We start from the raw sequence: 71,546 nt of genomic DNA on the forward strand, positions 1-71,546 counted from the left end.
ACGATCTTGCTCAGGCGACCTATGTTGCTTGTTATTGACAACATCTTCTCCATCTGCCCAGCGATTCGCTATTTCCATGAATGCTGCTATTGTTTTTGGGTTAGTCCTTCCCAAATCTTCTATCAGATCTTTCCTTCGGATCCCAGCGATAAAAGCATCTATCGCTCTCTCGTCAGATATGTTTTCTGCCGAGTTTTTGATAATGTTCCACCTCTGGATGTACGTCCTCATCGACTCACATACTTCTGTCGACGGGCTCTCAACTGTTTTATTGACCCAGGTTTCTTGCATGTGGATAAGAAGTTCTTCCCGAACATGTCCTCAAAGGTCTCCCAGCTGTCGATAGATCCAAGTGGTAGTTTCTTGATCCATGATCGCGCCGCCCCACTCAAGTGCACCTGGATGCTCTGCATAGCCGTTGCTTTGGTTCCACCCGTCAGTTTTATTGTCTCCAGGTAGTCTACTAGCCAGTCCTCAGGATCTTGCAACCCGTCGAACTTTTTATAGTTGTCAGGAAACTTGAATCCGGACGGGACCCGTGTTTTACGAACTCGTCGAGTAAAACAAGGGAGACCGCACATATCCTCCACATCTACCTCAGGTGACTGCCGACGTTCTCTCCTTTCTTGTCGCGCCCTGTCGACCCGTGCCTGTGTCGCTGTATCTCTTGCCGACGTTCTTGGAGGATCTTGTACTGCCACTGTAGGTCGTGGACTATTTTGTCTTGCGGTTCCTTCGGGAGGTGTGCTTGTACTAGCAAACGCCGTTCCCATGACTCCAACTCCTGCCATGGCCTTGTTATATAGTGCCTGTTTGCCAGTATGTATGTCTGTGTCGCCATATATCCTGCCTCTGGTGTTTTGGGAATAATGTTTCCTCTTGTGTCGATCGACATAAAAGACATGTCGAGGTTCTGGATCAGATGCTCCCTTTCGCCTTCTGGTATATTCTGTAGCCGAGATCTTCCCCTGTTACGGGCGTCTCTGTGATTATCTCCCGAGGTTCCTGACTGCCGACTCAACTCAGCTCTTCGCCTGCTTGACGCGGAAGCAGCGGCTCTCCTCTTTTCGAGTTCAATTCTATCTTTTTCGAGTTATCTTCCTGCCCGGGCGAGTTTATATTGATACGCCTGCAACTCTTCGGCTGTTGCAGTTGTATTTATCGGCTCTGTGCCATCCATGGCTCTTGCCGCTCTGTCCCAGGCTGCTTGCGGGAGTTGCACCCTTTGCCGCGTTCTGGGCCCGACGTATTTGGTGCCCAAACCTCGCATGAGATCAGCGGGATCGACGTATGGGTTTCCCGAATCATCGAAAGCCTCTGATGTCTCCGGCTCTGGTCGACTTGCCTCTCCAATCGCGTAAACTTGATGATATTTTGTAGTGTGATCTTCATCGGGGTCGGTGACACCATCGTATGGATCGGCGAAGACCTCCCGAATAGAAGTTGATTGGTCGATGAAGTCGAAAGTATCGACACTGTCTGAGTCACTGCTTATATTTGAGTCCGCAGACGACCCGAAGGACATGTTGCTGAAGATCTTGACAAGTTTTCCGCTTGAAGCGGGCTTGGTGAAGATTGTCATCGAGATCTCTTCATCGCCAGACTCGAACGACGACACCGATCCCGAGGAATCGGAATCGACTGCGGTCGATCTCGACGAGTCCGGTATCGCGAGACGGTAAGACCCTTCCTTCCCGATGCGAAAGTGAAACTTTCCGAACTTCATCTCCATGGGCTCCTCCAGATTTGCATATGCATCCACACGGGAGGGCGGGTGAGGAACAAAATCGACTAGAACAGTTTCGATCTGTTTACCTCGATCCATCGCGTTGCTTGCTACCGAGGACGCTGTCGATGTTGCCGAAGATGTTGGTGATGCCATCGAGATCGTCTCCTTGTCGCCTCTAATTCCCACAAACGGCGCCAATTAACAAGGTACTAACTTGTCAATGCCTATAAGTTGTAGACTAGGGTTTTGTTCGAAGTAGAGGGCAAGTAGATCTCGAAGGTTTCAGCCGGAAAAGTACCCGACTGCTATGAAAACTAGGGTTGTGTTGACAATGATTCGATCCTCTCTTTGTCCCTCGACTCCCCCTTATATAGGAGGCGGAGCCGAGGGTTTCGTGATGTACAAGTTACAAAGTCCGGGACACTCTTTGAGTTCGTCCCGTAATACTTACAAGTCATTAATCCCAATACAACTCTATGTTTCCAAACTATTTCATATCTGGGTTTCCGGGCTTCATAAACTTCGGGTCGTGGGCCCTCAGTAAACTCTGGGTACCTTCTTCGGCAGACCCATTGGGATGCCTATGTCAGGCAGGCAGCACCACCCGCCGGCTCTTCACGCACTCCTCCCGCTCCTGATGAGCAGCTCCTCATCCGACGACGAGTACGACGAGCACTCCTCGCGGAACCTCTTCTCCTCGTAGAGCTTCTCCTCTGACTTCTACAACCACCCGCGCAAGAACACCGGCGCCACCACCAGGTCGCGCGCCTCCGTCTCCGGACCATTCCGCGCGCCTCCCGCGGGCGGCCCGCCCCGTGGCGCGTCCTAGAGCTGCCGCGCGGGTCCGCGGCCACGGACGGCGGGTTCGCGGTCGTCAAGCGCTCCGCCGACCCGTACGAGGACTTCCGCACGTCCATGGAGGAGATGATCGTCGGGTGGCCCGAGGGCGGCCACGGGCTCGAAGGCGAGGATCATGACGCGGAGTGGAGCCGTACCTCGTGCTCAACTCGCCGCGGCACTACCCGGCGATCCTCGCCGCAATCGCCGACGTGCGGGAGACGCTCTGTCCCTGAACTGTATTCAATCGGCTGTGATGTTGATAGGATTAACACTTTCGTCGAGCGAGACTGATGGCGCTGTTGAAATATTGGGCCTACACTTAGTGGCCCATAATAGATTTCAGATTTTCCCTATAAATCTCAAAGCCCACTTAGTGGCAGCCTTGTGAGTTTGAGCCCAAGTTGGTGGCAGCTCACTAGGGAGTGGCAAGAGGTGGGAAGTTTAGTCCCACATGGAAAGTTGGGAGGAAGTTAGACCACCTTATAAGGTGGGTTGTTCCACCACTAGTAAGTGAGTGAGAATAGGAGTGCTACACGCGCGCTCCTCCTCCTCCTCGCTCGCTCGTCTCGACTCGACTCGACTCGACTCGACTCGACACGACACGACACGACACGTCACGACGCGCGCGCCGCGCTCGTGTTGAGTGGATTGAGCCTCGAGCCGAGACTTTCCTTACTTTTTGCACCTCAGGAAAACGAACAGAGTCCTAGACGGACGCGTCACGGTTAGTCGGTTCGGGTAGCTCCCGGATCGTGGGCTATCTGTAACCGACTCGAAACGTTCGTGCGACGTGGGCGTGGCCCACGTTGCCTAGGGTTTCCCGAGCCTATATAATCTCTTGCCCGGCTACCGCAGAAATACATCTAATACACGAGTTAGGGTTTCCACCTCTCTCTGCTTGCACCGCCACCGTAGCCTACTCCATCCCGCGCGCCGACGTGCATCGGCGAACGGGAGAGCAGGTCTCCGGAACCGCTCGTCCTTGTGATCTTGTACGGGAGAGGGTGAATTAGGTTTTTGGGAAGCGCTCTGCGCGACTGCTCAAGCTCTTCATCACGGGTCGCCTTCCGTCCAAGTCGGGCGGTGCTGCCTACCGTCGTCTTCAACGCCGTCTACTTCGACCCATCGTCCCCGTCGTAAACAACGTTGTCATCAACAACGTTACTGCTGCGCCATCGTCTGCTACACCTCCACCGCCACCTCCACCAGATCGGTACGTACGACATATCTCGATCTGTTTAGCGATGGATGTTGTACCGTTTGCTCTGCTACTGTTCATGTTGATCACTACATCTAGTATGTTCGAGTTTCACATGTTAGTAGTTACTTTCGTCATGCTTTATATTCTAGAATTAATCATGGAAATTGTGCCTAATTATCCAACAATCCAAAACCTAATTGTAGGCAATTTCCTGAGTTAACAATGGCTGGTTTTGCTGATGCACTGAGGCCGGATAAGTTCACCGGTGTGCACTTTAAGAGGTGGCAAGTTAAGGCCATGCTCTGGCTTACTCATATGAAAATATTCGACGTTACCGATGGTTTACCTAAAGGAACTATATCTGACCAAGATCGGAACAAGTTCAAGGAAAACAATACTCTCTTCGTCGGATGCGTTACGAGTATTCTTGTCGATCGTCTCGTGTGATGTGTTCATGCACATAACAGATGGTAAAGAGCTCCGGGATGCACCGAATGCTAAATTCGGTGCAACCGATGCAGCGATGAACCGTACATCATGGAGAGCTTCCATGACATCGGGATGGTAAACAACCGTTCCGTAGTCGAACAAGCTCATGAGATACGGTGCATTGCGAAAGAGCTTGAACTCCTTAAGTGTGCCTTACCCGACAAGTTTGTGGCTGGATGCATCATCGCTAAGTTGCCCCCTTCATGGAGGAACTTTGCCACAACTCTCAAACACAAGAGACAGGAGATATCCGCTGCAAATCTGATAGCGTCTCTTGATGTTGAGGAGAAAGCTCGGGCTAAGGATAATACTGAGAAAGGAGAGGGTCGGTCTAGCGCCAACATGGTGCGAAGAAACCCTACAAGCAAGAACAAAGGGAATAACAAGCCCTCCTTCAATAAGCCTATAAAGACTACAACCTTCAAGAAGAAGAAGATGATAAACAAATAAGATCCGAGCTGCTTTACCCGTGGAGAGGCTGGCCACTTTTCTAAGGACCGTCCGGAGAGGGCGGACCGCAAGAAAAAGGCGAGGCAAGTCAACACGGTGACCGCTAGCAATGCCTGATGGGTACGGTAATCTCTTTATTGTTCTTTCGGTATTTCAATCTCCATGTTGGTGGATTGATACAGGTGCTAATGTTCATGAGTGTGCTGACATATCCATGTTCACTTCTTACCAGGTCGCCCGGGATTCTTCCGTCTTGATGGGGAATGGGTCACATGCTTCGTTCGTGGTGTTGGCACGGTAGATCCGAAGTTCACTTCGGGAAGATCGTGCAGTCGAGGAACGTGCAGCATGTCCCTACTATGAACAAGAATCTCGTTAGCGGCTCCCTTCTATGCAGAGATGGGTTTAAGGTTGTTTTAGAGTCGAATAAAGTAGTTGTTTCCAAGTATGGACAATTTATTGGTAAAGGCTATGAGTGCGGAGGCTTGTTCCGCTTTTCGCTTTCTGATTTCAGCAATAAGTCTGTGAACCATATTTGTGGCAATGTTAGTGATGATACCAGTGTTTGGCATTCTCGTTTATGTCACATTAATTTTGGTTTAATGTCTCGGCTATCCAGCTTTAAGTTTAATTCCGAATTTCACCATTGCCAAAGGTTCTAAGTGCCATAGTTGTGTGCAATCAAAGCAACCTCGGAAGCCTCACAAGGCGGCCGAGGAGAGAAACTTGGCACCTCTAGAACTCATACATTCTGATCTATGCGAGATGAATGGTGTGTTGACAAAAGGTGGAAAGAGATATTTCATGACATTGATTGATGATGCGACTAGATTTTGCTATGTTTATTTGTTGCGAACTAAAGATGAAGCTTTAGACTACTTTAAAATTTATAAGGCCGAAGTTGAAAATCAACTAGAGAGAAAGATCAAGCGTCTTAGGTCGGACCGTGGTGGCGAGTATTTTCCTAAAATCTTTGATGAATTCTGTGAGGAACATGGTATTATTCATGAGAGGATGCCTCCCTATTCGCCCCAATCAAACGGGGTTGCCGAGAGGAAAAACCGCACGCTGACTGACTTGGTGAATTCCATGTTAGCCACTGCTGGTTTATCAAAGGCATGGTGGGGGGAGGCTTTGTTGACTTCATGTCATGTCCCGAATAGAGTTCCTAACAAGAATAAAGATAAAACCCCTTACGAGGAGTGGTCTCGGGAGAAAACCATCACTTTCGTATTTGCGCACATGGGGATGTTTGGCGAAAGTCAATATTCCAATTACTAAGAAGCGCAAACTCGGACCAAAGACAAGTGGATTGTATCTTTCTAGGTTATGCTCCGCGGAGTGTAGGCTATAGATTTTTAGTAGTTCAATCTGAAGTACACGATATGCATGTTGATACTATTATGGAATCTCGTGATGCAACATTCTTTGAGAATATGTTTCCTATGAAAGATATGCATAGCATTGCTAGAATTTCTACCGAGATAGTTCCCGAATCTAGTACATCTAATGAGTATTTTGAACAATCACATGAGATTGTTATTGAGAAGGATGACAATGAAGCTCCTAAACGGAGCAAGAGACGGAGGATTGATAAATCCTTTGGTGATGATTTCATTGTGTACCTTGTGGATGATACTCCCACGTCCATCGCAGAGGCATATGCATCTCCAGATGCAGATGACTGGAAAGAAGCTGTCCATAATGAGATGGACTCGATTCTTTCTAATGGAACTTGGGAGTTGTCAGAACGACCCCACGGATGCAAGCCTCGTAGGCCGCAAATGGGTGTTCAAGAAGAAGCTAAGACCGGATGGTACTATTGAAAAGTACAAGGCGCGGCTTGTAGCGAAAGGCTACACACAGAGAGAAGGCGAAGATTACTTCGACACCTATTCACCTGTCGCTAGACTTACCACCATTCGAGTACTACTATCCATGGCTGCCTCCTATGGTCTTATCGTTCATCAAATGGACGTAAAGACAGCTTTCCTTAATGGAGAGTTGGAAGAGGAAATCTATATGGATCAGCCTCGATGGGTTTGTAGTAAAAGGTGCAGAGAGAAAGGTGTGCAAGTTGCTGAAATATTTATATGGCCTGAAACAAGCACCTAAGCAATGGCATGAGAAGTTTGACGGAACTTTGACTTCGTAGGCTTTGTTGTCAATGAGGCCGACAAGTGCGTTTACTATCGCCATGGTGGGGGCGAAGGTGTTATACTATGTTTGTATGTGGATGATATTCTGATCTTTGGTACAAACATGAAAGTAATACACGAGGTCAAGTCTTTCTTGTCAAAGAGCTTTGATATGAAAGATCCGGGAGAAGCCGATGTGATTCCGAACATCAAGCTGATTAAGAACGAGAGTGGGATTACTCTAACGCAATCCCATTATGTTGAGAAGATCTTGAGCCGGTTCGGCTATATTGATAGCAAGCCTTCTTCAACACCTTATGATCCCAGTGTGACACTACGCAAGAACCGGAGGATTGCCATAGATCAATTGAGATATTCTCAGATCGTTGGCTCACTCATGTACTTAGCGAGCGCGACTAGACCCGACATCTCTTTTGTTGTTAGCAAGTTGAGTAGGTTCATGTCAAACCCGGTACCGATCATTGGCATGCACTTGATAGGGTCATGCGCTACCTATGTGGTACAATGAGTTATGGGATTCACTATTCGGGGCACCCAGCTCGTGCTTGAAGGATATAGTGATTCGAATTGGATCTCGGATGTAGCTGATCCGTACGCCACAAGTGGGTATGTATTTACCTTTGGAGGTGGCGCAGTGTCATGGAGATCTTGCAAGCAAACCATATTGACGAGGTCAACTATGGAAGCAGTAACTTATCGCTTTAGACACAACCACCGTTGAATCGGAATGGTTGCGTGAGCTCTTGATGGACTTGCTCGTGGTTGAAAAACCTGTTCCGGCAATCCTTTTGAATTGTGACAATCAAACTGTAATTATCAAAGTGAACAATTCTAAGGATAACGCGAAGTCATCAAGACACGTCAAGAGACGTTTGAAGTCCGTCGAGAAATTGCGAAACTCCGGAATAATAACTGTTACATATATTCAAACGGACAAAAACTCGGCAGATCCCTTTACAAAGGGACTATCACGTAATGTGATAGAAAGTGCATCGAGGGAGATGGGTTTGAGACCCGTTGATGTTACACCATAGTGGTAACCCAACCTTTGTGATCGGAGATCCCGTGAATTAGGACCTGGGAAGAACAAACTAGTGGTTTAATTGAGGAGAGTATCATGTAACCCTCTCTATGTGAAGATGCACAACTCTCAATTGTTGTAAGGCAGGTTGGCAACAAGCCTTAATGTGTTTATGTTGGCTATTTTAGCAAAGATGCCTGTCCTACTGAGCATTCTTGAAATAACACACCTATATGAGTCCGATTGTTAAACGTCGCAATCTATGAGATTTGGGTGATCTCTAGTAAACTCATGAAGAGACCACGAAGTATGACGCATATGCTTCACCCGCGGGGTAGGCTACTGGCAGCCATGTACTGGTCATGACTTTGAGTGAAACCCCGTTCACGCAAAACTTGCAATTCAAGGCTTAGTCCATTGTTCAAGTGTGAATGGATGTAGCTTAAGGTTCTAGGCGGAAGTTCAACTTAACAGTCTCCGCTGAAACACTGGTATATAAACAAGCAGTGAGTATTGGTAAATCTCTAAATGGGGATTTGAGATCTGGTGGGGGATTGTTGAAATATTGGGCCTACACTTAGTGGCCCATAATAGATTTCATATTTTCCCTATAAATCTCAAAGCCCACTTAGTGGCAGCCTTGTGAGTTTGAGCCCAAGTTGGTGGCAGCTCACTAGGGAGTGGCAAGAGGTGGGAAGTTTAGTCCCACATGGAAAGTTGGGAGGAAGTTAGACCACCTTATAAGGTGGGTTGTTCCACCACTAGTAAGTGAGTGAGAATAGGAGTGCTACACGCGCGCTCCTCCTCCTCCTCGCTCGCTCGTCTCGACTCGACTCGACACGACACGACGCGACGCGACGCGCGCGCCGCGCTCGTGTTGAGTGGATTGAGCCTCGAGCCGAGACTTTCCTTACTTTTTGCACCTCAGGAAAACGAACAGAGTCCTAGACGGACGCGTCACAGTTAGTCGGTTCGGGTCGCTCCCGGATCGTGGGCTATCTGTAACCGACTCGAAACGTTCGTGCGACGTGGGCGTGGCCCACGTTGCCTAGGGTTTCCCGAGCCTATATAATCTCACATCTAATACACGAGTTAGGGTTTCCACCTCTCTCTGCTTGCGCCGCCACCGTAGCCTACTCCATCCCGCGCGCCGACGTGCATCGGCGAACGGGAGAGCAGGTCTCCGGAACCGCTCGTCCTTGCGATCCTGTACGGGAGAGGGCGAATTAGGGTTTTGGGAAGCGCTCGCGCGACCGCTCAAGCTCTTCATCACGGGTCGCCTTCCGTCCAAGTCGGGCGGTGCTGCCTACCGTCGTCTTCAACGCCGTCTACTTCGACCCATCGTCCCCGTCGTAAACAACGTTGTCATCAACAACGTTATCGCTGCGCCATCGTCCGCTACACCTCCACCGCCACCTCCACCAGTATCGGTACGTACGACATATCTCGATCCGTTTAGCGATGGATGTTGTACCGTTTGCTCGTCTATCTGTTCATGTTGATCACTACATCTAGTATGTTCGAGTTTCACATGTTAGTAGTTACTTTCGTCATGCTTTATATTCTGGAATTAATCATGGAAATTGTGCCTAATTATCCAACAGGCGCAACATCGAGTTGGACTTTGTCGTCCGACTTACGTGTATTGTCTCTGTCGTCGCTGAATCTCGGCCAAGTTCGCTAACTTGTGCTTAATTGGGAGTTCCGTGCTCCATAGTAGTTTCTGTCACTGGTATTGGTATTGTACTGTACTACCTTAGTTTCTGGTTGTTAACTTCTCGGATTTCTACGAATTTACTTGTGTTTCGTGTAAATATGTGATTGTAAATTTATGAATTAGTAATGCCTAACACTTATCTCGTGTTAATAAGAAAAAAGTAATACTCGTCGCTGGCGAGGGACGTTCCGAAAGTTTGGTAGGGCAGAATCATACGGTATTATTTAACTTGAACCATGGGTAGTTTAGGGGAGGGTGGGCACATGCCCCTCCCCTATATTTGTATTGTGTAAGTCAGTTTTTCCAATTTTTAAAGGATTCCTATCAAAATTTGATCGCATCCAGGGCCGGCCCGGGCCCAGACAAATGGGGGCCCATATTTTCTGTATAGGCTTACTATACATTGCAGAAAAAGAGAGCAGTTTTACAATTTTAGATGGCTTGGTCTAAAGTTGGACCTTTTCTTTTCCTATTGGTTTCCAATCCGGCTGGTGTTATCACCGTATTTTGGCCAAATCGGGAGATGGGCCGTAATTGAGATGGGCTTGGAGGATATACACGTGGAGTGTCTCCGAAGCGGCCTTGCACGAGAGTTTGGGCTAGATTGCCCGTGTATCTCGTATATTATAGTAGATTAGAATCAAGAGATAGAGTTTAACCTGTACACGGTTAGGTTTATTCCCGAATTAGAAAGTCCACGGACTATAAATATGTATCTAGGGTTATTGAGAAAGGAGGACAATCACGTTCACAACAAACACAATCTAGGCGCATCGCCACCCCTTGTTTCGAGGGTTTCTCCCGGGTAAGCATCATGCTGCCTAGATCGCATCTTGCGATCTAGGCAGTATAGGTTTATTCGTTATCTGGTGTTACTCGTACTGAAGCCTTGTTGATGGCGAGTAACACTACTTATCGTAGATGTCTTGGGGCTTGCATCGTTGTTCTTCTGATATGCTTGCTTAGCGGTGTAAGGGTGGCATCTTGCTTCATCTTTATTTAGTAGATTTGATCTGTTATAGTTGCTCCTTGTTCTTCAAGGATTAGTTTAATATCCGTATGGTTAGGCCTTGCAAACGGGTTGAACGATCCGGTAGTGCGTTAGGTATGGCTTGCCGATCCTAGAAGGGATGTTCCGGGAATCGACTCCGTGTTGGTTTTTAGGCCTCTTTTAGGGTTAGTTTTCCATCATCTTTCGTATCTGCTAGGCTCAACTACGTGTAGGATGTTCCGGTTATACGGTGAAAACCCTAAACTGTCGTAGATCGATTTAGCTTAATATTAATGAAGCAGGACGCCCATGTTATTGCAAGATCTAACATGAACCATGGGTCAATCGGCTCTTTGAGCCGATGAGCAGGATAACCTGAGAGCCGATCGAGGCTCATTTAATGTTTACGTGTCTACCATGCAGGAAACTAATCGAAGCGATCCAACACCTCCCTGACCAGGTATAGGTCAGGTGGCACGCCCTTGCGACCGTCAGGACGTGTGCCAGAGCATTGCGGGCCGTCGACCGAGGGACCAGGGCCCACCAGCCGTCTTGGAAGCCTCCCGGCTCTTCGTGTTGCTCATCGCTGCTCGCCGGTGGGTTTTGGCAGGCAACACATTCTGGCACGCCCGGTGGGACAATCTGCAACAACCACGTCAACATCTGCAGCTGAGATGTCAAGCGAACCAGTCAAGTACGAAGAGCTGCCTGAAGAGCACAAGAAGAAGTATGATGAGCTTAAGGCTCTCTTCGAAGCCGATCTCATCGGCTCTTTCGAAAAACCCGTTCACACGGCATTAGGTTCAAAGGATTCACACCCGAAGGCATGCTCGATGGAGTAGATCTCGTCTCTTCCTTCGGAGGAGCGCACCGGAGCCCTCGCGCCAGAAACCAATTATATGGTGGCTCATTCTCTACATCGTCATTCTGAGAGCCTGGTGAACGCTTTTGAGCGTGTTGCGCTTCGTGTGGTTCAGGAAATCATGAAGCATCAGTATTCTCCGTCAGGACCTGCCCTAGGGGCTCACCAGGGAGAGATACTGCACCAAGCCGCAACTACCATTCACGCTTGCAGCTCCACAGCAACAAGGTTCACCGGCATACGTCGTCTACAAGGTTCGAGGTGATCCTGGCGATTACCAATTCTTGTATGAGCCGCCCAAAGAGTTCCCACATGGATACGTGTGCACATACGTGCCGGACTGCAACAACTGGGCGCACACGAACCAGATTGCAGCAGGAGGGATTGCTGGAGCAGGAGGGAGTTCTGGAGCAGACGCTGAGAAACAGGTGTGGCTAGCTAAATATGCCACCGGAATGAGTCATGAAAGCTCAACCCCTGCAGCTCATACCGTGGATCAAATCAGTGCAATCCTGAGAGATCAGTTCGGTATCCTGCCAAAGAGGAGAACAATCGGCTATTCCAAGCCGTATCCCAATGAATATGACCTGATCCCGCCGCCGCCCAAGTATCGGCTCCCGACTTCACAAAGTTTAGTGGATCGAAGGGTCTAGCTCAATTGAGCATGTGAGCCGATATTTGGCACAGCTTGGGCATGGTTTCAGCGAATGCACTGCTACGTGTAAGGTTCTTTGCGCAATCGCTCACGGGTCCAGCTTTTGGGTGGTACACCCGTTGCCACCGGATTCGGCTCGGACATGGAAGCAACCGGAAGAGCAGTTTCATGTACAATATCACTCGAAGCTACCGAAGCCGGCATTGCCGATCCGACGCAGGTGCGGCAAAGGCGGGGAGAGACGGTGTCCGAGTACATTCAACGTTTCGAACCGTCAAGAACCGATGTTATTCGGTTCGTTTAATCGAGAAAGAAGCGATCGAGCTGGCAGTGGCAGGCCTCGCAGCGCCGCTCAAGGATCTAACTTTCCAAGTGGACTACAATTCACTGGCGCATATGGTCCAGAAACTGACATTGTATGAGCAGCGCCACCCGGAATTGTACCAAGACAAGTTCAAGCGCCCGATAGGCCTGGTCGAGGCACAAGAAGTTGAAGACTCTGCAGAAGATCAGGAAGTCGCCGTGGCTGAATGGGCTCGGGGGGGCAGTACCCGTGTCCTGCAAATGGGTGAAACAACCAGGGCCTGCAAAAGGGTTTGACTTTGATATAAGCAAAACTGAGCAGATTTTCGATTTGCCGTCGAAGGAAAAACACTGAAGTTACCCGAAGGCCATAAAATCCCTACGGTACAAGAGTTGAACGGGAGACCATACTGCAAATGGCATCACACGTTCACCCACGCCACCAACGACTGCAAAGTGTTGCGCGGACAGATTCAAATGGCGATAGAACAAGGCCGATTAATCTTCGGTCGGTTTGCCATGAAAGTGGACATGCAACCGTTTCCGGGCGTCAACATGGTGGAGCTCAACCATGCCACGAAGCGTCAGCCGGTTTTCTCTTTCGATATCAACATGGCAGGGCCTGTAGACCGCCATGGTAAAGATAAAGAGGAGAGCAGTCACTCCCGTGGCAAGGATAAGAAGGAGGCCGATCCACGCGACCGGCCCCAATATGATAACAGACGGTACCTCACCGAGGAAGAAGTGAGAAGCGTGCGGTACCAGCGACCACTCTCCGCACATCTCCTTAACAAATATGAATATCAGTATGACCGACGTCGGCGGTATGACGTGGATGACGACAGATATCGTCGGGTCTGATGCGATACACGTAAAACATCGTCGATATGACAGAGACGATGAAGGATATGAACGCCGCGCTAAAGGGAGATCAAGAGAGCAGGAAGACATGGACAGGCACTGGGATTGTCCTTTCTTTAAGCACTGCTGGGACTCAGGAATGAGCCGATTGCCTACAATCGACAACTGCCAAGAATGTAGACAGTAGAGGAAGGACACAAGTGAGGTTTCAGTGTTCAAGCGTCTAGGGCCTCTCCCACCTCGGAATAAACGAGCTGAGTCCTCTCAAGATGAAGACTTCGAGGAGTCAGAAGAAGAAGAAGAAGAAGATAGGTACCACCGACCAAGGTGGTGCCCTGATGGACTCAGTCATTCCCAGAAGCGCAGGGTTCAGCGGCTATGCAACTTGGAAGAAGCCGAAGCGCAGTACCTGTACACATTGAGGAAAGCACGACCCGATCTGGCCGTGAAAATTCAGCAAACATTGGAGACGGAGGCGCGCCCGCCAAGGAAATAATGGCGCCCCAAGTAGACAAAAGCCGATGCAAAGGCATCGGCTGACACAAATATGGTGTTTATACTGCCGTCGGAGTTTCATGCTCCAAGAACTGAAGAAGTGCCGCAGCACGCTTTGACCTGCGGTCCACGGCCGCTATCTTTGAGAAGCCACGAGAAAGGAGCTACGTGCACTTGAAGGCCCCGTACCTAAGAGGTTATATCAATGGGCAGCCTGTCAACAAGATGTTGGTCGACACAGGAGCGGCAGTCAATATAATGCCATACTCCATGCTACGGCGTTTGGGACGCTCTAACGAAGATCTGATCAAGACCAACGTCACACTAAGCGATTTCAACGGCCAAGCATCAGAAGCACAAGGCGTTCTGAACGTGGATCTAACCATAGGCCGGAAAACCATCCCTACGTCATTCTTCATCGTCGACAGCAAAAGCACATACGCTGTCCTGCTAGGGAGGGATTGGATTCACGCTAACTGCTGCATTCCATCCACGATGCACCAATGCCTGATACAGTGGGATGGAGATGAATTGGAGGTCGTTCATGCAGATGACTCGATCGAGATCTCACTAGCTGGCATGAATATCTGGGATGCAGACGACCAAGAGCAGATCTCTGGAAATCAGTTTGGACGGTTGTGAGCGCATCGAAGCTTCAAAAAACGGGGTGAGGCTGGTCTTATCCACCGACCTGACAGAGTAGCAAGACCAAAGTCAGTAGACGTACGTGGCAAGGCCGATCCTTGCGATCGGCCCCAAAAAATAAAAAGCAATGATCTCACCACGAGCATGTCACTTAGTCATAGTAAGATGACTGGAGAGCCGATATCTTCAATTACTTGAAAGATTCGGCTCGGGGGGCACCTAAATGGATAAAATACAAGGCCATGAAGTATGTTCCCAGGGGTTGTCAATGACCAGCATCGCAAGAAAGATTCGCAAGAAATATTTCCCAAGTATATGGGATGATGGACAGTGAGGCATGGGGGCCGATACATGAAATCGGCCAAATAAAAAAAACAAAGTACAGCCGATGCACAAACATCGACTTTAGAATAAAAAAGCCGATGTACAGCCATCGACTCGAGGAGTACAAACCGGTACAAGCTTAATTGAGCGGTTATCAGATTACATAGAGAAGTTCTACTGAAGGAATGCCTCACGGGCATGGAGGGCGTTAGCTCGAACACGGTCCACCTCGGCGATCTCGGCCTCATCATCTTCATCCTGGCCTGTCACCAGCTGCTTGTTCAGGGCACGTATTTCGGCCAGATCAGTCTTCAGTTAAGCTTTGAGGCCTTCTGCTTCATCGTGGGAGTGGGCAATAAGAGCTTCCTTATCTTGGATGATCTTTTTGGTGGCCCGGACTCTCTCTTCAAGGTCCTCCAACTCCTTGCGCAAAGTCTCAAGTTCAGCAGTACTGACAGAGGTGTCAGTTTTGGCGTCCAAAACTGGCCTTTTTCTCATTAAGCCGCCGACATTTGTCCGCAATATCGGCTTTCAACGGGAGTTGGGCGTGGCGTAGGCCGGCTTCTCGACGAGCCAATTTCACCCTTGACCTATAAGCAGTGCGAGTCACAACCGGCCAGAGTTTCACCTGCAACGTCACCGGGAGATGAGGTTGGATGTCTTCAAGGATGCTCTTCACTTCTCCGGGGTCTTCAACCAATGTCTCAATTGAGGAGGAGAGCAGACCTTGAGATGCTGGAGTTGATCACGCGTAGCGCTGGGCCCGAACTCTGCACTTGTTTTAGACGTAGCTGGCTCGATGGATTCGGGGTCGAATGTTAGCAGGCTTGAGAGGTCATAACCCTGACAAACAACGAGAACAACGTCAGTATACAGCAAAAGAGAAAGGCAGAGCTAAGGAAAGGGAGTGTACCTCTCCTAAGACCAGGGGAAGAGCCGATGAAGAGGTGATCGGCTCTTGTGTTTCTGCTGTGGGCTTGGCCAAGGTGGCAACCTTGTCAGCTACACTGTCAGAAGTTGTTAGGTCCAGGGTGGCGGATGGCATCAATACTTCCTCAACTTCCCCACTGGAGGTGTCATCGGTCTGCAGAGGAAGTGGTTAGCCGTTAAGAACAGCAACAGGTTAGCACGAAACATGAGCCAAAGAGAATATGTAAAGTAATTACATCCAAAACCTCCTGGTTTGATGAAGAGGTTTGCGGTTCCTTGCGAGCTCTCTTGATACATCGGCTCTTTGTGCGTAATCCGCCCTGCCCTGCTTCGATTGGAGCTTGGGAAGCAGCGGGTTCAGGAGCTGACCTTTTCTTGGAAGCCGACGGTGGCAAGTCTGGCTGGCTCTGCGTGGTGGTTTTCCCAGAGTGGCCCGAGCTCGAGTCCCCTCGACTGGACTGTGTCCCCTCGCTGGAGTTTTCTTCGAGAGAAGTCCGTAAAAGAAATACAAGCATGATTGCGAAGCCTAGAAAGATGGATGAAATCAGCCAGGCAGGGGTTAGCTTACGTGCAAACTTTCTTGGGCTGGAGTAGGGTTTTGGCGCTTCAAGGTCTTCCTGGCAGCTACTTTCCTCACTGCTGTTCTCGCCTTAGCTGAGGCTCGGGGGGTAGCTGGCCTAGAAGATGCTCTACTCTTGGAAGCCGATTTTTGTGGAATCGGCCGGCTCGCATCACGACCTTTTTCAAGGGTGGTGAGTTTTTGCAGAAGAGGACCACCGGAGCTGGTGGGAGGAAGTTGAAAGGGGAGCCGTCATCATGTACAGGTTCTGGACCGTCTTGTTGCTGCAAGAAGATAGAGCAGGATTATAAAAGGAAAGAAATCATTGTGAGCCACTTCAAGAAAATTTGTGAGTAATGGTACCTGTTCTGCAGGGACGTCATATTCAGCATCAAGTTGTTTCAGCAACGGTCCTAGAGCTCTCCTGAAGGCATGAGTCTTCCACATTGGCCACTAAGTCTCAAAACCATCGGTTGATGAGGTGAAAGAGAGGTTGTGAGGAATTGGGATGGTTAGAGCGTCAAAAAAAAGAGTAACACCTCTGACCCGTGAGGACATCTGGCAGATCAGCTCTGCTCTCTATTAAGTGGTGGAGGAAGAAATGAGGAGACACCTGCCCAAGACCAAATTGTCGGGCTGCTACGACCGGCTGATAAGACTCATAACCAGGTTTGATGATCCTGTTTGAGGTGCTCATGCCAACTGGAAGGAAGCAGGGACGGATCATGATGGAATACAATTTCCGAGTGTTGGCGTCATCGGCAAAGCTGTCTAGCCTGAAGGAGACTGGATTTTCGAAATTTTCAGACTCCGTATAAGGAAAGAAGAGAGGAAAGTTCCGATGAGGTAGAGGAGGAGGAGGAATCCATGGTGCGAAGGAGGGTTTTCCGATGGCTACTGGGGATGAAGAAGCGAACTGCTCGATGCGGTTAAATAAAGGGGATATAGTGGAGATTTAATGCTACGGCGGTTCCCGAGGACATGGTGTCAAAACTGTCAAATAATGCAGAGAAGTTGAGAAGGCAAGGCATCATGATGAAGGGTACTGTGACGGTTCTCGTCTCGCCACGACATGACCATACGAAGAAAACAGAGTGGTTTTGAAATTATCATTACCAAAACCAGGGGGCATGTGTTATCACCGGATTTTGGCCAAATCAGGAGATGGGCCGTAATTGAGATGGGCTTGGAGGATATACACGTGGAGTGTCTCTGAAGCGGCCTTGCACGAGAGTTTGGGCTAGATTGCCCGTGTATCTGTATATTATGGTAGATTAGAATCAAGAGATAGAGTTTAACCCGTACACGGTTAGGTTTATTCCCGAATTAGAAAGTCCACGGACTATAAATATGTATCTAGGGTTATTGAGAAAGGAGGACAATCACGTTCACAACAAACACAATCTAGGCGCATCGCCACCCCTTGTTTCGAGGGTTTCTCCCGGTAAGCATCATGTCGCCTAGATCGCATCTTGCGATCTAGGCAATATAGGTTTATTCGTTATCTGGTGTTACTCGTACTGAAGCCTTGTTGATGGCGAGTAACACTACTTATCGTAGATGTCTTGGGGCTTGCATCGTTGTTCTTCTGATATGCTTTCTTAGCTATGCCGCCCCTCGATATCTAGCCGCCCTTACACCTATCTTAGGTGTAAGGGTGGCATCTTGCTTCATCTTTATTTAGTAGATTTGATCTGTTATAGTTGCTCCTTTTTCTTCAAGGATTAGTTTAATATCCGTATGGTTAGGCCTTGCAAACGGGTTGAACGATCCGGTAGTGCGTTAGGTATGACTTGCCGATCCTAGAAGGGATGTTCCGGGAATCGACTCCGTGTTGGTTTTTAGGCCTCTTTTAGAGTTAGTTTTCCATCATCTTTCGTATCTCGCTAGGCTCAACTACGTGTAGGATGTTCCGGTTATACGGTGAAAACCCTAAACCGTCGTAGATCGATTTAGCTTAATATTAATGAAGCAGGACGCCCATGTTATTGCAAGATCTAACATGAACCATGGGTCAATCGGCTCTTTGAGCCGATGAGCAGGATAACCTGAGAGCCGATCGAGGCTCATTTAATGTTTACGTGTCTACCATGCAGTAAACTAATCGAAGCGATCCAACACCTCCCCGACCGGGTATAGGTCAGTGGCACGCCCTGCGACCGTCAGGACGTGTGCCAGAGCATTGCGGGCCGTCGACCGAGGGACCAGGGCCCACCAGCCGTCTTGGAAGCCTCCCGTCTCTTCGTGTTGCTCGTCGCTGCTCGCCGGTGGGTTTTGGCAGGCAACAGCTGGCCAGCCACGACTTGAGTGAGCGCCTGAAATCCGTTACATCTATCAATATGTGAAACATCGCCAATTTTTCCAAGCCCGACGCCTCGATTCCATGCTTGCTCTCTCGCGGTTCGTGGCTATCGCCTAGGCCGCCTGGTTCCTACCCTCACACTCCCCGATCGCGACCTACCGACCACGAGACGATATGCTGAGTGCTGCCCTCCTGCGGACTACGGTGTTGCCTGCTAGTCCGCTGGCCAGTGGTCATCGCAGTTGGAAGTCCCAGTCCGGCCATCGTCAATCAGGCAATCATCCGATCTGCGTATTAGATTAAGATAGAAGGTAAGAACGCCCGTTGCAGTTCTCTTGGAATTCTACTATATGCTCACCTATAATTCGGGTTCTGAATTTTGATTAGCAGTTGTTGTTCTTATTTGTGGGAGCGGGGTTAACTGGTTTGACAACTCTATACATCGACAAGAAATTAATGGACGAGTTTTATATTGATTTCATCGTCACGAACTTTGCTTCTAGAAATTGGCGGAAAAAAAATAAGGTATCATGTAAACATTGTTTTATATGAATATTTATTTTTCATCATCTCATACATGTGAAAAAAAAAATAAGAGGGGTCCAAAATTTTAGTTTCGCCCGGGCCTCCGAAATCTTAGGACCGGCCCTGATCGCATCACCTCAACGTAAAACTTGTTTATTTGAATTGGTATACTATTTATAAACGCAAGGTAATAGCAACATCTTTAAATAGAAGTAGAACCTATAAACATAACAAAAGTGATGTTTTATTTCCATCCAAAAGTCGTAGATAGTAGAAAAGCTATAGCTTCTTTTTGAAAATCTTTCTCAGTTTCAGCACGATAAGAATGCTACACTTACCGGAGATTCGTACAGGATTCTTTTACGGGATGAGTTGGCAACCACTGAGCGACCGCATGAGATCTTGCAAGAACTGGTGAAGGACTCTCTTCCTATCACTCAAGTCCACGTCGTGCCCGTAAACAAATCTCGTACAGATCTTCTCGTGAGTATATCATTTTTGCTTTTAAATATATCCCGCTATGTGGATCTATGTAGCACGCTCATACGAAACATGTCTACTATTTTGATGATTCTAATATTATTATTCATGATACTTGATAAGTTTTATTATATTTATTGTGACTAACATATTAATAGTTGTAAAAGTGCACATGTTTTTTAACTACACTTTGATATGTAAGGATTGCATGTATATTTGACTAATCACGAAGTAGCCTCTCATTGTGTTGAAATTTGGAATTTCTCAAAATTTATCTCTCATAGACTTGTTCTTCTAGATCGCCAAAAGGTTTTGGAAAGATGATATCAAATAAAGTAAATCAAGACATGGGAGTTGTGTGCCTCTTCTAAAACTTTAATTTGCCTATTTAAACATCTAAATCTGAGTTCTTATGGGATCAAAAAGTCTGATTTACTTAACAGAAAATAATGAACATTGTATACACATAACAACATACGTGAATATATGTTGTTTTTATCCAAACATAAAGGTAGGGCAGCTGCCCCATCTTGCCCTAAGGGAGCTCCGCCCCTGGTCTCCGCAGATGAATTTGCATGAATATAAACATCCCTAATTATAGTACAAAAAATGCAATGTAATCGTTAATCTACTCAAGCATATATACTTTGTCTTTTTCTCCAAGCTGCCCATGTGGTGTCTACAGTAATTGAGAAGGCTGTACATTTTGGGAACCACTGGGACTCGCGGCAATAGGTAATCAAATCGGTGGTGGCTGAGTTGGTTGGTGAACGGTGATGCAGTAATGAAGTTTCAGTAGCTGCACTTGCATACCATACGTCACACTCGTCCATGCTAGTGTTTCATTCGGCAAATAAATAGTTCTTATATTTGCAGAGGTTGGGTGTAATTGGTATCTTTTAATATTAATATATTCATTTTATCGAAAAAATATAATGGAAAATTGGAGAGAACAACCAGCACAAACGGTAAGAAGAGTATGTGCGAGAAGGAGGAGAGCATGGTCATTGCGTTCAACTGATAGTGGAATCTCTGTAGAAATGAGATGCATGGGAAATTTGAGCGGCCCCGATTCGCTGCGAGCTTGCTTGTCGAATCGCTCTTCAACGTCAAGGTTGCTCATCGATTCAATCTTTACTTCTTTAGCAGCTAAAGCAGTAGGCCATTCCTAATAAACTGTCTCTTAATGCCATCTTTTAGTGCCAGCTGTCTAGAAATGTCTAGTTTCAGCCTTGCATGCTCAGGAACATCAACAACATGAGCAGGTCTCACTTTTCCTTTCTGCGGGGAAGTATGGAAAGGTCAAGTAAAAAGTCTTACAGATAGCAAATTCATATACTCCCTCCGATCCATATTAATTGACTTCAATATGGATGTATCTAGAACTAAAATGTGTCTAGATACATCTATATTAGAGTTAATTAATATGAACCGAAGGGAGTATCTAATATCTATGTAAAGAATGATGGCATTTGATTTATGGTATATCAAGATGCAGCAAAGATCCCCAACCACTAAAATTTCCTAACACTTTCAAGTTCTGAATATATGTTCCATTATCCATCCATCACCTAGCTAGCAGGAAGAGAAAATCCAAATTAGCATAATGTCATCATCAAAGCCGTCTCTACCGTCAGCACTTGACCGGCTAATAACAGCTTGCTGACCGGATACCGCTGTCCCATACTGGCCGCTTCCGGTCACTGTCGCACCACCTTCGGTCCGGCAGCAACAGCATGACTTGATGCCTCTATAAGACATGACCTATGTGTAGCACCTGTCGGATACATGCATGACTTGACGACTCCGCGTGGTGACGTAGAATCTTACCAAGCGTGAAGTTTCATTTTCCAAATTCTAGACATGTAAATTTCATATGAATATTACACAATAAAATCATTGTGCATTTTTATTTTGTGGGATAGCTAGGTGGGCAGTTGGATAAAATCCGGTTGCATGCCACCGTAGGAATTTTTGTATGAATGTGACCATCTAGTGCCTCAATCGTGCAAAGTGAAAGCTCATAATTGCAAAGTTTGTGAATGCTCATAATCGCAAATTTTGCAGGTCGTCGTGGTCGCGATAGAGGCGTGCCTAATTATTGTCATAATAAATTTATCTACTGTAGAAGTCTATAAGGTTGTTAAGAAATATTTAACTTTTTCTTCAGAACGTCACATGAGTAACCATACATGTGTACATGTTGGCAACCTATTATTTTTGTGACAAAGGAGAATAATTAAATTAAATTAAAGGTAGTTGGGCTTGTTGGTGAACAGTGATGCGGCGGTGAAGTTTCAGGTACTCCACTTATTTTTGTACACTACCATAGTCCATACTCTATGTGAAGTTGGTGTTATATTCCCATGAATAAATAGCTACTTTCTCTACGCAACGTAACGAGAAATTGGGAAAGCAAATTGTACGAACAGAAGTAGAAGCGTATAGGGTGACAACCTGACAGGAAAAGAGAAGGCTTCTGAGTATTGGAGTGTTTGACACTAGTGGGATCTAGTAGGATTGAGATGCATCAGAAATTTGAGTCCCTAGTCGTCTTGTCCCCTTCGTGAAGAGGTGGCAAGGCTCAATCTGTTATTGGCATCCGTTGGTGTTTTTTTGGAGCGGATGGAGGCTTGTTTTTCTAGTGGACATGACCTCGCCACCATGCATGCTTCGCTCACTTGGCTTTGCTGAGCAGATGTCATTTGTGGTTGAGGAACAACATCTCTACAATTGTTTCTCACCTCGTGGCAGTCTCGGTCAGTCATCGCAGCATGTTGTGCCATATGCCTATGAGAACGAGGGAATAGACGGAATCTTAGCTCCGGTGTTGCAGATCATGTCTGACCTTGATTTTGAGAAGAGTGTTGTTGTTGATGATGCGGTCTCTCGTTCGCCTGAGTCCGGTAGGTATGAGGTTCATATTGGTGCAACGATCCCTGGAGTTGTCGTCACTAGAGAGGTTTGCGATTTTCCCGCCACATTGGTTACTACCTACCCTGGATCCGTGGTTGATTGATGGGTGACCCCGGTGTCATGGCCAGTCTTTGTCGGCACGGTATTGAAGTGTCGTGTTTGGAGTGTTCATTTGTGTTGCTTTGTGGTCTCTTTTGTTGTTGTTCGGGTCTTGGTTATGCTTGATCGTGGGTGTGTGGGTGCGTTGTTGGTGTGGATTGTAGGTTTTCGTCTGTTTTTCTCCTAAAAATCGGGCACTCTCCTTTTAAATAATGAATGGGGTAAAGCTTTTGCCTCCGTCTAAAAAAAAATTAGTCGACTCGCATGAAGCACACTTAGAGTCTGCTCACCGAGCAACTCTATGACAGGAACAGCTAGCTAGTATTCACCGTGAGTTCCGTAGCGTGCATTGCTTTTGTAGCCCAAACAAGGTAGAATCATGCATCGAAGAGCCAAAGAAATTCTCTTAGTTGCGTGTGTTAAACGATAGACATAGAAGTTGTTATACGGTTTGTAAAATATCGGTGAGTTATAAACCGATCTGTAGATTTTCCTTGTAGATCAAGACTTGTAACAAACCTGATGTATATTTGAGCGTTTGCTCCCCTATATTAACACGCAGGCTGCCTGAGGCAAAGGGCAAGCTTCAAACCAATCTAATCTCGTTTACTTTTATGGTATCAGAGCCTAACCTCGACACATCCATGGCGAGCTCATCTCTCTCCCCCGCTACCAACCCTCTGTCCAACACCCAAGTCACCGAGAAGCTTACCAAGGGCAGCCATCTCCTCTGGAAGGCTCAAGTGCTCTCGGCCGTTCGCGGGGCGCAGCTCGAAGGGTACCTCGATGGTACAAAGAAGGCTCCATCAAAGGAGGTCGACGTCGAAAAGGACGGCAAGACCGAGAAGGTGGCCAACCCTCTGTATGGGCTCTGGCTCGCCCAAGACCAGCAGCTGCTGAGTTTTCTCCTCTCGACGCTGTCTCGGGAGGTCCTCTCGCAGGTGATTTCCTACACCAGCGCTGCAGGGCTATGGAGTGCGGTTGAGGCCATGTTTGCCTCGCATACACGCGCCCAGACTGTGAACAGCCGCATCGCCCTTGCAAACATGCAGAAGGGGAACATGCGGGTCGCCGAATACGTCGGCAAGATCAAGGCCCTCGCTGATGAGATGGCATCGGCTGGGAAGAAGCTGGACGAGGAGGACATCGTATCCTACATCCTCGCCGGCCTGGACTCCGAGTACAACCCAATCGTCTCCGCCATGTGCTCACGAGTTGAACCTGTCTCCGTGGGCGAGCTCTACGGGCAGCTTCTGAGCTTCGAGACCCGCATGGACCTGCTCCACGGTGGTGGTGGCGGGTCGCAGTCCTCCGTCAACGCAGCTACCCGCGGAGGTCGCGGAGGCCCTACATACCGCGGCGGACGTGGTGCAGGCCAAGGCCGCGGCAACGGCGGCGGTTACCGCGGTGGACGCGGCAACGGCGGCGGGAACGGCAACAACACATTCGGCAACGGCAACAGCCGCCAAGGCGGCAACGGCGGCAGTGGAGGCTACTTCAACGGCAGCGGTGGCGGCTACGGCCACTCCAACAACAACAACAAGCCTTGCTGCCAACTGTGCGGGAAGGCTGGGCACACCGCGCTCAAGTGCTGGGAACGTTTCAACGTCAACTTCACTGGCGTGGAAGAGAAAAGCGCTGGGTCGGCCTCCACTTCCTACGGCGTTGATACTAACTGGTATCTCGACTCCGGCGCCACCGACCACATCACCGGAGACCTCAACAAGCTGACGATCCGCGACCGCTACAACGGCAACGAACAGGTCCACACTGCCAGTGGAACAGGTATGGACATCGACCATGTTGGTTATTCATCCATTCACACCCCTAGCCGTGATCTTCATCTCAGAAATATACTGCATGTTCCCGTAGCTAGCAAGAATCTCCTTTCAGCTAGTCGTCTTGCTTTTGATAATAATGCCTATCTTGAACTTCATCCACATTTTTTCTCTATAAAGGATCGGGAATCGAAGAAGGTTCTTCTTCAAGGCAGATGTAGGAACGGACTTTACCCTGTCCTACCCTCTTCGTCCAACTCAAGCAGGAGCGTCTACAGTGCCATCAAGCCCTCTTCGGAACGGTGGCATTATCGATTAGGTCATCCTTCGTCGACCATAGTTAAACAAGTCATTAGCCAGAATAATCTCCCTTGTTCGAGTGAGTCAAATAAATTTTCCGTGTGTGATGCATGCCAAAAAGGCAAGAGTCATCAGCTTCCCTACCCAAAGTCTTTTAGTGAATCTAGTGCTCCTTTAGAGCTTGTGTTTTCCGATGTTTGGGGTCCTGCTGTCGAGTCTGTTGGACGCAAAAAATATTATGTCAGTTTTATCGATGATTACACCAAGTTTACTTGGATTTATTTGTTGAAATATAAGTCCGAGGTTTTCCAAAAGTTTCAAGAATTTCAAACTCTTGTGGAACGACAATTTGATAGAAAAATACTTGCCATGCAAACCGATTGGGGGGCGAGTATGAAAAATTAAACTCCTTTTTTACAAAGATTGGCATATCACATCATGTTTCTTGTCCCTATGCTCATCAACAAAATGGCTCCGCGGAGCGCAAACATCGCCACATCGTAGAAGTAGGCTTGTCCCTTCTCGCACATGCATCCATGCCATTGAAATTTTGGGATGAAGCATTCATTGCCGCTACATACTTAATCAATCGTCTTCCAAGCAAAGTTATCAATATTGAAACTCCACTAGAACGCTTGTTCCATGTAAAGCCGGATTATTCATCTTTACGCACTTTTGGGTGTGCGTGTTGGCCAAATCTTCGACCATACAATTCCCACAAACTTCAGTTTCGCTCCAAGCAATGCGCCTTTCTTGGCTATAGCAACCTCCACAAAGGGTTTAAGTGTCTTGATATACCCAATGGCCGCATCTATATCTCCCGCGATGTGGTTTTTGATGAAGCTATTTTTCCTTTTTCGGCCTTACATAATAATGCTGGTGCACGACTGCGTGCGGAAATTCTTTTGCTCCCTTCCCATCTTTTAAATCCTACTGATCATGGGGGTGAATGCGTTGATAATCAGCAGGTTAATTGTCCTGAAAATCCTGCTACTAACTGTGGCCAAAGTGTGCAGAACTCGTGTGATTTTATGCCACAGATACAGCCAAGAACTGGCGCTGGACATGGAGCCACAGCGTCCGAACGCCAGAGCGAACATGTGCGCACCGCGCAGCTGGTACCTGATCAGCCGACAATGAGTCCAGGCGGGGCTACTACGTCGGCGTCTACGTCGGACGACCACGACCAGTCGACAGCGAGTCCGGGAGGGACCCCGTCGGCTTCTGATTCGAGCCCGTCCTCCCGCAACGTGTCGCGAACACCCGATGGCGGCTCGATGTCTTCACCAGTGGCAGGAGACGCTGGTGCATCTGATGATGTGGCTTCGTCAGCTTCTCCTGGCACAGACTCGTCTGGTTCGCCGGGATCCTCCGCGTCTGAGGAAAGTGTGGCTCAGCCTGAACCGCAGGCTCGACGAGTCCACACTAGGTCGCAAAGCGGGATCTTCCAACCCAAAATCCTTACGGATGGAAGGGTTAGGTATGGCAATTTCACTTCTACCGGTGAACCACAAAATCTGCATGAGTCCTTCGGAAACAAAAATTGGAAAGAGGCTATGAATAGTGAGTATGATGCACTTATTAAAAATGAAACTTGGCATTTAGTACCTTTGGAAAAAGGGAGGAACATTATAGATTGTAAGTGGGTGTATAAAATTAAGAGAAAAGCTGACGGCACCATAGACAGGTATAAGGCTAGATTGGTAGCAAAGGGTTTTAAGCAAAGATACGGGATAGATTATGAGGATACCTTTAGTCCAGTTGTTAAAGCTGCTACTATCAGACTGGTATTGTCTATTGTTGTTTCCAGGGGTTGGAACTTGCGCCAATTGGATGTACAGAATGTGTTTCTTCATGGCGTTCTCGAGGAAGAAGTCTATATGCGGCAACCTCCAGGATTTGAAGACAAGGCCAGGCCGCATCATGTTTGTCGTTTGGACAAAGCCCTATATGGATTGAAACAGGCGCCAAGGGCGTGGTATTCGAGATTGAGCACCAAGTTGCAAGACCTTGTTTTTAGGCCATCCAAAGGAGATACGTCGTTGTTCTTTTATAGAAGAGGAAAGATAATTATTTTCATGTTAATTTATGTTGATGACATAATTATTGCAAGCTCCTCGCAGGAAGCTACTCTAGCATTACTCAAGAATCTGAAGTCGGAATTTGCTCTCAAGGATTTGGGAGATCTACACTATTTCTTGGGAATTGAAGTGAAGAAAACTTGTGATGGTATACTTCTCACCCAAGAAAAATACACTTCAGATGTGCTAAGGCGTGTAGGTATGACAGGTTGCAAATCATCCAGCACTCCTCTTTCCACAACCGAAAAATTGTCATTGCATGAAGGTGAACTGTTGGGGCCCGAAGATTCTACTCATTATCGTAGTGTGGTGGGGGCACTACAGTATTTGACTCTTACTAGACCTGATATATCTTTCTCAGTAAATAAAGTTTGTCAGTTTTTACATGCTCCAACTACATTGCATTGGACAGCTGTGAAAAGGATACTAAGGTATTTGAAAGGGAGTATGGATGTTGGGCTAAATATATGCAGATCTCGGTCAACACTTGTTAGTGCTTTTTCTGATGCTGACTGGGAAGGATGCTCGGATGATAGAAGATCAACAGGTGGCTTTGCTGTTTTCTTTGGTTCAAATTTGGTTTCATGGAGAGCAAAGAAACAAGCCACCGTATCACGCTCTAGCACCGAAGCAGAATACAAGTCATTGGCAAATGCTACGGCTGAGGTAATGTGGGTAGAATCAATTCTTGATGAACTTGGAATTCAGAGACCACAAGTGTCATGTTTATGGTGTGATAATATTGGAGCGACATACCTCTCAGCCAATCCAGTGTTCCATGCGAGAACAAAGCATATTGAGATTGATTTTCATTTTGTGAGAGAACGTGTTTCGCGAAGGCTGCTAGACATACGATATATCTCCACTAATGATCAAGTGGCGGATGGCTTTACAAAGCCCTTGCAACTTCGACAACTTCAGGCATTTAGAAGCAACCTCAACTTAGACAAGTTTCGGTTGAGGGAGGATGTTAAACGATAGACATAGAAGTTGTTATACGGTTTGTAAAATATCGGTGAGTTATAAACCGATCTGTAGATTTTCCTTGTAGATCAAGACTTGTAACAAACCTGATGTATATCTGAGCGTTTGCTCCCCTATATTAACACGCAGGCTGCCTGAGGCAAAGGGCAAGCTTCAAACCAATCTAATCTCGTTTACTTTTAGCGTGGTTAGCTCATCCCAGTTTGGCTAAACAAGTAGTTGTATTGACTTCATTTGCAACTCGTTGAGCCGAGCAGATAGAAGTGAAGCTTCTTCTATATGCTGGTTTCACTGTAGACCTAAGAGCTATCTGAAATACTTGTGGGAGCAGGATCCACCAATTTAAAATTTTAAAAATATAACTAATGACACGACACTTACCTCGTGTCCAAAGCACAAAAAGCATTGTTCATGTGCATTTGCCTTCCTTTAGAACAAGTAGAAACCCGCAACAAACAAGAAACTTGAAGAGCATTTGCCTTGACAAGTGAGCCCGGATGCGCATAAAGCTACTGTATTTGTTTTAAACCTAAGGTAACGACCAGAAATTTATTCGTGCAAGTTCTCATACAAAGTTAGTCTTTCACGACATATGCAGAAAGGACGAAATGTATTTTGCATCACAGGTTATGTAACTTACCTGGCGGGGGCGCGGCGGGGATATGTTTTGCGCATCAGTTTATAAGTTTTGCACCCTACCTTTCTAAGTTGCCTAAATTTTAGAATCAATTTTTAGAATTCACAAGTACTCCGTACAATTTTAACAAGTTCTAAAAATGGTTGTGTTGTTGACAATTGTGAGGATAACCAACAGTAAAATTATTGGTGCTGAAAAGAGGTATATGTCTCCGTCAAGTTTGCAAAATTATGCATACAAGACTAGAATAATGTTCAACATGTCGAAATAATCAATTTAGTGGAAGAATATCTACTGTAGTAGTATATATGATCTCCTTCGACTGAGAAAATATTATTCGTCAGTTTATACTTTACTAATTTTTCGTACAGATCTAAAATTGTTCACACTGTTGTAATGATTGTTCATCTGCTCATAGTTGAAAAAAATGTGCACTTTTGCATGGATCTCAAGGGCGTATCGATTGTTCCCGACGCCGACTGGAAAAATCTCAGACGACTCAGTAAACCAAGAAAATTTAAACTTAATCTTCAAGTAAATTTGAGTACGAAGTACTATTTTTCTAGAGAGCAAATTTGATGGAGTGTTCCTGCCTTGTCGGTAAATGTTCGTAGGGCCCGCCTCGTCTTCCAACTAGCTCCACGTTCCACAGGTCAGACTCGGCTGGATCCTCGAGTTGCTCCGCCGGCCCCCCCGCAGCCTGCCCCGCCGGCGAATCCACCGATCTTTCCTACTGGCCCCCTCCGGATGCCGGCGATGAGCGGCGGGCTTCCGGGTTTCCGTACGCACCCTACTCCCCTGATTACTACTCTCCCCAACTGAATCGAAGTCTCGATTCCCCTTTAGTTTGGGCGTATTTCTCCTTTTTTGTCTACTGCTGTGAACCGCAACATTTGTAGAATAATCTGACCAGCAAGCCCTCTGTTGCCTTCTGCAGACAATGCGCCGGTGTCGAGAGCCGTGGTCGTCGCTGCCGTGCTCTTCTCCGTCCCCTTCGGCTTCCGCGGCCGCTTCCTCGACCTTGGCCTGTCCTACCAGGCAAGTTGCCCTACCATACCTAACCTAGTGCCTGTACTCTGAATTAAGGGTGGGAACTGAAGGCAAATTGTGTGTGATGGTATCTAACTGGGGGTTTGACGATGCAAACTTAATGGGATCCCCGTTCCCTGTGTCAATTTGGTTTGTTTGGAGGTGCGCTTGTCTATCACATAACAATGTCACGAAATGCAGCTGATTATGTTCACCACCCCTTATGAATGCAGAGTATTTACGAAAATCTGAGGATATGGAGGGTGATCGCCTCGCAGTTTGCTTTCTCGTCGACGCCTGAGCTGATCTTTGGAGTGGCTTTGCTGTACTACTTTAGGGTGTTTGAGCGGCAGATAGGCTCGAACAAGTATGCAGTAAGTAAAGAGTTTGCTTAAGACACTGCATATGCACTTGTTATATGTCATTTTCTGATGCTGATGTAGTTTATTTAAACATGTAGGTATTCATTGCATTCTCCATGACTGTGTCCGTACTGCTTCAGATCCTAGCTTTAGCTTACCTGCAAGGTATGCATGGCTGCTCTTTTTATTTTCATAATGTCTTATCCTGTGAAATGCTGATTTTAATTGTTGGTGACCAAATAAGTAGATTTGTTTCGTACGGGTCGGTTACTTGGTACAAGATGGGAAATCTTAGGTTAGTGTCGTTTCATACCTGATGGAAATGCTTATCTTCCATCTAGATACATACACAATAGAATTGATTTCCTTGAAGATCATACAAACCACGGCCAAACATGGTTTTGCTTTCAAGTTATCTTGCTTCCTGTGCTGTTAACATGGTAGATTCGTATATCCCATCTAGCTAAGCCTTCCTTCTAGCGAGCCTCGCATAATGGATTCTAATCAAGGAAACCTGATGGAAATGCTTATCTGCCATCTAGATACGTATACAGTGAAAATTGATTTCCTTGAAGATCACACAAACCATGGCCAAACATGGTTTTGGTTTCCGACATATCTTGCTTCCAGTGCTCTTAACATGGCGGATTTTTGTATCTCATCTATCTAAGCCTTCCTTTCAGAGAGCCTCGCATAATGGATTCTAATCAAGGAAAACAAAAATAACTAATAAAACTACTAGTTTTCACCACATTAATTTTGGTGGGTTTTTCTTTAGTCAACTGTTGTAATATATTCACCTGTTGGCTGTTGGACTATATATATTTTCTTCTTCTGACTTTTAGACTCCCGCTATTTCTTTTCCATGTTTATGTAGTTATTTGTTTTGTCTAACATCTTGGTCATGGAAATGCAGATCCATCTTTCAACCCATTGACATCTGGACCATATGGTCTCATATTTGCATCTTTTGTACCCTTCTTCTTTGACATTCCCATCTCAACAAAGTTTCGCATATTTGGGCTGCGTTTATGTGACAAGTCATTCATATATTTGGCAGGACTCCAGGTCTGTTCTGAGATAATTGTTATCCTTGTCATAAATCTTCCACTGTTCCGTTGTGTTGTAGCTTTATATTTTAATTTTATATCTTCAGCTTCTTTTCTCATCTGGAAGACGTTCTGTTATACCTGGACTGTCTGGTATACTGGCTGGGCTTTTGTACCGTCTAAACATATTCGGTATCCGCAGGCTGAAGGTAACTACTAAGATCTTCAAGAAGTGTGAATAATGCACTCTGCCAACGTCTTTCCAGAAGTTTGAATTGTGCTTTCTACGTGCAATTATTTTTTCTCTACAAGTCTAGTTTATACATATGGCCCAGATGTTGGCATATTGGTATAGTTAGATATGTGCAGTATCTGAAAATCCTGTTTAGGTTTCTGACTGAAGCTGTCTGATGGCATTGACATGAAGGATTAAGTATAGTTGTTGGCTAGGGGATTTTCTGAATGGCCATTTTTTTCTCGGATATTTCTGTTCCCTTGGTAATGTTTAGTTGTTTACCATATGTGCTTATGTGATAAGCCGATAAGCACTTGTGTGGGTCTCTAAATACCTACAGCCACGTTGTTATTGAGACTTTGATCATTACAGGTCCCAGATTGTGCAACTTCAATCTTCTCCCGGTTATCATGGCCATGGCCTAACATCTCTTATCAAAGATTACCAATTTCAAGCACTGATGAAAATATTCCTCGTCGCCAAGCTCATCAGATGGAGGCAAGTATTTTCAATATATTGACTTTGTTTAGAGATTAGCACATTAAAGCATCTATATTTCAAAAGAAGTGCTCCTTTAAAGGCCATTTGTTCTGTTCAGTATGTACTTATTGAATAATGATAGAATGCTCAAGGAAATGCAGTTTTGCTATATAACTACTTTATTACAGTTTCCCTGCAAACTGTATGCTTCGAAATAAGCTTGATAGAGCTGTAGCACCTTGTGGCTGTCTCCTTTGTAGCTTAGGATGTTATTCTATGACTAATCCTTGTAGCTGAATTAGGGTATCATGCAAATTCTTCAAACTCTGTTATATACCTGTTCAGCGATAAAATGTTGGCTCTGTGGAATGCATTATGATCCTAACAAGCATCTATTTGATGTGGAACGGTCTTGCCAAGTTGGAACAGTCATAAGATCAAGTTACCTCACATTAATTTAAGATCACGTGGTATTACTGGATTCCTTATGTAAAACCATGATTAATTTTTGTTCTTCTGTTCTGATTATTACCCTTATCATTGAGCATAGCAGACATTCCCTGGTTTAATCTGACCCCTCTTCCTGATCAATGTTTGCCTTTTGGTACAGGACGAGCACACAACTACCCTGGATCCTATGGAGTCCTCAATCGCCACGCTAGTTTCCATGGGTTTTGATCGTGCTTCTGCAGTTCAGGCTCTTGCACTGACAAATAATGATGTCAATTTGGCCTCAAATATCCTGCTCGAAGCACAGTGAGCAATGGCGTAGAACTCATTTCATGTAGCTGAAGGTTGATGCTTTGTAAATGATGAAAGAATGTGAAGTGGTTCTTCTGGTCCAGAGTATTTTGAGGATTTGAGGCAACTAAACTCCATGGTATAACATAGAAGTTAGATAGTTGAAAGAAATACGCTTAGGAACTTTATGCCAGAATGTGCTTTTGTCCTTGCATGAAAATGTAGTAGCTGGGGGACGTAATATCTAGAAATATGCGTAGGTACTTTGTGCAAGACTGCTGGTGCTGGATGTAATTTCCTTTGGTCTGAAAGGAGAAGACCAAGGAAGAAGACATGTGCATTTTGGTCTGAAAGGAGAAGACCAAGGAGTCTAGAGAAGTTTCGCCAAGTTTTTTTTTTTTTTGAACAGGGCCTAGAAGGCCCCAGATTTTCATTCCGATCACACGTGGCAGGTACAAATTACAATGAGGCCCCTTGACAACTCTCGCCGTGAGAAACCTAAGATTTGAAGAAAGGCCCTCACACTTTACAAAACACACCCCGAGACAAGTTAGGAAAGCAATCGGGTCGCTGGGATGCTCTGCCACCAGATGCCGGCGTCCTCAAGGAGTCGCTGCCGGGGAACAGGGCGCAAACGCCCGAACACCCAACTCCGGCGTAACTCCATCGTCGCTGGACACCTGGAAACCACCGGGGACGAACCACTTGGTGGAATCTAGGCGCCGAGCACCAGCAGCTAGGATGAGAGGCCTCCGAACTGGAGGTTGTAGTGAAGCCGCCATGCCGGCGAAGATCGTGGAGGCGAGCAGGCCGTCCACGTGGTTGAGCTCGTTGAAGAAGATCCGCAGAAGAAGCCGATGCTGGTTGAAGAAGTGCAGATCCGGCTGAGCAGCAACCTCCTCCTCGCCACTGCGGCAGGCCAGCAGCCATTGTCCTTCCGAGCTGTTCATCACCGACCCGCGACGGCGAGCCAGCCTCCTTGCAAGAACCAGAGCTAGGAGCACCGCTTACCAACTCCCTCGCCACCAAGGCCGGCCGAGTGGTAAACGGAGGTCCAACCTGCTCCCTCGCTGCTGAATCTCTCAAAGCCTCCATGGCCGAGAGATCCCTCAGCTCGGCAGCTTCTCTGGAGCAGAAGAGGGCCCAGAAACGCCTTACTGGTGGAGGAGCTGGTGTTGCGCCGTTCCACCCATGGCTCCGACCGTCGGAGCAGAAGCAGAGGGAGAAGCACCCCTAGGACGCTGGAGATCTGGCGGAGAAGATCAACAGCGGCACTCCATCTACGGGGCATACGCCCAGACACAAGCATAAAGCCAAAAACCGAAGAAACCTACAGATCTACAACCTATCTACTCCGGCACCTGCACCGGACCAACTCCGGCCAGCTAGCCTGGCGGAGCGGCCATCGGCGGCCCGGTCAACGGCGGAGGCCTCTCAAGGCTACCAGGGGGAGAGCGGTGGGAGGGGGGGGGTGTGAACGACTCAAGTTTCGCCAAGTTGGAGTGGCATTTTTCCAAAGGGCAATAGTGTAATGGGAATTCAGTGTCTGAAATGTCGCCCTTTTTCGATTTGCCCATTGTAATTTGTGAAGCTATTAAGTTTCTAACATACTCCCTCTATTTGCATTTAATGGAGGCAGAGTTAAGTTCAGTGGATGCATGTAGGAGCTAGAGTCTAGCGTGGTGCCCACAGGACATGGTGTTTTGGCTCATAGGTGCAAATGCCCATATTATGAATAATGTATTTAAATTTCTTTTGAAATGTCAAAAATTCTGGAAAAGAATTCTAAGTGTACATCTTGACATGCTATGTTTACACACAAATTTTTGTGAGAAAAAGACAATTTTCTTGTAGAAAAGACAAACAACATCTCATAAAAGGCTATTTTGCAGGACAGAAATTGTCTTTTATTCACAAGTTATAGAAAATGTACACCTAGATTTTTTTCAGAGTTTTTTGACATTTTGAAATATGTTTTTTAAACAATCGATGAATGTATCTACACCTATGAGCCAAAAGTGATAACCGGGTGCGCACATTGATTAAAACCAACCAGAGGCAGAACTGTACATCTAAATTTTGTACTTAAAATACTAACGTTGCACAGAAAACGAAATTTAGCTCTTCTGAGTTTGTGAAATTCTCGTCAGACACATTAACTAATCAGGGGCATGTCATGCTGATTGCACGGAAGGATCCAGGACAAGACAAAACAATACTACGATAGAACCCATGACTTGTTTTTGCATACAGTTTAACGAACCATTTGCACAGAAAGATCAATGCAGAAAGGCTTTCAATTCACCACCAGAGGTCCAGAAACCTCAATGCAGAACATACCGAACAGCATCAAGCAATACAATACCTGAAAGGTTCCGAAACATAGAAATACAGAGCGGGAGCAGGGGAGGAACAGCAGCAGGATACTAGTGGTATTGCGGTGATAAAATAGAAGGAACGAAGCGCCAAACAGATCAAACTCTGCCCTAGATCAACACCCAGCAAAGCCACACAGATCTCCTTACATGTCGTCCTCAGCCTGCAGATCATCTTCATCCTCGTACTCACCCTCCTCGTCGGCGGTGGCATCCTGATACTGCTGGTACTCAGAGACAAGGTCGTTCATGTTGCTCTCAGCCTCGGTGAACTCCATCTCGTCCATGCCTTCGCCAGTGTACCAATGCAAGAAAGCCTTCCTCCTGAACATGGCAGTGAACTGCTCGCTCACCCTCCGGAACATCTCCTGGATGGAGGTTGAGTTGCCAATGAAGGTTGATGCCATGGAGAGGCCTGTTGGTGGGATGTCACAGACGCTGGACTTCACATTGTTGGGGATCCACTCCACAAAGTAGGATGAGTTCTTGTTCTGAACATTGATCATCTGCTCATCAACTTCCTTTGTGCTCATCTTTCCACGGAACATGGCAGAGGCGGTGAGGTAACGGCCATGACGAGGATCAGCAGCGCACATCATGTTCTTGGAGTCCCACATTTGCTGTGTGAGCTCAGGGACCGTGAGGGCACGGTACTGCTGAGATCCACGGGATGTCAGTGGAGCGAAGCCCACCATGAAGAAGTGGAGACGAGGGAAGGGGATAAGGTTCACAGCGAGCTTCCGGAGGTCGGAGTTCAGCTGACCAGGGAACCTTAGGCAGCATGTGACTCCACTCATGGTAGCAGAGATGAGATGGTTCAAATCCCCAACTGCACAAAATAGTAAAGGTGGAAAACGTTAGATGCTGTTCTTGGAAAAATAGGAGAAGCGCTACAAAGAAATGTTTACTCTAAATTCCATATGGCAGTGCACGACAAATTTATATGCAGTAAATCATAGAAACGAGAAAATTGAAGTAGCTTACAGCTGGGCGTTGTCAGCTTGAGAGTCCTGAAGCAGATGTCATAGAGAGCCTCGTTGTCAAGAACCATGCACTCATCAGCATTCTCAACCAACTGGTGGACTGAGAGAGTGGCATTGTATGGCTCAACCACAGTATCAGATACTTTTGGTGAGGGGAACACCGAGAAAGTGAGCATCATGCGGTCAGGATACTCCTCCCTGATCTTTGATATCAACAGTGTACCCATACCAGATCCAGTACCGCCACCAAGAGAGTGGCATACTTGGAATCCTGAAAACAGAAACAATATGGAATTAATTATCATCAAAGAATGATGAAATGGAGTACGTACTTGAAACTATTACATAAAAATATATCAGTTCAGTACACTTGCAACCAGAATATAATACAAGAACAGTGTTTCTTAAACAGGTGGATTATGCAAACCTTGTTGGCCACTATATTATTTCAAAAGAATATTATATTTAACAGTGATAAAAAGGTTGTAATTCTAACTAATTAGTTGGACAATACATCTTAAGAGTAGTAACGCCCAAGGCTTGTATTTGCTTGCAGCCTATATAACTGATAGTAAACTAGCCCTGGACATCTTAAATATGCCACCCAAGAGCTGAAAGACAGGCACCCTTCCAGCATCCACAATCATCTCAATACTAATATGACATAAATTGCAAGTACTAAATCACTTAAACAATCATGTTATTAAGATCAATACAGAATATATAGCATAACACACAATCAAATTATTGTATATTAATGATAGATTGCATAAACATGTGCATTCGAACTGAATAAACAAGAATCTATCTAGCAATTGTCAGAATTCAGGCATGTTTACCTTGCAGGCAGTCACAGTTCTCAGCCTCCTTCCTCACTACATCCAAAACAGAATCAATAAGCTCGGCACCCTCGGTGTAGTGTCCCTTGGCCCAGTTGTTACCGGCACCAGACTGCCCAAAGACGAAGTTGTCAGGGCGGAAGATCTGCCCATATGGTCCAGTGCGGACACTGTCCATGGTGCCAGGCTCAAGGTCCATGAGAACGGCACGGGGCACAAAACGCCCGCACGAGGCCTCGTTGTAGTAGACATTGACACGCTCCAACTGCAGGTCGGAAGTGCCGACGTAGCGGCCGGTCGGGTCAATGCCGTGCTCGTCGCACACCACCTCCCAGAACTTGGCACCGATCTGGTTGCCACACTGCCCGCCCTGGATGTGCAGGATTTCCCTCATCTTCGCCCTGGAATCAGGAGAGACATGTAGAAGAATTAGCTTCAGACACTGGAGCATGCATGGGTAAACTAATGAATCGATGTAAAAAAAAAAGGCAAGTTGCTATATCCTGTTCATGCTATTGTTATTACTTAGATAATGGACGCCTCAACCATTTACCACATAAGCAGAACTTCGAGCCGTCACAGTCAAGCGCAAATGACAAATCTAACAACAGCTAAGACGGGAAGAAGCAACCGATATATGGTGCTTCAGATCCCAAACAGCACTGAACTCCTACGCTTGTCAAGTTGAACCCATAAGTTCAAATGACGCGAACTTTACGGTACACTATCCACTCAGGCACCTACCGAAAAGCATCACGCAGTACACCAGATCTCGCCGACAGCGACTCATGGATTCCATACTCTGAATATACGCGAGATGTATTAAATGGAGGAAAGTTAACTTTAAAACCTCACACCTCCAGGATTTACTACAGCAACTAGATAGGAACCAGATCTAGATCTGCACAAAGCCATAGATCTAGCAGCTCTTACAACATCTACACCAAACAGATCAGAAATAGATCTACAATAGAGAAAACTACGGACCGGATCAAGGCACTGCTCTGTAGAAATCAGCAATGCCCACGCAGATCCAATCAGAACCCCTCTTCCGCCGCCCAAAAAATTCAAAAAAAAAAAACGAATCTACCAACCGCTCAAATCAACACCACATTTCTAGACCAGACCTAGTTACTCCGAGGTAAGCAGGGGCCAGCGAAGCTCACCGAGATAGGAGACGACGCAGGAGCGAAGGAGCCGGCGGCGAGAGAGGGAGCGGGCGGGCGGGGGAGGGAGGGGTGTGGAGGCCAGGGAGGAGCGTGCCGAGCGCAGTGTCTGTTAAATAGCCGTAGTGGGGGCAGGGAGGCCGGGGCCAGCATCCGACGGCCCACGCGCGCTGGCTCCAACCCCCCGTCGGGCACGGACGGTCCGGATGGGTGGAGCTTGAGTAATTTTGAAATCTTGCCTCTCCGGGCGAAATGGCCGCACTGCCCCCCGGGATAGCTTCGCTCCGCTGGCCCTCGCCTGTCAGTGTGGACCGGCCAGCGCTGGACCGAGACAAAAGATTCGTAGGTAACAAGACACTGACAGGTTGGGCGGAGTTGGCACTGGGCCCGCGCGTCGGTGGGTGGTTTTGGGTGTGTGGTTGCTTGGCGAGATGGTTCCGTTGGGGTGTGCGGGTGGCCCATGTGGGGTGTGGGTCGGGTTCAGATGCGGTCCAGGGTTGCATCGCATGGTGGGGTGGGTGCTGTGCTGGTTGGTGCAGTCTCCAAGTAAGGCGTCCGCTCTACGGAGAACAGCTCGGCTGGTGGGTCCGTGAGGACAGGGACATGTGACCTCGTCCTATCCCCGCCCTTTCTGGGGACCGCACGTGCGGGACACATGCGCTGCCGCCGTCCATGTACCGTGCCTTGCTGCTCTCTCTGAAACAGTGGAAGGATCCGGCAGTGGTAGAGATTAGAGCATCTTCACCGGCGCTCCCTAAATAGTCGTCGGCACGGTGCCGGCACTGTTGTATGGGGACGTCAACACAGCATTCTTTATTTAGAGGAGCTGCTCCCACACCAACGCGTCTCATACGACAGCTCCAATAGATAATTTGAATTTGAAAATCCAAATACAAGCATAGAAATTCGAACACCAAATTCGAATAAGTTTTGGAATAAAAAGTTTGGGCCAACACACCTCCACGAGATCGCCGTCTCCGGCGCAAAAAAAAAGGCTTCCAAGCCAGATGATCACATGAAGGAGCTCACGGGCGGCTCAACCGACGACTTCCTCATCGGTGGCCGACGGCAGCTCCGTCGCTGCAACGGGATCCACGGTCGTCGGGGGAGACATGAACGTGGACGGTGCCGGGGTAGACATGAACGTGGTCGGTGCCGGGGGGACGCCGACGCAGCTCGCGCCGCCATCACCTCTTGGCCGATGCGCTCGCGGTACATCTTGTGCCACGCCCACGCCAACAGGTCCATCTTGTCCATGTCGGCCATCAAGATCTTCGATTCTTGAGACATTTCGGCCAACGGTAGTTGCGTCGCTTCATTGGTCGCCTTCATGGCAGCGGCGTGAGCTTCCATCTTCGCCACCTCCACCCTCTCCCTCTCCAACTCGATCTTCATGTCTTGCTTGTCGAGGATTGTCTTCCACACGACGGCGGCCCTATCGGCAGTTTCCTTATTCTCCACCGAGAATGAGGTGATCATCTTCTCGATGGAGGCGTCCATGGCTGCCAATACCGGCGCCACATTCCTCTCGGCCTTGGCCTTCTTGTTGCCAATGGGGCGCCCAGTGGAGGCACCGACTGGATCGACCGGCCCATCTTCCCCGTCCTTCAATAGAGTGTGGAGGAGGTCATCCCATTTCTAGCAAGCTTGGAGCTTGTTGTAGCAATGCATGAAGGGGAAGTCTTTGTCCTAGTGTTGGTGCTTGTACATTTTGAGAGCTTGGAGAATCTAACAATATATGATGCATAACAAGATGGTTCATCAATTCATATGTAACAACATGGATCATCATTTCATATGTAACAATAAGGATCATCATTTCATATGTAAGAAGATGGTTCATCAATTCATAGGTAACAACATGGATCATCATTTCATATGTAACAATAAGAATCATCATTTCATATGTAAGAAGATGGTTCATCAATTCATAGGTAACAACATGGATCATCATTTCATATGTAACATCATGGATCATCAAATAAGATAGGCGTAGATCATACCCAATCCACCATCGTCTTGCCGCTCTCCTTCCGTGCCTTGATCTTCTCATAGTAGTCATGAAACTTGCTACACGCCCCCTTGATCAAGTTCCAACGGTGAGAGAGGGCGCCCTCGTTCCGGTTCATCTCTATGGTGGCGTAATCACCATAGTTCTTCTTCTCGTTGAAGCAATCGAGATGCGCTTGTAGTACTTGCCCCCGATTTGGTGTGCGTCGGTGATGGGGCAAAAGCTCACTTGTTTCCACGCCTCGATGAGGCATTCATCCTCCAAGGACCTCCACCTCGGACCACGAGTGCCGGCGGAACGCCTGCGCATCGTCATCGTGGTCACGCCGGTGTCGGCGTCGATCAGCTCCTCCTGGACTTCCTCCTCACCTTCGTCCTCGTTGGCCTATTCTTCATAGTCAACGACGGGAGGTTCGTAGGCATGGCCGCGTATGATTCCGTTCAGGATCTCCTCCTCGCCGGCAATCTACGCATAAAGTTACAAACTTTTAGTCGTCGTCGGTGTCTACGATGCACACAACACATAAAAAGTAAGGAAACGCACCACGTCCTCGCCCATGGACACACCGGACGCGCTGCCGAACACCTGGTGGGTGTGCCTACCGTCGTCGGTGAAGAGGTGGCTGAAAGGACACGGATGTCGCCTAGAGGGGGGGGTGAATAGGCGATTTAAAACTTTTATGAGATAGGCTTAACAAATGCGGAATAAGACTAGCGTTTACTTTGTCAAGCCCAAAGCCTATATACTATGGTTCACCTATGTGCACCAACAACTTATTCTAAGCAAGAGTTCATCTATGTGCACCAACAACTTATGCTAAGCAATACAAGCAAGTATGTGATAGCAAGATATATATAACTTCAAGCACGATGGCTATCACAAGGTAAAGTGCATAAGTAAAGAGCTCGGGTATAGAGATAGCACGAGGCACGCGGGAGACGATGATTTATCCCGGAGTTCACACTCTTGCGAGTGCTAATCTCCGGTGGAGAGGTGCGGTTGCTTAGTGCTCCCGAACGCCACAAGAGGCTCACCTTGAGGTGTGGTTGCTCGATGCACACCAACGCCACAAAGGCCTCACCCCAAGATGCGGTACTCACACCACACACCGAACGCCACGAAGGCGCCTCACCTAAATCTCCGGTGACCCTCGCCACAAAGGCCTAGGTCACGGTTCCACTAAGGGATTTCCTTCGAGGCGGAAACCGGGCCTTACACAAAGATTGGGGCACACATCCACAACTTAATTGGAGGCTCCCAACAAACCGCCACAAAGGCCTAGAATCCGTCTAGGGTTCCAAGAACCCAAGAGTAACAACCTTCTTGCTTTCACCACCACGAATCACCGTGGAGAACTCAAACCGATGCACCAAATGCAATGGCAAGAACACCACAAAGATGCTCAAGTCCTTCTCTCTCAAATTCCAACAAAGCTACAAAAGCTATTGGGGGAATAAGAGAGGAAGAACAAATGAATTCACAAAGAACACCAAGATCAAGATCTAGAGAGTTCCACTCACAAAGAGATGGATTTGATTGGTAGAAATGTAGATCTAGATCTCCTCTCTCTTTTCCCTCAAGAATATGCAAGAATCATGGGAGGAATCAAGAATTAGGGCAAGCTTTGAAGTACAACAATGGAGGGGAGAGAGAGAAAGTGAACCAACCAGCCCAAGAAGGAAGAAGGGGGTCTTATATACCCCCTCCCAACGAAATATGACCGTTTGGGACCTCCCAGGCCGGAAAATCCGCCCCGGGCCGGATTATCCGCCCCCGAAATCGCCCTGGCTCGGGCCGGATATTTGGCCGGATATTGTCCCGATTTTGGTCATTCGGGCCGGATTATCCGCCCCCCGGAAAACTGCGAAACACCAAAACTAAAACGGGCATAACTTTAGCATCCGGACTCCGATTTTGATGATCTTGGGCTTGTTTTGAAGCTAGGAACAAGCTCTACAAGATCATGCAGGAAACCATCATAGTCCAACAAGGGAGGATAGAAACAAATGATGAAAGGTTTGACCTATCTAAAAAGACATACCGGTAAAACCTCCAATCTCGAAAATGCAACAAGTTGCCCATGCAAAAACCATTCTCAATGAACTAGAGCTTGTCATGAGAATAATCACAAGCTCTAAAACATCACATGGATAAGATCCAAATAAAACCAAGAAAGATGATGAACCAAACTCGAAAACGCAACAAGTGATCTATGCGAAATCCGCTTTCGATGAACTAGAGCTTGTCATGAGAATAAGCACAAGCTCTAAAACATCACATGGATAAGGTCCAAATAACAACCAAGAAAGATGATGCAAGGATGCAAAGGTTTGAGCTCTCTCCGAACGATACGATCGAGTTACTCACTCGAGAGCCCTCTTGATAGTACGGCAACTAAACTATAAACCGGTCTCCAACTACACTATGAGACCGGTGAGAAACAAACCCTATCAAGAGCAAACCTTATACTTGCGCATTCCACTTGAGCTCGATGACGACGATCTTGACCTCAACAAGATGGAACGCCTTTCCTCGCTTGTGCTTGCTTGACGAAGTCTTGTGGATTGCTCCCCCATAATCCACCATGGGAGAGCTTCTTCTTCGGCGCATCTTCACATAACCATGACCACCATGTGGATTGCTCCCCCATAATCCACCATGGGAGAGCTTCTTCTTCGGCGCATCTTCACATATCCATGATCACCATATGGATGGCAAGACTCAAGCAAAGGATCTCTTCGAGATGGCTCATCTTGAACTTGCACTTTATTTCTTCATTCTTCATCATGTTGATGTCTTGAAGTAACTTGAGGGCTCACTTCATCTTCATCTTCAAGACATACTTGACACTTGATATCCTTCATCAATTTCTTCTTATTGCAACCTTGAAGCCAACATATGGTTCAAGAATTGCCTATGGACAACTCCTACAAATATAACTCAATGCAAACATTAGTCCATAGGGATTGTCATTAATTACCAAAACCACACATGGGGGCTCCATGCACTTTCAATCTCCCCATTTTGGTAATTGATGACAATCTCTTTGAGAGGGTTTATATAAGGAATTGAAGTAACAAATAAGTTGAATATATAGAGCAAACTCCCCCATAATATATGCATGTGTGAATGATCTTGACTTTCATTGCATATATTGGCATTCAAAGCCTAGTGGAGTTTCCTCTAAATATTCAACTATGCAAAGCAACAAGATGCAATGCAATAAAGGCACATGCTTAAGCACAAAGCAAAGACATAACCAAATTCCTTAAACCCTCCAAACTTCTCCCCCATTGGCACCAATTTCCGAAATGGGTGAAAAATTTAGAAGGCCAATATAGTGAGATTTCCTCCATAGCGTGTGCATTTCTCATAATTTGAGTGGAATCAAATGCACATATCCAATGACGAATATTCGGAAGGAATCACACTATAGATAGGATCAAAGATTGCAAAAAGATAACAAAGTCAAGAAGCTTCAACAAATGAATCAAGCAACCAAATGAACCACAAGGAAGATACCAAAAGAAAGATAGATATTATGATAAGATCAAGAAGATTGCTCTAAATAATATGAGGAAGCTCCCCAAGGTTTGTACACAAAACTAGACAATTTGCATTGGAGTATAAAGTGCACAAACATGGAATCATCACTCCCTTAATATCATTCAAAAACAAAAGATACCAAGTGAATCAAACTCTAATGATCACCACAAGATAGTGTTCTAAATCAAATGAGGAAGCTCCCAAGGTACATGCATAAAATAAAATGTTGCATTTGAATACAATATGCATAACATGGAATCCTCACTCCCTCATTTAAAACACAAACATTTGTGATAGATCATAGATAGAAAAGTAAGCTAAACACTTGCAACAAACAAATAGTTGAGCAACAAGTAAGAGGCACCATAATAAAAAGGCTCAACCAAGAGGATATGTGAAAGGCATGATAAAGCATATTATAAGACTATTACAAGGATGAGCAAAAAGCATCATCATAGTCTTCAATGAATTATATTGCTTAGCATGACCAATCAACACGCAATAAATAAATAAGATATCAAAAGGAGATGTATAATCTCTTATGTGTACAAGTTTCTCTAAGTGGGCAATATCACAAAGATATTTATCCACAAAGAAACATGCACACACAAAATAGATACGCAAGAAAAATAGTATGATATCCAAGACGAAGTCATGCAATATACCAATAAGAATTTTTGCTTAATAGCATGGCCAAAGGCTCAATTTTATCTCATTGTACATTCATGAACTTCAACCACAAACAACTAAAATACATCACAAATATCAACAAGGGATAGAAGATAGTTGGGATGCATTTGAGAAAGGCAACAAGTATCACAAACGGGGATACCAAAAGAAGTAACTAAATTTGCACTTTCATCTATATTGCACATGTGAGATCCTTGAGGAATTGATATGCAATAAAATTGCTAGATAGGCATCGTTGGGATGGATGAATCATGAGCATGATTTAAAATACTTCCCAACAAATGCACTCATCTCAAATTACTCACATTCACAATAAAGAGGTTTCATTAAGACTTTTGCAAGAAGCACAACATTTGCAAATCAAGAGATTCATGCCAAGATGCAACCATAAGGTTGGATACAAGAAAAGTGTGCATGAGAAGATACTTGTTACCAAGATAGCATTGGTGTGGATGTAGTAGATATGTGTTCGTTGACCATCCTAGCTTGCCTCAAGTTACCATTGAGTCACCACTTCTTTCCATATTGTGAGACAAGCATCCAATGCATATCTATTGTACCTAACACAAAGGTAAGTACAAAATGGTCCCCAAACTAATTGGGTCCGAAGTAGTTAGACACACTACAACATATAGGACAAACTCCACAATTCTATGTGCATATAGATATGAAATTGAATTTCATGCACATCTTAGCCAAATTAGGATTTGATGAAGTTTACCCTATATATTAGATCAATGAAAGTGACACATTCCATAAGATATACATATATTAAATATGCATGCACAATACTTTCAAGAACCAAAGGAAGATACAATTTGGACAAAACACAAAATAAATCAAGAGACAATGGTTGCCCAAGTTATATCAAAGAATCAATATCATCACAAGATTGACTCCAAAGACTTATCTCATTATAAGAAGCTAATTAAGCCTAAGCACAAAGGAATGAGATAACCAACTCCCAAGAGAGCAAGGTTCCAACAAATAAACCAAACCCTCAACACTTTTTATGATGGCACAAAGTACCAAAAATAAAATTTATGTCTCCCAAAACCAAATTTTTGATAAAGATCAAGAGAAGTTTATATAACAAATATAGGAGAGCTCCCCCAAGATTAGTGCATCATCTAGGATTTAGAATATGGATACAAAATGCACACAACTAGGATCATCACACTACCTATATCTACTAAAAAATGCTAAGAAAGTTTGAATAGAAAAATTAGATCCATAAGATGCAAGGAAGACACATGGGAGTCAAAGCACAACAAATTCATGGCAATAAATAAGGCAATTTAAACACAAGAGCCAATGTAGATATGATCAATAAATATCTACCTCATAATTGATTACCAATTGTCCTAGGACAAGAGGTATTAGGAAATATTTCCTGGTGGTAGTTTGTAAGTATACATAAGATCATATTTACAACGAACAAAGCATATGGTAAAAGATAAGAGTTAACCATCATGCAAAGATAGTTTCTTGATAGCTTCATTTAGTCATACCAACATGCAAGGCAATTAATAGTATTCATACCAACATGCGAAGCAATTAATAGTATTCATACCAACATGCAAAGCAATTAATAGTATGACTTGAAGCACATGGTTTTCCAAAAATGTATTGATGGACACGTTGTGAAAAACCATGCCAAGAAAAACTTTCACAAATAAGATCCACAAAGATATTAGCAATGAAGCCATTTAAGCAAATTGGAGCTTGTTTGAGCAAACATGCCACATAGGAGAGAGATAAATTACGGTATCAATTCTATGTGACCCAACCTCAAATGTTCACATTTTCTAGGCTTGTAATATGCACAAAGCTTATTACTCCCCCATAATGTGATAAGGAATTTATTTTCACAAGAGGAAAGTAAGATCCAACTAGAGATATTAATGGACATTAGAATTTGAATTTCTTATGAAGATGACATACCACATAGAGACTAGATAATCTTGCAATATCAATTCTAAGTGATATTCCTCATGTACACACATTGTTAGGATCATGAAATTCCCAAAGAAATATCACTCCCCCAAAATGGGATAGTCCATTAATCGCTCATAAGAGCCATATAAGATACAACAAGATGCAAAGTGGCTCATACACAAACACAAATACATGGTGTGCAACCCAACATGCATAGACTTGATTTCTCAAGAAAATCAAATAGGAAACACAACATATACAAACACATGTTAGGAACAAAAACTAACACATGCAAAGGGCGAGTAACTTTCAATATAAATGAGTTGAGCACATGTTACCGCAAGGAGGAACATTGGATATATGATAGAAGCAAGATAACCAAGACTTGGCTTGAGATAATATAAATGATGAAGATCCCTTAATTCTTCATGATGTAGCCAAGTCACCAATGCCCTCCAACAAGCACCTATTGATCAAGTTTTGGATTGTTGGTCCCCAACTAAGTTGGGTCCTAAGAGGTTAGTCACAATAGGCTTGGCAACCCAAATGGTTCTTTTCTTGACACCACTTTGGGCACCAACAAATTTGGCAAACACATTGCCACCCTCATCCTTACGAAGAGAATAAACATCATCAATGGTGATAGAGTTGGATGAGGTACCTATAGTGCAAAAGGAGATGTGGCCCTTCTCACGGCATATGTAGCAAGTTCTTTTCTTCTCCTTCTTCTCACTAGATTTCTCCACAATGGGAGCATTGGCTTGATTATTCTTGGGAAGTGGCATTTCTTCAACTTGAGGTTGAATATGAGTTTGAGCTTGAGGCCGCTTCCCTTTTTGCTTCTTCTTCAAAGGGCAAGATCTAACATGATGCCCTTCAATTTTGCACTTGAAGCAAACAATCTTGGCCGAGTCTTTGACTTGTAATTGGCCCTTCTTAATCTTGTTGTTCTTGGACTTGTTCTTGTTGTTGGAGTTGAATCCAAGTCCACTCTTGTCATTGGGGGATTGTTGCACACTTAACATCGTGTCAAGTTTGCATTTCCCTTCTTGACTCTTTACCAAGTCGGTCTTCAAAGAAGTGACTTGGGCCTTGAGCTCTTTGATTTCCTCTACATGGTTAGTAACAACACAAGTACTAGAGGAAGTAGAACCTTCATTGTTAGAGCAACAAGGCAAGGAAGATAATTCATCACAAGATTTAGCAATACTATGAGTGGATGAATTACTAGGACTAGCACATGGCAATATAGCATTTTGGGTAGTAGTGCTAGTATCCACATGAGGCTCACAAGGTGTTTCCTTTGATATGATAGCCTCATGAGCTAACTTTAGCCTATCATGAGAAGCTAGAAGATCCTCATGGGAGCTAGAAAGCTTTCCATGATTTTCTTCCAATTTCCCATAATTTCTAGTTAGCAACTCAAGTTGAGCCCTTAGCTCAACATTCTCCTTCAAGATAGATGCTTCACAAGAAGTAGAGTTAGTAGCACAAGCATCATCACAAGACATATTAAGAAGAGAGGGTAACATAGCATGCTCTTTTAAATATGAAGCTTGTAGTTGCTCATATGACTTGGTGAGGATAGAGTGTTCGCTCTCCAAGGCCTTGTGGGCCTTGTCTAGATCATCTAGATCCTTAACAAGTTTATCATGACCAACACCAACTTTGGACTTTTCATTTTTAAGCAATTTTAATTTAGCTTTAGCATGGTCTCTTTCTTTAGTGAGTTTAGCAAATATTTCATTTTGAGACACCTCAAGGGTTTCAAGTTGCTCCTCAAGAGAGGCTACGGTCTCTTGTTCTTCTTCAAGGTCATTCTTTAATGATGCTACATCATCGGCATACTCTCGTTCAAGAGCACCCTTTTTATCAATGGTGTTCTCATGCATCCAAATAAGTTTTTGGCTCTCAATAGCGGTAGTCAAGATTTCAAAGAATTGAGAGCTAGCAATTTTATCTTTGTAAAGAACTTTGAATACACTCTCACCTTTATCGCGTAGAGAGACAACCCAATCCTCTTCGTCATATTCATCCTCATCCTTATCACCACGAGAAATATTAGGTTCCATGGTAGGAGGTACCGTGGAACCCTTGGCCATAAGGCATATATGAGGACCGTGAGATAAAGATGAGGAGTTACTTGAGGCTCCTTTCAAGATCTTGTCTTGACCAATAGAATCTTTGGTTTCCTCTACATTGTTAGCCACACAACAACTAGAGGAAATAGAAGCATTTTTATCATGGCCACAAGACAAATCAAGCATATCATCATGAGATTTATTCAAGCAACTTACACATGATATGCAAGGACTATCAACACAAGCATGTAAATCATTTCTAGTGCTAGATGTGTTTAAGTCCAAAGATGAAGCATTGCAATGAGATAGAGATGAAGAATCATCAATAGTAAGCTCAATATCAACATTGCAATTTTCATCACCACTCACCATATCATTACCTTGTGTCTTACCACACTTTGGTGAAGTGGATGAAGATGAGAACTCATCACGGCCGGAAGTGGAAGCAAAACAATCATCCTCAATGATATTGGACACATCATATTTATCTTGAAGCTTTGTCCATAATTCATGAGCGCTCCCAAAAGGCATGATTGAAGAAGTAACTACATTGCTCACAACAATGGAAAACACATGAGAAGCAAGAGCATCGAGGCAAGAGTTTTTCTCCTCCTCAAGAGATAAATTTTGAGGATCCTTAGGAGAAGAAAAACCCATGTCAAGAAATCGCTCCATGTCCAGGGGACATACGCGTAAAATATTAAGCACATAAATTTTCCATAGATAATAATTTGTGCCATCAAATATAAACAAGTTATTGTGCGCTAATCCCCTAACCGACATCTTTACTCTCAAGGCGGTGAAGCCTAAGAATGAGAGACCTTGCTACGATACCAATTGAAAGGACACGGATGTCGCCTAGAGGGGGGGGGGTGAATAGGCGATTTAAAACTTTTATGAGATAGGCTTAACAAATGCGGAATAAGACTAGCGTTTACTTTGTCAAGCCCAAAGCCTATATACTATGGTTCACCTATGTGCACCAACAACTTATTCTAAGCAAGAGTTCATCTATGTGCACCAACAACTTATGCTAAGCAATACAAGCAAGTATGTGATAGCAAGATATATATAACTTCAAGCACGATGGCTATCACAAGGTAAAGTGCATAAGTAAAGAGCTCGGGTATAGAGATAACCGAGGCACGCGGGAGACGATGATTTATCCGGAGTTCACACTCTTGCGAGTGCTAATCTCCGGTGGAGAGGTGCGGTTGCTTAGTGCTCCCGAACGCCACAAGAGGCTCACCTTGAGGTGTGGTTGCTCGATGCACACCAACGCCACAAAGGCCTCACCCCAAGATGCGGTACTCACACCACACACCGAACGCCACGAAGGCGCCTCACCTAAATCTCCGGTGACCCTCGCCACAAAGGCCTAGGTCACGGTTCCACTAAGGGATTTCCTTCGAGGCGGAAACCGGGCCTTACACAAAGATTGGGGCACACATCCACAACTTAATTGGAGGCTCCCAACAAACCGCCACAAAGGCCTAGAATCTGGTCTAGGGTTCCAAGAACCCAAGAGTAACAACCTTCTTGCTTTCACCACCACGAATCACCATGGAGAACTCAAACCGATGCACCAAATGCAATGGCAAGAACACCACAAAGATGCTCAAGTCCTTCTCTCTCAAATTCCAACAAAGCTACAAAAGCTATTGGGGGAATAAGAGAGGAAGAACAAATGAATTCACAAAGAACACCAAGATCAAGATCTAGAGAGTTCCACTCACAAAGAGATGGATTTGATTGGTAGAAATGTAGATCTAGATCTCCTCTCTTTTCCCTCAAGAATATGCAAGAATCATGGGAGGAATCAAGAATTAGGGCAAGCTTTGAAGTACAACAATGGAGGGGAGAGAGAGAAAGTGAACCAACCAGCCCAAGAAGGAAGAAGGGGGTCTTATTTTTTTTTTTTTTTGATAAAGGATGCTTTTATTACTTTTGGAAGCAATTACATCCAGCCTCTGCATAACCAGGATGCACACAGCCGTATAGTTGTCTCAAGTCCAAAAAGATGAAAAATAAAAAATAAAATCTAGGCGAGATACATATCGGAACGATGAATCATATAACGCCTAAGGAGTAGGTGGGGCATCTATCCGTAGACTATGCTCGCCACCCATGTAGGGAAAAAGTATCCCTCGCCGTAGCCTCCAACCGTGTACGGACCTCCGTAAATAGGTCTCGGTTCTCCGGTCGCCGAAGAGGTAACCACGAACGGAGAATACCGTACATCCGTAGATGACTCCGCAACAAAGAGCAATTTATATCGTTAAAGATCTTGTCATTTCTACATAGCCAAAGCGCCCAGATAACTGCTAGCGCCCCCACCCTAAGAAGCAACTTAAACCTTGAATCGATACCATGAAGCCAATTGCCAAAGACATTGGCAACACTAGTCGGAGGATACAGGGTAGACGCTACTTGGATGACTGACCATATAGATCTCGCGAACTGGCACTGGAAGAATAAGTGTTTGATTGTTTCGTCATGATGACAAAAAACGCACCGTGTACTCCCGTGCCAATTACGCTTAACAAGATTGTCTTTGGTGAGAATAACCCCACGACGAAGATACCATCCAAAAATTTTAATTTTTAATGGTATCTTCATCTTCCAAATCTTTTTATTGTTATCAACTGGTAAATCAGAAAGAAGGATCGCGTTGTAGAAAGATTTTACGGAAAAAGTACCATCTACATGAAGGTTCCATCTAAATTCGTCTGGTTCATGCGATAATTGAATATCTCCGAGCCGTTGAATTAAGGTATTCCATGCCACAAGTCTTTGTCCAAGTAAAACCCGTCTAAACGTCACATTCGGAGGTGAGGTAGCCATTACAGTAGCAATGGTATCACCTTGACGACGAGCAATCCTATAAAGAGCAGGATATCTGTTCACATAAGGGTGCATTGTCTAGCCAAGCATCTTCCCGAACCGTATCTCGTGCTCCATTCACGATAGAGAAAGTGCCATGGCGAAAAAATTCATTTTTTGTCGCCATTAGCCCAGCCCGAGTGAGAATCCCCTGGTTTCCAAACCATTTGGGATAAAGTCTTCGAACCGATATACTTTCTCCGAAGAATAGTTTGCCAAGTCCCATCCTCTCGTGAGGAGCTTAAACGAGCCATTTACCCAGGTAGAGCTGAATTCTTGACCTCCAAGTCATGAACTCCAAGCCCTCCTTGGTCTTTGGGACTACAAACTATACTCCACTTAACCGATCGATATTTCTTTTTCTCGTTGTCCCCTTGCCAAAAGAATCTGGATCGATAGTAATCGAGTTTATGCGGAATTCCTTTCGGTAGGATGAAAAATGATAACATATACGAGTACCATATTTGTGAGTACCGAATTAATGAGTACCAATCTTCCTCCCGGGGACAACAATTTACCTTTCCGGCTACTAAGGCGTTTTTGTAGTCTTTCTTCCACTAATTTCCATTCCGCGATTGTAAGTCTCCAGATAATGAATCGGGATACCCAAATAACGAATCGGAAATTGGCCTTGCCCGTAACCAAACAACTCTGTATACGGAGTCATATCATTTTGGGCATCACCGAAGCAAAACAATTCACTTTTATGGAAATTGATTTTCAATCTCGACAATTGCTCAAAAGCCGCCAAAATTAATTTCAGATTTTGAGCTTTTTCAAGATCATGATCCATAAACAGAATTGTATCATCGGCATATTGAAGTATAGATAAACCACCATCAACCGGATGTGGAATCACTCCTTCAATCCGGCCATCGGCCTTGGCCCGCTCTATGAGTATAGCCGAGCATATCCGCTACAATGTTAAACAACATCGGTGATAACGGATCCCCTTGGCGTAACCCTTTTCGTGTTTGGAAATAGTGACCGGTGTCATCATTAACCCGGATTGCGACACTACCTCCATACACAAAATCATTTATCAGAGCGCGCCACTCTGGAGAAAAACCTTTCATCCTGAGTGTCTGCTGTAGGAAAGACCACTTAACTTTATCATACGCCTTTTCAAAATCTAATTTTAAAATAACCCCATTTAGTTTCTTAGAATGCATCTCATGTACCGTCTCATGCAGGACGGCCACTCCATCAAGGATGTTCCTTCCTTGCATAAAGGTCTGTCCTGTGATGGTTGGACAACATGATCCGCAACCGTATTAAGTCTAATGGTGGCCACTTTCGTGAAAATCTTGAAACTTACATTTAAGAGGCAAATAGGTCTATATTGTTGAATCCTTTACGCCTCATTAACTTTCGGTAACAAGATTACTTCACCAAAATTTAGACGAAATAATTCTAGTTGTCCAGTGTGTAGGTCAGTGAACAAATCTAGAAGGTCCGATTTAATCGTATCCCAGAAAGTTTGATAAAACTCAGCTGGAAAACCATCAGGACCCGGTGCTTTGTTGCATTCCATTTGGAAAACTGCCTTCTGAACCTCTTCCTCGGTATAAGGTGCGGTTAGTAGACCATTTTCCTCAATGGAAACTTGGGGTATATCGTCCGTTAAGTCCTCATTAAGAAAGAAGGTACTTTCCTCCAGGAGGACCAAACAAACCTTTATAATAATTAGTAATGTAAGATTTGAGTTGCTCATGGCCTTCGATCAACCCTTCATCTTGAGTAAGAGAGTGAATACGTTTTTTCCGATGTCTCCCATTGGCTAAGGCATGGAAATATCGCGTATTTGAATCTCCTTCCAATATGAGCTGGGCTTTGGATCGTTGATACCATTTGAGTTCCTCCTCGCGAAGAAGACTCGCCATTTGCGCATTTGATTGATTTTTAAGTTCAATCTCCTGCGTAGACAACGGTCTAACCTCCGCTACAGCCTCAAGCTCATCAATAACATTTGATAAGCGAGCCTTCTCTTTTTTGAGGATACCAGTCGTATGGGCAGCCCAACCGGAGAGATGTTTGCGCATTGTCCGCATCTTATTATTCCATCTCATAATTGGAGAGCTGCCCCGACCGGTCTCTCCCAAACCTTCTTAACCATATCATGAAAACCCTCTCGATGTAGCCAACCAATTTCAAATTTGAATGGCCGTTTACAAACAGGACGGGGATTCCCAGTAGTTAGGAGGATGGGGGCATGGTCAGACAGTTTTTCAATACGTTCTAGTGCGCGGACTGATACCATAGGGAATTTATCTTCCCATTCGGTATCCATCAACACGCGATCTAGCTTTTCGTATGTGGGCTCGGGCAAGTCTGTTGGCCCAAGTATACTGTCGACCCGACATAAACACCTCTCTTAAGTCAAGGCTATCAATGACGACATTAAACAAGAAAGGCCAATGTCCATCAAAAAGACCTTTACTTTTCTCATGAGGAAATCTTAGTATATTGAAATCCCCTCCGATCAAAATCGGGTAGGGATTATCTTTAGTAAGATTTACCAACTCACGTAAAAAGTCAGCCTTAAAAGCATCTTGGGCGGCACCATACACAGCAACCAGACTCCAAGTGAAACCGTCAGCTTTATTCCGAATATCGAGCTTAATGTGATACTCTCCATCAGAACTAGCTAGAACGAGTCATGGTGTCTATGCGGACGCCAAGTAAAATGCCCCCGGACCTACCACGAGGCGGGCGAGAAAACCACCGAAAGTTAATCCCGCTCGATAAACGGTCGAGGAAACTGCGTGAGAAATTCCGCCTACCGAGTCTACGATATAGCAAGAAAGTCTAAATCATAATCTCTACAACCATCGGCAATGTGAGAATGCTTAGCCAAGTCTCCAAGACCTCTGCTATTCGAAACATGCCATTCATTGAGAGACTATTTTAGATTTAGAGCTTTTGCTATATCGACGAGACTTCTTTCAGACGAACGACCGAGAACCTCGTGCTGAAGCTTTTAGATCATATACTGAACTAAGCTCCGAGTGTTCTAGGTCGAAATCTGAAACACTACCAATGATAGACGAGAGAAGCTGACCATCTAGGATGTCATCATCTTCATCATTATCTATCACGGAAGTTTCAAGCCCGATGGATTCATTCGGAACAACCGTTAAACGGTCAAGTTCCGTCTGTCTCAACACATTAGCCGAAACCGAGATCTCATTAGTCGTAATACCCAACGAGACACCAAGACTACTCAAATTAGAAGAAATGCGTGAATCTGAAAAAGAAGTAAAAGACTTAGGATGTTTCTTCATACTGCCAGTGTCGAGATTCTTCTCCGCCTTGCGTCGCATAGCACGTTGCATGACGTCCTCGTCCGTCGCCCCAGACCCATCCTCCGCAAGCGCATATCTCCCACTCCGTCTCACCGTCGGTTGAACGACGGGGAGGAGGAATAGCGGAAGGAGGCTGCTGCGGGGGTAGAGGCGGCGAAGGAGAGGTCGAACGCGGTGAAGAAACCGTCGAAGCGGGCGAGGAGTCCGGCGATACGAGGGAAGATGGCGGTGCGGGCCCCCGTACCAAACCAGGCCGAGGCGCGACCCCCTCCAAGGGCGAAGACGGCACTTGCAGCGCCCCCACGTAGGCCGCATCACCTCGTCGAGGTTGGGGATCAGGCGTGAGCGGCTGCTGCTGTCCCTCTCCAGTTGGGCACGTGGCCAACCCCGCACCCAGCGCCTTGGCCGGCTGCTCCGAGGCCGACGACGTCGGCTGCTGCTGCGTGGCCGGCCGCTCCAAAGCGGCCGACGTTGGCTGCGGCTGCCGCGCCGAACCCGCCGTGGCCAACCCCGTACCCGGCTCCTTGGCCGGCTGCTCCGTGGCCATCGATGACGGCTGTTGCTGCGTGGCCGGCCACTCCGAGTCCGTCGACGACAGCTGCTGCTGCATGGCCGGCCTCTCCTCCGCCGGGAGCATCGGAGCCAGCTGAGGCGACGAAGCCGATCGCCCCGAGGCCGACATTTGCCCAAGCGATGGCGCCTTGGCCGGTGCTTGCTTGCGGCGAAGCCAGCGCCGAAGAGCCGGGCCGGTCAACGTGCGACGCCGCAGTTGAGAGAGACCGCTGCGGCGGAGGCACCAAATCCATCTGTGGCGAGGTAGAAGACGGAGGTGGTGCCCCCCGCTGCGAACCCGGAGAAGAGGCCCGTGAACTAGTCGATGAAGCCGGACGAGTACGACCCTGCATAAAAGTCCGAACTCTAGACGGTGAAGAAGCCCGTGAAGACGTCGGCGGTGTAGCAACCAAGTGCGGACACTCCTCCCTAGCTCGAGCCACGATCTCTCGTCCTCTGCTCGTCAAGGGCGAATGGTTGAACGGAGTCAACGCCACCTGCGCAGTCGACACCGCCGGGGTGCCTGAAGAATGCGTCGGAACATGTCCATCAACCTCCATATTAGCCGACTCCGGCGCCGCATCAGGTGCGGCGTCATCAAGCCTCTCCTCCTCGAACCGTGAGCTCCATCATCATCACCTCCGTCCTTCCGGAAAAAGGCCGGAACCGGAGTGTCCGGTTGAAACCCCACTGCCTCACGGCCGAAAATAAACCTATAACCATTAAGCTGAAGCAGAGCAATAACCTCCATGCAACCATTATCTTTCTCCAGAGCTGCAGGATCACGCATCGCCACAAGAATCCGAACAATCCCCAGGGACCGAAGAGAATACAAATCAACATCGAGTGTATTACCAATAAGAGAACCCACAGCCCAGAGCCCTAAGAAATGACGGACGAGAATCGAGAACACCGTCAACATGCACCCAAACCGGCTTCATAACAAACGAGTGGCTTAACATCCTGGTGAACCCATGAAGAAACTAGAGCCTGAGCATTAGTCTTGGGCACACTCATCTGCATACCATCAATCCTGGACAAGTCATCGGCTGTAGGAATAGCAATAAGGAACGCATTAACCCCATGGGCCATCGCCTCCCACTTCCATGCAGGATTCCCTGGACACATGCGGGCCATAAGACTCTGAATATCTGCCGCAGTGACAACCCCCTCCCCTGACACCACAACCAACAAAGGAACTCGTAGGCCTTGGCAACTTCAGGACGGGACACCTAATGGTAGGGTGTGCCCCAGAATCACAAACCAAACAATAATGTATAGCCTTACAGTCTTTTGTTGCATGAGTATTATTGGCGCATTTCCAACATCGTCCCGCCTTCTTTTGCTTCACCACGGGTGCGACAGGGACAGGAACTACAGCAGGCATCTGCAAAGGAATCGAAGAACTATCCGTGTTTACCATCATAGATGGTTGTCCCATGGGAACCTGCACAGACTGGCCCATAGGCGGCACTGCTTGCCCCATAGGCGGCGTAGGCGGCAGGGGCTGCCCCACGGTAGCCACCGGCTGTCCCACTGCAGCGGCACTCTTCTTCTTCCTTCTCTTCTTTACCTGTCCAGGTTGCTGCGGTGGTTGTTGCTGTGCAGGCTGTTGCAAAAAAGGCTGCACCATACTCTGTTGACCAGCCATCGGATACTGGAAAGGACCGGAGTACGGTTGAACCGGTTGCTGCGGGATGAATTGAGGCACCGGCATACGAACTGGTGGGCGGTATCCTGATGTCGGCCTCGGGACTGGTGCAGATGGCCGTGGAACAGGCGCAGGCTGCGGCATCAACATCCCTGCCGGCCACCCTTGGAAGCCGGGGGGCCCCATGTAGGGACCGGTGGCGGCAGCAGCCGCAGCCACCGGGGAGCAGACCCTGGCGCCGCCGCAGCAAGTCCAGGCGCCGGTACAGCAGGAGCTGCTGACGCCGCCACAGGCGCCCCAGCAGGCGCAGGGGCCGCACCATCCCGGCCACCCCGACGAGCGAAGACGACCCGGCGACGACCTGCGCGAAGGAGCGGGGCGAAGCAGATCCTGGCGATGGCGTGAGCGGGGATGGCGGTGTCGAGGTGCTGACGATGATGGCGTGGGCAGAGGCGGCGACGTGAGGTGGAGCTGTGGCGGCGGAGGAGTCGTACGAAGATCGATACGTATTTTGGTCGATAGACCGAGATCGTATGTGATCGCCAAACACCCCACGCCGCGGCGCTCGCTGCACGGCCATCACGGCCCGGCCAAACCAGGCCCACCGAGGCTGCGGCCCACCCAAGACCTCCAGGGATCCCGCGTCGAGCGGTTTGAACCGCGGATGAGTCGCCGCGATCAACGTCCTCGCCGCCGGCGCCGTAGAAACGTCGGCCGGCTCCGTAGCCGGAGCAGTAAAGCTCCTCGACGTAGGAATATGAGCAGCCGCGCACGCCCCAGACTTTCCAAGCGCGGCGTCGATGAAGTCCGCGAGAACTGCCGGCGGTGTGATCCGCTTGGGCGGCAAGGGACCCTTCCACGCCTTCAGCTTCATCGGTGGCTTAGGCAGACGGAAAACCGGCGGCGAGGACGATGCCGGTCTTCCTCCCAAAGCTACCTTCTCAACCCTTGTCGGAGACGAAGACCTAGCGCGTTGAGCCACTTGTTTCCTCTCCCAATGCCTGGATGCCGCCGTCGGGAACCCGATCTTAGACCAGAAATCATCTAGCCGCTCGCAGCCTCCCTGATCATCGATCTTGTCAAGAGGCAGCACCCGCGGCTCGTCGACGAGGCCATTCCATGCGACCTCCTCCGCCACCGAGATCTCGCCGTCTTCGAACACATCATCGATGGGAAGAAACCTGGATCCCGAGCCAGATGGGACATCCGCCGGCGAGAGAACTGGACAGATCGGCCGCCGCCGGCGCCGAATCTCCGGCGTGATCCACGCCGAGCCGTCCACCTCGCTCATCGCCTCATAGGAGAAAACACATGATGCCAAACCTCTACAGTCAGCATCAACCGTATATATTCAGCTTGCACTTCACGGTGGGAGTGCTCTTTTTAATCTGTCCGTCGCTCGTCCTCGCCGAAAGGGCGACGTGCTCGTCGGTCTGTCGGCGTCCGTCCACCCCACCGCTCGCCGAGAGAGGAAAAGGAGATGGGTAGATTTTGATCCTGACCCGCCGAAAACGAAACCGCACAGGCGATCTTCCCCGACGGCGCCACTTCGATCCACAACTTTTTCTCTCGCCCTGGAGTACCCAGCTACTAGTGATGCTCAACGAAATATGACCGTTTGGGACCTCCCAGGCCGGAAAATCCGCCCCCGGGCCGGATTATCCGCCCCCCGAAATCGCCCCTGGCTCGGGCCGGATATTTGGCCGGATATTGTCCCAGTTTTGGTCATTCGGGCCGGATTATCCGCCCCCAGAAAACTGCAGAAACACCAAAACTAAAACGGGCATAACTTTAGCATCCGGACTCCGATTTTGATGATCTTGGGCTTGTTTTGAAGCTAGGAACAAGCTCTACAAGATCATGCAGGAAACCATCATAGTCCAACAAGGGAGGATAGAAACAAATGATGAAAGGTTTGACCTATCTAAAAAAGACATACCGGTAAAACCTCCAATCTCGAAAATGCAACAAGTTGCCCATGCAAAAACCATTCTCAATGAACTAGAGCTTGTCATGAGAATAATCACAAGCTCTAAAACATCACATGGATAAGATCCAAATAAAACCAAGAAAGATGATGAACCAAACTCGAAAACGCAACAAGTGATCTATGCGAAATCTGTTTTCGATGAACTAGAGCTTGTCATGAGAATAAGCACAAGCTCTAAAACATCACATGGATAAGGTCCAAATAACAACCAAGAAAGATGATGCAAGGATGCAAAGGTTTGAGCTCTCTCCGAACGATACGATCGAGTTACTCACTCGAGAGCCCTCTTGATAGTACGGCAACTAAACTATAAACCGGTCTCCAACTACACTATGAGACCGGTGAGAAACAAACCCTATCAAGAGCAAACCTTATACTTGCGCATTCCACTTGAGCTCGATGACGACGATCTTGACCTCAACAAGATGGAACGCCTTTCTCGCTTGTGCTTGCTTGACGAAGTCTTGTGGATTGCTCCCCCATAATCCACCATGGGAGAGCTTCTTCTTCGGCGCATCTTCACATAACCATGACCACCATGTGGATTGCTCCCCCATAATCCACCATGGGAGAGCTTCTTCTTCGGCGCATCTTCACATATCCATGATCACCATATGGATGGCAAGACTCAAGCAAAGGATCTCTTCGAGATGGCTCATCTTGAACTTGCACTTTATTTCTTCATTCTTCATCATGTTGATGTCTTGAAGTAACTTGAGGGCTCACTTCATCTTCATCTTCAAGACATACTTGACACTTGATATCCTTCATCAATTTCTTCTTATTGCAACCTTGAAGCCAACATATGGTTCAAGAATTGCCTATGGACAACTCCTACAAATATAACTCAATGCAAACATTAGTCCATAGGGATTGTCATTAATTACCAAAACCACACATGGGGGCTCCATGCACTTTCAGTGGCGGGGAAGGCCGATGCCGTCTGTCACGTGGCCCTCGGTGTGGTGCAGGTCAGGCGACGAGTTCAGGTCGGGGAAGCGGAAGGCGCCGCTGCCTCGAGTCACTGAATCCGGCGAGAACGGCGTGTTGTTGTCGACGGTCATGTCGTTGTCCCCGTACTCGGGGGAGTAGCGGGCGCGGCCGTCCATCTGCGACAGCCGCATCTGCGAGATCGCCTCGGTGAACCCCGCGTAGTAACCTGGCAACGACGGGGAGCTCGAGATGTTGTTGAGGCTGCCGCCCATGCCCAGACACGCTTCCGCAGAGGCCGTCGCTACGCGGCGCCTCCTGCGGTCGGCTGTGATGAAGGAGCGGAGTTCCATCTCCTTGTCCCACTCCTCCTGCGACATGGTCGTCGGCTTCTCCTTCGGCATGATGGGGCGCGTCTTCGGCTGCGCCTTCGTCGGTGGTTTCGCTGCCTTCACCGAAGCCTTTCTCTTCGTTGGCATGGCGCGGCGGCGAGGGTTTTTCGGGTTGGAGGCTGGATGGGAGATGAAGCGGCTGGCGGGAGAAATAAGCGGCGGAGGCGACAGGGTTTTGGGGAAGAAGATGTACATTTTGTCGTTGTGTGGCTGACAGGCAGCTCCCACGCACAAACTTTTCAGCCTCGCCCTAGGGACAGCGGGGTAACGACAGTGGATAAATGGCAAACATAGTTGGTGCAAGCTAAGAACAGCGAGAGTGGACTCCGGCTAGCCGTGGCCCGAACAAAGCTTGACTACTACGATGAGGGGGATAGCTGGTGGCGGTAGGATGGCGGCCTCGCCCTAGGGCTGCACAAAAGGGAAGGGGTGTGATTTCAGTCTAAATGATTTCGTTGTCCGTGGCAGGCAAGGCAGAGTAGGTCACACGAGGTGACCGCGCCGTGTCCTTACGGACGCATTCACAGCCCAAATTTGGATCGCGTGAACAACCCAATCAGTTTGCGTTTAGCTAGTGGGCTGGAGGCAAATCCAAATTTTGACCGTTGTGTACGTTTACATCGGATTGATGGAGATACGGTGAGGAGGAACCATATGCGTGTCAAGTTTCTCAAATTGACCAAATTGTCCCAAAAAATTAATTTGGATACAGTGTTAGGAAGTGACTTTCTGGTAGTACGGAAAAGGAAAAGTGCTTCATGTGCGATACCCCATCGAGTAAAGTTACAGACATGGCCAGTGGAAGACACGCTGTAAAGCCAGCCGTATTTGGAAATACTGTTATTTGGGTCCCACACGTCATCCACCGGCGCAACTTGCAAGGCCACGTGACAATACTCTATCCGCCCGGGCAGCCCACTAGGGTGGAAAAAAGCAGAGTGGGACGACGTCGTCGCGCTCCGCAGGTCAAGCTCACCAGCTCCACCTCCGAACCGAAGCTACGGCCGCCGCCGCCGGCAGCGCGAGCGGATATGTCGTCGGGTCTGATAGCGGAGGACGTCGCCGTGAAGCGGATGGTCCGGATCCGGCGGACGGTGATGTGTATGCTGCGTGACCGCGGCTACCTGGTGGTGGAGCACGAGCTGTCCATGAACCGCCGCGACTTCGAGCGCAAGTACGGCGAGTCCTTCCACCGCGAGGACATGCTCATCAACAAGTGCAAGAAGAACGACCCCAACGACCAGGTCAGCTCAGCTCAGCTCGACCCAATCTCCCCTGCTTTCCTCTTCCCGCCTCACATGCTTTGGTAGCTAGTCATCCATGGATCCAGCTCTGTTTTTCCTCCTTCGTTGATGGCCATCCGCGACCCGTTTCTTGATCGATATGTGCTTGTTATTTCGTTAGATTTTGAATCCGCAGCTCGATCGTCTTGCTCTTGTTCGATCTGTTCCATGGAAATTTAGCCCGTGCTCGAGTGGTCGATGCCGAACTAACTCGTGCTCATGGCGTCTGTTGCTTAGCATGAAGAACGCCGGGGGACGCACTGGTGTGTGGACGTTGCGCTAGGCTATTTGCTTTGTGCTTGTTCAACAGCTTGTCCTCTGCTAGTACTGGAGGAGTAGCCTCTACATGTCCTCTGCTTGCTGCGTGCCATTCGGAGCCGAGTAGTGCAAAAGAGGCAACAAACCTACATTTTAGCAGGGCTTGTCTGTGCAGAAACCTTAATTACTCGATTCTGTTAGTAAAGCTCGGTAACTGCAGCTGCATTTTGGCAGTCCTCTTCACCCAGTTAATGGTTTTATCTCTGGAATCAGATATACGTTTTCTTCCCGAACGATGAGAAGGTGGGGATGAAGCACATCAAGAAGTATGTCGAAATGATGAATGCGGAGAAAGTCTCCAGGGCTCTGCTGGTCGTTCAGCAGAACCTCACCCCATTTGCAAAAAACTTCATCATTCAAGAACTAGAGCCAAAGATCCACTTGGAGGTTTTTCAGGTTGGTCTCGTAGGACTAGTTTAAGTACTCTTGCACTCTAATTCGACTGGCACATTCTCCTGTGATCTTTTACTCCCTGGACTTCTGATAATTGAAGCAATGGGCAACAGGATGCCGAAATGCTTATAAATATCAAGGAACATGTTCTTATTCCGGAGCACCAGGTGCTTACTAATGAGGAAAAGAAGACATTATTGGCGCGCTACACTTTAAAGGAAACTCAGGTATTGCTCACTTTAAATTAATTAGCACTTGCAAGTTACACTTACTTTGGCACAGTAGAGCGAGGCAATCATGTATCTAGCTCCCTGATATAGCAATGTGGTGAAACATCAGAAAAACCAAAGGTTTTCCTTCTGGTAAACAAAAATTGTCATAACTTTTTATAGCGGCAGCCATTGCCTTTGACTAGTGAGTTTCAGACATCTTAATTTGTTCACTTCCAGTTCCATTTAGTGCAGCATGTAGCTTTCTACCATTATGTACCGGACCTGTTTTAGGTGGAGCAAAAGCAAGAGCACTGGTTATGTTAAACCTTCACATGATACCAAGTTAGGCGCGCACACAAATATAGGCGAGACAAAGAATAGCAATCTTTCACATGCCTGTCGCGGACTCTCTACAACTTCATGAACAACCTGTGTCTCTCTAAGAAAGTTGGTGTAGTTTGTCTGTTGGAGATGTACTAGAATAGCTACTGAATCTTGCTTGGTTGGCAACACATTTGTGATTCAGTCATTTGTTGGTTGACACCCTCTTCATTTTTCTGTACTTTGCTGGAAATTTGCACTTGATAACAGGCATGTAACCCATCTCTCTTCTGAATGCAATGTAACAAAACAGCTACCAAGAATACAAATGACCGATCCCATTGCGAGGTACTACGGCCTCAAACGAGGACAGGTAGTGAAGATCATCAGGCCCAGCGAGACAGCAGGACGATACGTCACATATCGCTATGTCGTATGACAAAGTACCCAAGCGAAGAAGGAAGGAACCGTAAACATGGCGATTTTTGCAGTTATACACATGACATACACATACCCATTTGCTTGAAGAAAACCGGTATTGCTTCAGACACGACATTCTTAAGGATCGCGTGGCTGTTATGTAAGTGGATTCTTAATAAGTTGGGTGTATGGAGCATACATAAAATCCCCCGTGTTGTACAATTTGTTTCGAGAACTGTATACAACATACAGAATAGAAGCACATGTATTGAGAGCAATAAAAGGCTCTCCGGTTCTGCTTGTTACATCATTTGGACGAATCAATGGTATCAATCTATGTATGCTATGGTTCCGAAGCATACTACTCCCTCTGTTCCATGAAAGAAATGGTGATGGTAGAGTCATTACAACTGTACTTATCAAATATCTTCATGGTATCTTGTTAGCTGTTGCAACTGTACTAGCTTGGAAAAACGGCAGCCAAACGGGAGCATATCGGCACACGTCACATATCACCAGGTCGTATGACAAAGAACACAGCCAAAGAAGGAAGGAACCGTAAGCATGGTGGTTTTTTGCAATTATACACATCACATACACATATCCATTTGCTTGGAGAAAACCGATATTGCTTCAGAGCATCCATTCTTGAAGATCGCATGGCTGTTTGTGTAAGTGGATTTTTAATAAGCTGAGTGTATTGAGCACAAGTAAAATCCTCATGTTGTACAATTTGTTTCGAGAACTGTATACAATTAGATGATTCCTCGCGCCTTGCTGCGGGAATTAGTAGCAACATATTTTGATTTAGTGAAGTTTAGAACATATCAACTTCAGAGCAGGTTAGACAAACCAACGTGAAGTTTGAAGAACTATGAGTTCGTCGTTGCGTTTGGAAGAAGTATTCAACAGCTGGTTTCATAATATGGACAAAGCCATGAAATATGGTTGATAATTATTAATTTTATATATTCTATCAAACCTTTTGACAATGAATATAATCTGATATATATATAAACAATGATAGGAATAAAGCATTTAGCAAGCAAGTCAACTGGTCGGTAAAATGGTATAAGGTAGGAATCAGGGGCCTCGTCTCACCTGAAATTCAGTGGAAATAAAGTAAATTGTGCATTTATCCATATACAATAGCAATCCAGTTTTCTGTAGTAATCTGCCATTGTAGGTAGGGCCAACACTAATTTAGGAGAGAAAAAAAATGTACCGCAGGAAACAAAAATCCTTATGGCAAGACCCTGTAATTAGCATAATCCTGATTTGCAATATCACTCAAAATAGCATTTTTGTTTGTTCTTCAAAAAGGATGAGATCAATCTTTCAAAAAGTAAAAAGTGATACTCTATAGGTCATATTGTAAAACTGAAACGTTTCCTCTCACAATTTCGAAAATACTACATATACACAATTGAACGTATATGAAATACAAAGGTTAAGAAAGTTGTACATCAAAAGTTTAGGCAAGTAGTAAAATAAAATGGTTAAGAATCTTACCTTGCACTATTCTGCTGCTGTACGAACAGTGAGTGAGAATCACCGTTTTCTAGTTGTCATTGATCTCTGTTAATTACTGACTGAGAACACACGCAAGGACGGAATAAATACTTTATCATATTCTGAAGAGATACACAATATTGAAAACATCACTTCATTGGTAGTTGGATCTGCAGGGACAAACAATCAGCGGGTCACTGTTCAAGACTAATTCAAAATGATCGTTTAGTCTCACAATACATGCGTTCTACCTTCTACAGTGCAGATTTTCCAAGACCTTTAGTTGCAATACGCAAGTAACAGGCACAACACGCCATGATAAAAGAATGAAAGGAAGAAGGCAAGTAGTTGAACCGAATAGGAGAGGAAATACACAACAAAGGAATAGTTCCCCAAATCAACTGGAGCTACAAAAGACGAACACACCGCGGTTGCAGTCTATCGCCCGTGAACTGCAGTCTCATGCATGAATTTCTCAGGTAAAACAGTGGAAGGCATACGGCCAAAAGCTGAGATCTTATATTAATTAAGATTCGTGGGAGTGAGCGGAAAGAGGAATTCCATGGCAGCATGTCTTGGATCTAAGCTCCTACCTATCTGTACCAAGCTTGAACCAAAGCTGCGAGAAAGAGGCTTCACCTAATGGGGGCGTTTCCTGTTCTTTGCTCATTCAACAGAGACTGAATGGATCAAGAAGGTGGAGTGGATGGGAATATAAATCATGGTGAAGTGGAGACGTTTCAGCTCAGCATGGAGGAGTCGAGAAGGCATGAAAACTGGACCAGACTTAGAGCTTCGGTGGAATATGAACTGGATCCCTGGTAGTACTGATAGTAAGGCTGATTATTTGAGATGGTGTTGTGAATGTCATTGAATTGACGTGCTAGACTGGGCAATGTGGTGATGTGGCACATTTTGTAAGATGTGGAAGGCTAGGATTGGTTAGAGAAGCTTGATGAGGTGGATGGCTTGCATGTTGAGAGAAATACCCTTAGTGGGTTGCTCCGATTTAGATATTATAGATACAATATACATAACTAGAAACACATGTATTGGGAGCAATAAGGGCATGCACAATGGTAATATCTTAGCAATGCCACGTAGGATAAATGCTGATGTGAAGGAAAGAGAAAGTCAAAAAAAAAAAGACTTTGCCTTCTCTTTGCTAAGAGATGATCTCTTAGCACAATCTGTCTCACCACATATTTAGGATGTCTAGTTACTAAAGATAAGACTAAAAAATAACCCATTGTACATCATGTTTTCTTGTCATATCTAGATTACATGGCACAGCTTAAAATACGATGGTCTTATCAACCATTGTACATGCCCTAAAAGGCTCTCCGGTTCTGTTTGGTACTCCGTCTAAAAAATAGGTGTCACACTTTTGTCTAGATATAGATGTATCTAGATGCATTTTAGTTAGAGATACATCCGTATCTAGATAAAGTTGAGACATCTATATTTTTCCGACAAAGAGTATATATTAATACCAGAGATACCAATTACACCAGGCTCTGCAACAATGCACTGCCCTAGCGACATTACGGATGCACACAACCAAAAAGAGAAAGAAGAATTACCGAAAAATAAAAGCCCCGCTACAGTGATCTAATCCTTTTAACAACAACACTAACATCACCATGACAGCACCAGAAGTTCAGCTTCTCCAAAAGCGACGCCTCCAAGAAGGTAACAGTGCACCGCTGCCGTCGTCGCTCGATCATAGATCTTAGGTTTTCACCCTGAAGAAAATCCTCACTCTCAAAACAATGCCTTCAACAAAGAAATTGTCAGGCACAACCAATTAAGGCCAGACCTTGGATTTTCACCCTTAAAGGTAAGATTTTGAACTTCTCCTGTGCAGTCGCCCCCACTCGCATGCCGCTGCTCCAAAGACACCGATCACGAAGCCAATTCCTCCTCGCCACCCAGACTCGAGTCACCATTGCAAGACCACATATCTCGGCTTCCATGTCATTCTCCGCCAGCACCACGGAACGAAAACATGCTCCATGATAATAACCGCCAGCAGAGCTTCGAAACGCTCCCTCTGTAACCAAACGGCCAGAGTAAAAACATGGGTGCGCTCGACCGAATTCCACCCGATCCGGCAACCTCCAGGCTTGATTCGCCCAATGGAGCGCCGGCGGAGCCTTCCGGAACACGACACATCCGCCAGATCGATGAGGACAGGCACCGGCGGATCTACATCTTGGCGCGAGAAGAAATCTAAGGACTGCCGCCATTATTCGCAAAACTAGCGAGGTCTCCACACCGCTCGGTCGTCTCCAAAGCCGAGAAGGTCGAAGAGGAACAAGGGGATCCGAGTGCGAGCACCGGCCTAACCCCACGATTACCGGATCGGGTTAGCCTCCACCGGAACTCGCGAGTCGGGGCACCTCCATGGGCACCACACCCTCCTCCTCAACGCCTCCCGCCGGGAGAACCTCGGGCGCCGGCCGAGAAGAGCCGCGCCCTCCTACGCCCGGAGTCGACCTCCCACCTCCTCCCGTGAAGAGCTGGCCGGGATACGCCTCCCCCGCCCACCATCAGTCGAGGGGATGGGCGCCGCCACCGCCACCAGGGAGGGCAGCGGCGGCGGCCAGGATGCGGCGGACGGCGGCGGACTAGGGTTCCCCCGGAGTCGCTTGGGAGAGGAGCGACTCGGGAGGGGTCGCCCACTCGCCCCGGAGACGTCTATATTTAGACGAATCGATGATATCAATCTCTGTATGCAAGTCTGCAAGAATCGATGCTGGGTTTACTCATTTCATGAAAGAAATGGTAATGGTGGAGTCATTACAAGTGTACTTGTCAAATATCTTCCTGCTATGATTCTTACATGTTAGCTTGAGAAAACGTCAGCCAGCATATGATATGGATGCCATTTTCATCTCATAGCCAGAGTTGTGCATACTAGAATTCAGTTACTTGCGTCCATCTTCATCTTATTCTTGGCATATGCATTGATTCATAGCACCACGCTTGTAGAGCTATGACAAGATTTAACATAATAGGCGAGCCTGTATGATGGAGCTGTCTGGCCCCACTATACAGTTAGTCTAGTCAGAGCTGGACAAAGTAGTGAATGCAAACAGAGACCACGGACACGCAAGGGACCAGACCGTCCTATCGCAGTGTTTTCATGCGTCCCTTTGAATCTCTTCTCATCTCTTTATTGTTGATGTTCGTCCTTCAGGATAACTTTTGTAGTACACAGGTTAAGCTAGTACTCCCTCCGTTCTCTTTTAATTGATTCAGATTTAGTACAACTTTGTACTAAATTTGAGTCAATTAAAAAAGAACGGAGGGAGTAACAACTTTCAGAGTACTACTAAACGCTAAGCCCCTACCGGCAAATATTTTATTGTGAATTTGTGATGATGTGGTGGATTCTGGTGGTAGCAGCCGGCATCATGGATCGGCCACCTAGCCAAGACAAGCTAACATGACGAATGAAAGTGATAAGGAAAGGAAAGCCTTCGACTCTGTTAGGGAGACATCCTCCCGTGCGGCTAACCAAGATTAGTTAGGGATATATCTTGTGTAACAATACTTGTAAACTTGACTTGTACCTCAAGTCCTTATGCATATAAATAGAAACAGAGGGAGAGGAGGCGTGCCATCGAGCAGCCCATTGTTTCATGGTATCAGAGCAGGTCATCCTCCCCGCCGCCTAAACCCTCTCCCTCCCTCTCCAAAAACCCTAACCCTGGCCGTCAACCTCCCTCCCCTCTCCCACCATGACTCCCGAAGAGATCGCCGCAAAGGAGCGCGAGCTCGAGGCTCATGCCAAAGCCCTAGATGACCGCGAAGCCTCCATCAACCAGCAGATCCTCGCCGCCACCAACGCCGCCGCCGTCTCCCTTCCGGCTGGCCAAACCCCTTCCCCAAACCCTAACCCCACCGAACCCACCACCACCAGTCCCTCCACCTACGCCACCTCAATCAAACTCCACGTACCGATCACCCTCAGCCTCACCGACGGCAACTACACAAGCTGGAGGGAGCTCTTCCTCGTCGCTCTCGGCCGCTACGGTCTCACCGCCCACGTCACCGGCGAGGCTACTCCCTCCGACACGTCTCCCACCTCTGCTTGGGGCCGTGATGACTACACCGTGCTCTCCTCGGATCTACGGCTCTATCGACACCGACCTCCTCGGCATCGTCATGCGTCCCGGCTCCACCGCGCTCACCATCCGGGACGCCATCGAGAATCTCTTCCGCGACAACAAGAAGCACCGCGCCATCCAGCTCGAGGCCGACTTCCGCAACACACCACGGGCGATCTCTCCATCGGCCGACTACCGCGCCAAGCTCAAGAACCTCGCCGACTCCCTCACCGACGTCGGCCAGCCCATCGACCGACGAAACACCGGTTCCGACGCTCCTCCGAGGCCTTAATGACACTTACGCCCATCTGCGTTCGTTTCTCCCCTTTCAGGTGTCGTTCCCCTCGTTTCTTCAGACGCGCTCCGCCCTCATCCTGGAAGAAACCCAGCGACGCACCGACGCACGCAACGCCGCCTCCACTGCACTCTGGGCCATGGGCCAGAGCGTGCTGCCCAACAATGGGGGCGCCCGCGCCCCTCCTTCTGGCGATCGCTCCTCGCCTGCTCCCTTCGGGGGCTCATCGCCTGCTCCCTTCGGGGGCGATCGTGCCGGCGGCCGCGGCACCAACTACTTCACCAACACCTTCCGCGGCGGAGGCCGCGGACGCGGCAGCGGACGAGGACGTGGGCGCGGCCGCGACAACCCCGCGGCGTTCAATCCCCGGACGGGGGCCCCTACTCGCGCCCAGCCTACAGCGGGCCCCGTGGCAGCCACCTCCATCAACACCGTGGCGGCCGCGCGCACCGACGGCATGGCGGCCGCCGTCCCCGAGCCTCCTCGGCCCGCGCCCCGACGCATGACACCACGGGCGTACACAGCCCGTGGCTCCTACGTCCCGTTGACGTCGAAACCCCCGGCGGGCGGAGACGGGCAACACCGTAGAGCCGGGAACAACTAGGGCTGCGGCTGGCCCCGGTCCCTCGGAGCGACCGGCCCGCAAAGCCTCCCGGTCGCACGCGCCGATGTTTATCACAAGGGCGTGCCACCCGACCTATACCCGGTCGGGAAGGTGTGGATGATGCCTCGCTTAGTTTCCTCGCGAGGCACACACGTAAACATTAAATACGAGCCTCGATCGGCTCTCGGGTTATCCCGTGAATCGGCTCAAAGAGCCGATCCACCCATGATTCGGACGAGGTGTCCGAATATATGGTGGTCCCGCTTGATCAAGGTAAAGCTAATGAGATCTACGACGATTTAGGGTTTTCACCGCATAATCGGATCATCCTACTCAGGATTGGGCCTCGCGCTCGCGCACGGTGACCATAAGCCGATCCTAGACAAGGCCTAAAAACCAACACGAGGTTGATCCCCGAACATCCGTTCTAGGACTAGCGAACGCCACCCTACACGCCGCTGGATCCTCCGACCCCTTGTAAGGCCTAACTATTGCGGATGTTAAACTAATCCTTGATGAACAAGGAGCAACCGTAACGGATCAGATCTACCAAACTATGATCAAGCGGGTGCCGCCCCTACACCTAAGATAGGTGTAAGGGCGGCTAGACATGCAAGGGTTGCACTACGAAAGCATGTAATATGAAGAACAATGCTAACCCTAACATGTCTAAGATAACTACGTTGCTCGCCATCAAAAAGGCTTCGAGTACGAGCAACGCATGAACAACGTAGGCAGGCTTGTGCTGCCTAGATCGCAAGATGCGATCTAGGCAAGCATGATGCTTACCGGTAGAAACCCTCGAGACGAAGGAGTTGGCGATGCGCCGAGATTTGTTTGTGGTTGAACGTTGGTTGTTGTTTATTCCATAAACCCTAGATACATATTTATAGTCCAACGGACTTTCTAATGTGGGCGTGCACTAAACCGTGCACGAGATAAACTCTAACTTTTAATCTAGATACAATCTACCATAATTAAAGATACATGGGCAATCTGGCCCAATTTCACCGAGCAAGGCCGCTTCAGAGATCTTCAACGTGCAATCCTCCAAGCCCATCCTGATCGCGGCCCACCTCCTGATTTGGCCAAAATCTGGTGATAACACATGCCCCCCTGGTTTTGGAAATGACATATCCAAAATCATTATGCTCTTCCTTCGTCGGGTCATGTCGTGGCAGAACAGAACTGCCGCAATATTCTTCATCATGATGCCCTGTCTTTTCAGCTTCTCTGCACAATTTGACCACTTTAGTATCACCTCCTCGGAAACTGCAATAGCATTAAATTCCCACCAGATCTCTCATTATTTATCCGTGCCGACCGATTAGCTCTCTTCATCCCTTCTTCTGTTCTAGATATCAGCACCCAAAACCCTCTTCTTCTCCAGCCATGTCATCTTCTTCCTCCTCTTCCACCTCTCTCCAATCCTTTTCCTCAAGCGAATTAGTCCCAGAGTATGACCGGATGGAGACGTACAACCGCCGGGCTCCCAAGCGTTGGGACAGGCAGGAGTGGGACTTCGACTACGTGCCGGAGGGTGAAGACCTTGTCTGGTCAGATGGGGCCAGGCCCCTAACCGATGGGGAAGATGACCTCCGGTGCACTGGTCGACGGAGTACTGGAGGCGGAGAGCGACGACGACGACCCTCCCTTCCGGGGTAAATTTACCTCCGTCACCAAAGCAGAAAAGGGCGACGAAGAAGAAGACGCCTCCTCCGACTTGAAGAAGGAACAGGAGGATGACACCTCCTCCGACGAACCACCACCAAAGCGTATCCGGGGCTGGGCTTGGTCAGACGAGGACGATGATGATGACGAGGAAGAGGCCTCTCGCTGAAGGTCACGGTAGCAGCCACGAGGAACTCGCCGACAACAGTAACGGCGACAGCCACCTTAGTGACAACGAAGACAGCAACAGCCCTTAGAGTAGAGATTTACTAACATAGAGCTGGTAGGCATTAATCCGCTCCCTCTTGTTCGACAATCGGCTTCTCCTTGTAAGAAATTTGATTGTCAATGAAAACTTCTTTTGATTTTGCCGATGTCCCGTGTGCTGATTCAGCTGATTTTTCCTCATCTGACTTTGTCGACCGTTAGCCCAATCAACGTCCAATGACCGATGGCAACGCATCGGTCTCTCACGATAAATCTACGAAACAGGTCAATTCAATCACCTCCCCGCATTAGCCGGTATACCCGATGATAATAACACCGTCATTCGCGAGTAAGCCGCGGGTTCGGCCGTGAGCGTGTGTCTTTACAAGGGCCCTGGAACTGTTGCTGAACCAGCTTGAATTGACCTGCTTCAGACGAGAATAGTGATGAACCAGCCAAAAATGCTACCCTTGGCCTCCAAATGATTAATATGGAACTAGCCGATTCCAACGAAATCGGCTCCCCGAAACAAAGATATTTTAGGGCGAGCTGCCCCCCGAGCCTCTTCAATTGCGGGTCGGCTTAGCTCCTTCCTTAACCTGATTTGCACGTCCATGTATACCTCTTGAGTCGA

General features: G+C 47.1%; 3 protein-coding genes, 1 long non-coding RNA gene, 1 other non-coding gene and 1 pseudogene across 5 annotated transcripts; 5 read left to right on the plus strand and 1 right to left on the minus strand.

Annotated features, from left to right (window-relative positions):
• Positions 1 to 2,802, plus strand: part of LOC124662902 — a 34,271-nt pseudogene extending 31,469 nt beyond the window's left edge.
• Positions 2,803 to 23,680: 20,878 nt separating this feature from the next.
• Positions 23,681 to 23,819, plus strand: LOC124668788. The gene has a single exon (XR_006991870.1). It is a non-coding gene; the product is annotated as a small nucleolar RNA Z247 (small nucleolar RNA).
• Positions 23,820 to 23,987: 168 nt separating this feature from the next.
• On the plus strand, positions 23,988 to 24,885 carry LOC124665999. Its single transcript, XR_006990769.1, has 2 exons — positions 23,988 to 24,338; positions 24,512 to 24,885. It is a non-coding gene; the product is annotated as an uncharacterized LOC124665999 (long non-coding RNA).
• Positions 24,886 to 29,048: 4,163 nt separating this feature from the next.
• Positions 29,049 to 32,498, plus strand: LOC124663437 (rhomboid-like protein 20). The gene is made up of 8 exons (XM_047201137.1): positions 29,049 to 29,114; positions 29,271 to 29,371; positions 29,596 to 29,736; positions 29,823 to 29,889; positions 30,641 to 30,792; positions 30,881 to 30,982; positions 31,381 to 31,506; positions 32,099 to 32,498. Exons 1-8 carry the CDS (start codon positions 29,081 to 29,083, stop codon positions 32,246 to 32,248), a joined length of 873 nt encoding a protein of 290 aa, XP_047057093.1. The 5' UTR covers positions 29,049 to 29,080; the 3' UTR covers positions 32,249 to 32,498.
• Positions 32,499 to 34,448: 1,950 nt separating this feature from the next.
• LOC124660949 (tubulin beta chain) lies at positions 34,449 to 37,653 on the minus strand. Its single transcript, XM_047198799.1, has 4 exons — positions 37,593 to 37,653; positions 36,427 to 36,827; positions 35,589 to 35,858; positions 34,449 to 35,433 (listed from the first exon to the last, which is right to left on the minus strand). The coding sequence occupies exons 2-4, from the start codon at positions 36,818 to 36,820 to the stop codon at positions 34,751 to 34,753; spliced, it is 1,347 nt and encodes a 448-aa protein (XP_047054755.1). The 5' UTR covers positions 36,821 to 36,827; positions 37,593 to 37,653; the 3' UTR covers positions 34,449 to 34,750.
• A 22,873-nt stretch (positions 37,654 to 60,526) lies between these two features.
• On the plus strand, positions 60,527 to 62,867 carry LOC124667081 (DNA-directed RNA polymerases II and IV subunit 5A-like). Its single transcript, XM_047204404.1, has 4 exons — positions 60,527 to 60,805; positions 61,376 to 61,558; positions 61,669 to 61,782; positions 62,402 to 62,867. Exons 1-4 carry the CDS (start codon positions 60,593 to 60,595, stop codon positions 62,525 to 62,527), a joined length of 636 nt encoding a protein of 211 aa, XP_047060360.1. The 5' UTR covers positions 60,527 to 60,592; the 3' UTR covers positions 62,528 to 62,867.
• The last annotated feature ends 8,679 nt before the right edge of the window (positions 62,868 to 71,546 follow it).

This window comes from Lolium rigidum, chromosome 6 (assembly GCF_022539505.1).
Source record: "Lolium rigidum isolate FL_2022 chromosome 6, APGP_CSIRO_Lrig_0.1, whole genome shotgun sequence".
Classification (NCBI taxonomy): domain Eukaryota; kingdom Viridiplantae; phylum Streptophyta; class Magnoliopsida; order Poales; family Poaceae; genus Lolium; species Lolium rigidum.

Bases quoted from the DNA above. Each gene is read 5' to 3' on its own strand.
- LOC124663437 (XM_047201137.1), top strand. From the start codon at position 29,081: ATGCCGGCGATGAGCGGCGGGCTTCCGGGTTTCC. The intron at 29,115-29,270 runs GTACGCACCCTA...TGCCTTCTGCAG, and splicing joins CGGCGGGCTTCCGGGTTTCC to ACAATGCGCCGGTGTCGAGA. The intron at 30,983-31,380 runs GTAACTACTAAG...TGATCATTACAG, and splicing joins TCGGTATCCGCAGGCTGAAG to GTCCCAGATTGTGCAACTTC.
- LOC124660949 (XM_047198799.1), bottom strand. From the start codon at position 36,820: ATGAGGGAAATCCTGCACATCCAGGGCGGGCAGTGTGGCAACCAGATC. The intron at 35,859-36,426 runs GTAAACATGCCT...TTCTGTTTTCAG, and splicing joins GAACTGTGACTGCCTGCAAG to GATTCCAAGTATGCCACTCT. The intron at 35,434-35,588 runs GTAAGCTACTTC...TATTTTGTGCAG, and splicing joins CAAGCTGACAACGCCCAGCT to TTGGGGATTTGAACCATCTC.
- LOC124667081 (XM_047204404.1), top strand. From the start codon at position 60,593: ATGTCGTCGGGTCTGATAGCGGAGGACGTCGCCGTGAAGCGGATGGTC. The intron at 60,806-61,375 runs GTCAGCTCAGCT...CTCTGGAATCAG, and splicing joins AGAACGACCCCAACGACCAG to ATATACGTTTTCTTCCCGAA. The intron at 61,559-61,668 runs GTTGGTCTCGTA...AATGGGCAACAG, and splicing joins TCCACTTGGAGGTTTTTCAG to GATGCCGAAATGCTTATAAA.